Source organism: Rhodamnia argentea, chromosome 6, assembly GCF_020921035.1.
Source record: "Rhodamnia argentea isolate NSW1041297 chromosome 6, ASM2092103v1, whole genome shotgun sequence".
NCBI lineage: Eukaryota > Viridiplantae > Streptophyta > Magnoliopsida > Myrtales > Myrtaceae > Rhodamnia > Rhodamnia argentea.
The window spans coordinates 1,598,297-1,670,385 of record NC_063155.1 but is presented as its reverse complement, the minus strand read 5'-3'; the positions used below and the strand labels follow the sequence as shown (position 1 = coordinate 1,670,385).

Genomic DNA, 72,089 nt, shown 5'->3' with positions numbered 1-72,089 from the left:
GAGTTGATTAAGAGAATTTGAAAGAATTGTTGAGAGGATTTGTGAGAAAAATAAAAGGGGGAGGATAGGTATTTATAGAGAAGGGGAGGGTTATTTAACTTTAAAATTTTTTTTTGAGGGGGGTTAAATTTGGCCATTGTAATTGCAACGGCTTGAAGAGCCGTTGGGGGCTCTTTTCCCCCCGCGCCCGCCCCCCCGGCTTTATTTTATTTTTTTACGGTTCGGAACTAGCCCGGAACAGGCGGTTCCGGGCCGATTCCGACAATTGTGAATCCTAAACCGGCCCTTGAGGGTCGGTTCCGGTTTCGGGTGAGAACCGTGGGCCCGGTCAACGGGCCGGTTCCGAACCCCCGGTTCCGAATGGCCACGTCCAACACCAGTGATGGATGAGCTAAGAGGCACGGCAATGATGTGCTTATGATTTGTGGAGATGATGCCTCGTTAGTTGAGATGGCTCTTGGCCAAAAACGAGCAAAGAATAGATACACACCTATGTGCACGGTGATTTATCATGTGGTATTTGCGCATCAATATTGGTACGGTCGCTTTGTGTACTTGAGTGTTAAATTAAATGTTAGCTCATATTTTAGAAGTCGCATACATGATAACAATCATTCTCATATGACGTATGATTTACATCTCAATTGAACTCAAATAATATGTTCAGAAAGTGTATGTGAATAGTCATTGTTTGGAGTAAGTTGATCTTATTACTAATGAAGTGAGAAAGTGATGAGGAATTTTGTCGTGGTTTAGTATTTCAAACGACTTTTGTGATATGTGGTATAATATGTGAATTCTTGACACGCTTGTATACGCGTTCACAAAAGATGAAATGGTATAATGTTTGATTGGGTTCAAGTACTTGAATCATGTGGGATAAGATGTTATATTCCTCAAATGATCAAGTTATTCTATTATGACTCTGTAAAAGAACAACAAATGGGGTTAATATGTATTATGCTCTTGTCATATGAGTGGTTGGCATTTTCTGAATTATAGTGATTCCTCGAAATATGTGTGATATTACTTGTCGAATTGTTACTATGTCGTTGTGCTCTCGGGTTGATTGATAAGATGTTCTCCTACCTTAGACTTATAGATTTTATTTGCTAAGCTAAAAGTTCACCCCAAAATATTTTATAGATGGATCTAGTTTGGAATTTAGAAAAATTTAGATTAACATTTCCAAATATGTCTATAAGGATTGGATCAGAGTGTACATCAAGAGTAGGGAGTATCGACCGTACCTCAAGACTTGATTATGTACATCATTTGGGGAGAAATTATTTATTAGTATGAGGTTCTAATTCCATGAAATATTCAGATCGCGATATAATGTAGTCTCGGGAGCCCCGGTCCGACACTATAAGACCATATTCGACATATGTGGACGAGATAGTTTGCGTGCAATCATCAATGAGACAGTGTGCGTGCAGTATCTAATTTGGTCAAGTAAAGCAAAACGTAGAATTCTAATAGATTAAATTTATGAACTCTAGGGATAATGAGGAGATATAGTACAGCTCTAGAGGCTATTAACTGAATAGTATTCAGGTTGCGGAGAAGATGGTTCTTTTGGTAGATAAATGAAGGCCGCAAGATGCGATTATAGGTGAATCTCTATACGCACTACGGTTAAAGGAGAGATCACTTTTTGGTGTCTGCTAGACTCCAACTACGTTTTAATTGGATAAAAAGTCGAAGTGAAAGTCTCTCCTATCTTAGACTTATAGATTTTATTTGCTAGGCTAAAAGTTCACCCCAAAATATTTTATAGATGGATCTAGTTTGGGATTTAGAAAAATTTAGATTAACATTTCCAAATATGTCTATAAGGATTGGATCAGAGTGTGCATCAAGAGTAGGGAGTATCGACCGTACCTCAAGACTTGATTATGTACATCATTTGGGGAGAAATTATTTATTAGTATGAGGTTCTAATTCCATGAAATATTCAGATCGCGATATAATGTAGTCTCGGGAGCCCCGGTCCGACACTCTAAGACCATATTCGACATATGTGGACAAGATAGTTTGCGTGCAGTCATCAATGAGACGGTGTGCGTGCAGTATCTAATTTGGTCAAGTAAAGCAAAACGTAGAACTCTAATAGATTAAATTTATGAACTCTAGGGATAATGAGGAGATATAGTACGGCTCTAGAGGCTATTAACTGAATAGTATTCAGGTTGCGGAGAAGATGGTTCTTTTGGTAGATAAATGAAGGCCGCAAGATGCGATTATAGGTGAATCTCTATACGCACTACGGTTAAAGGATAGATCACTTTTTGGTGTCTGCTAGACTCCAACTACGTTTTAATTGGATAAAAAGTCGAAGGGAAAGTCTCCCCTACGCGCGTTTTCCACCACCCCCCACCCACCCCCAAACACCCACCAACCCCCTTCCTCTCTATCCTTCCTTAGAATTATGATATTTTCCTGCATAATCTATCATTTTTCATACTATATTTCAAAAGGAGCAAATTTTTTTTCTCGATTTTAAAGCTAGATGTTTTCATGGAATGCGATTAAGCCGCCGATGTTACTATGAAAGTCCTAAAATGCTGAAAGTGAAATATAAGATGCAATTAACGGTAAAGTTGGTTTAGTATCAGTCCATAATGTCAAGTGACAAATACCCTAGGAAGTACTGATACTCTCCGAGGGTCTTCGTGTCACGTCGGATGCATGTCGGACACCGACGTGTGTCCGATACTTGACCGACACGCGGTCAACATATGTCAAACATCCAACATGCGATTAGCGCTCCGGGCACGCGAGTCTAGCATCCCGATATACAAAGGTTCAATTTTAAGCATTTTCAATAAATTAAGAGTTAAAATGTAAACCTAAAAAAAAAAAAAAACATGTACACTTAAGTTATATACCCCGCCAACCAAAATTAATTTACCTAGCCAGCCCCCAAAAAACATAATCATGAATTCTTAACGGAAGAAGAAACTTATGATGATATTCTTACATATACATGATAATTTATTGATGATAAAAATATATATTTAATATGCAACGTATCGAAATTCTCTGTTTTTTGAGAAATAACGTGTCGGGATGTTATGTCGTGTTGCGTGCCGCGTGTCACTGTTGATGCTACTTAGGAAAATAACTACATATTCATTTATGGATAACACGGAAATATTATAAAAAGTTAGACGCTATCCTAAGATATTGTGGAAATGTTGCCACTAAATTTTCTTTACTACGAGTTGACCAAATTATATGAAAGTTTAAATAACAAGGAAACATTCCAAAAGTGTCAAATTACCCTCCCTAATCTTACCAAACCATTATTGTACAAATAAGTATCAGTGAAAAGAGTGAGTATCTTTTAGAATTTCTTTTTTTTTTTTAAGAAAAAAATCTGATATTTAAAGTAATGAAAGACACAATGGCATTACTCGCGGATTACCGAGGGCCAGAGAGAGTCATTGATCAATAGTGATGGCGTTTAGGATTACATTATCAAGTTGTTAGATCCAGTCTCGATTAGGCTAGGTCTAGCCATTCTCGCATACATGTACATAAAAGAACAAAATAAAAGAGTAAAATGAGGGTGGGTGGATGATACCTATGTCCTTATCCTAGAAACTTTCTTTACTTTTATTTATCCGTTCTTCATTGATCTATATGCATTGGCAAAGAAAAGATGAGTTATTACTCAACCGCTTGCTCCTATGTAAGACCTTAAAATGATTCATCCGAACTCTGGGATATAAAACTTTGAGGGTATTCTCCGGGATGAAGGAAAAAAAATATATTTTCTCTCAATTTAAAGGGTGACGGTAGTGAAAATAGACGCCACGTCAACTTGAGTTGATTACTGTCGGCTAGGCGAGTATAGTAGCAGCCTGCGCTTCAATTAAGTCATCGGAGTTTCGACTCCCGTGTAGTTAGTCCGTGCTTCGCATAGTACTTGTTAACCAGGTTGTTGGCTACGTACACGTGACTGTTCGAAGTATATATATATAGCCGTAAAAAAGATGAGTTGATACTCAGCCACCCAAAAAAGGCCAAATAAGAAAAACACCCGAATGTTTGTCGATCGGACAAAAATGCCATGACTATTAGAAAGACCCAAAAAAATCCACGAACTTTTACTCAATAACCAAAAATTCCCACCATTAAATTTTCCATTCAAGCAAAGCTCATGACGTGTCTAACGATAACGTTTTATGGACATAGATTATTAGAGAAAAGAGCTGTGGAAATCTCTTGAAATATACGCGAAGCATATCAGTCCCGATGAAAAGAAATTTGAAATTACAATGTTCTAGAGAAAAGCCGTCGTCTGGCTTTTACTACTGTCTATGACATCCTTTGCTCTTGCCGACAAGTCCTTCTGTACACGTCACTTTTAGCCACATCAAGTGCCACGTGAGCAGTAGGTACTTTTGTTCTCCAGAAAGTTCGTGAGTTTTTATTAGTCGTAGAGACTTCATTAACTTTTTTGAAGTTTGGACAACCAAAACGTTGAGGTAGGGAATCTCTCCGGCCGCGTTTTGGAGGACGTAATCGGTGGCATTGGCATTCATACCCCTACCATCCCGAGGAATAGTTCATTGCACGTGAAAAACTTCGGTTAAAAAAAAAAAAAAACGTTGAGGTGGGGCCGACAATTACATTTTACGACACAAAATATATGCAATTAAACATGTTGAGTTTTCCGACCAAAAAACTAGAACATGCTGAGTTTAACATAGATAGGTTCTTGTCAGTATGAAATGTAAGCACGTTAAATACTCACATTAGCTTTAGAAGTTTTTGAAAGTAACACCAATTTGAAAAAGAAAAATGGTGAAATTAAAACATACTCCCATGCAAAAGTCATTAGACAAACTAATTCTATGGTACTCTTTTGACTAATGTCACGAGTAAACACGAATTATCATGTAGAAACGTGTTTTATCCGCATATGATATCCACGTGTTAACATTTATTTGTGAACAGGTTAATCTATCGTATCCTAGGGACACTCGGTATGGGAACATATTTGAATAATCGTTTAGTAATGTTGTGGCGTGTAACTTGCTTTGTTAGGCATGTCATACTCGTGTTGAGACGATAAATGTGTTGTGCTTGAATTATCCATAATTACATTATATTCCTATTTCAACTCGATATGAATTAGAAACTATCATATCTCATAAAGTACTGTTATATGATGATTGTTTGACGCAAGAAAGGAATTTTCCTTGTATTTGTCACATATTTTAGGTGTAATTCATAAGATCTTTTTTGTCGAGGTGCAGGGGTGGGTTGATAAGCCACAGCAAAAGGCATTCTACCCAATAAGGCGGATATGGTAAGAATCCATTGCCTCGAAAAGCCAAGGGTGAACCTATTCACCACCGTTTGACTAACCGGAGATTCCCTCACAAGTATTTCGCCTCTTCGAAGCAAGATGTTGCCTAGGACATGCATGGCAAAACTTCTGCTGCAAAAATCAACTTCTAGGCAAAAGTTGATTTTTCTATTTCTGCTCTAGAAGTTGATTTCTGATCAAAGAAGCGGTTGCAAATTTCTACATGTAAAACACTATTAACACAAAATGTTCTACGACAAATTATTGTCAGCGGCCGAAAAGTTTCTACTTCATTTTTAATTTTAAATTTCTTCAACAATAATTTTTATTAGTAAAAATAATATTTAGTTTGTAAAAATAAAAATTTATTATTTAATTTTTTACTCCGGCGATCGGAGATAGCGACTTGGCTGCGGTGGTTGGAAGTGGCGTTGGCAATGATTGGCGAGGATAGCGGTGGGTGGTGGGTGAAAGGTGGTAGGCGAGGGTGGCGGCAATAGGGGGGGAGGCCGGCGACGGCCTACGGGAGCGAGGTCAATGGGGGGCGGTGGCGGTCGACGGTCGAAGTGGTGGGGGGGGGGGGCGCGGAGGGGGTTGGTCGGCGGTTGGCGGCAGCGGTTGTTGGTGATGGCGGAGGCGTGATTGGGAGAAAGAGAGTGGCATAGTAAAAAGAGGGTGAGAGTGTAATAAAAAGAAGGTGCTGCGAGAAGTATTTCTTGAGTTGAGAAGCAAATTTTTTTAACCTCTCAAATTAGGGAAAAAAATAATTTCAGAAGTGAAAATTCACTATGGAAGTACAAATTTTTACCAAATGGATTTATGCTCCAAAAGCACTTATGGAGTAGGAATTCACTTCCAGAAGTGTTATCATGCGCACGCATAAGTTGCCCACTTTTGAATCTGAATAAATATCAATGAAGCGGGTTATCCAATTCTGGATTTTCCTTGGGAGATATTGGGAATGATCGACTCCTCTTATTACGGGACGTTTACCTAGCCAATATTTAGATGTAGCGCGGGATAAATATTCGCAACCCCGTGAGGGTGAGCTAACTCCAATCATCTTTTGCACGGAGGTAAATTTTTGCCTGCTTGGCAAGAGGAGATACAAATTGTGAAGTCTGGGATGAGGGAATGTCAGGAGAGTAATGCATGTAAAAGAAAAAACTGCATTAAGGAGTGTATCTTATCCTATACGTCGAGGGCGGCTACTTCAAGCCTTTCATAGCTTGCATTAACAAGTGCATCTTTACCTATATGCATAGGGCAAAAAGCATCTTAGGAAATTACTGGCTTCAAACAAAATTAACAAGAAATAAAAGAAAAAAGAGAGCCAATAAATAATAGTGAAAAAGGGTGAGAGTGTAATAAAAAGAGGGTGATGCGAGAAGTATTTCTTGAGTTGAGAAGCAAATTTTTTTAACCTCTCAAATTAGGGAAAAAAATAATTTCAGAAGTGAAAATTCACTATGGAAGTACAAATTTTTACCAAATGGATTTATGCTCCAAAAGCACTTATGGAGTAGGAATTCACTTTCAGAAGTGTTATCATGTGCACTCATAAGTTGCCCACTTTTGAATTTGAATAAATATCAATAAAGCGGGTTATCCAATTCTGGATTTTCCTTGGAAGATATCGGGAATGATCGACTCCTCTTATTACAGGACATTTACCTAGCCAATATTTAGATGTAGCGCGGGATAAATGATCGCAACCCCGTGAGGGTGAGCTAACTCCAATCATCTTTTGCACGGAGGTCAATTTTTGCCTGCTTGACAAGAGGAGATACAAATTGTGAAGTCTGGGATGAGGGAATGCCAGGAGAGTAATGCATGTAAAAGAAAAAACTGCATTAAGGAGTGTATCTTATCCTATACGTCGAGGGCGGCTGCTTCAAGCCTTTCATAGCTTGCATTAACAAGTGCATCTTTACCTATATGCATAGGGCAAAAAGCATCTTAGGAAATTACTGGCTTCAAACAAATTAACAAGAAATAAAAGAAAAAAGAGAGCCAATAAAGCCTTCCAACTTCTCCAAGCGTATTCCGTCCAATTTGAGCAAGAACGAAAAGACACCAGAAAAGGAAAATGAGTTTGGAGGATGCCCTAGTCTTCACTTCTCCCCATGAAGATGAAGACGTCTTGTCGTCCTTTGAAGTCCCCTCAATGGTTTTTCTTCCCATGGTCTTGAAAGCCGTCTTTGAGCTGGGGATTCTTGAATTGCTGGCCAAGAAAGGCCAGCTCTCTCCCTCCGACATCGCGGCCCGCCTCTCCATCGACAACCCGGCGGCGGCGGACATGATCAATCGGATGCTACGGCTCCTCGCCAGTTACTCCATTGTCTTGTGCACTCTCGTGGAGGACAAAGGCAGCCTCCCTCGGAGGCTCTACAGCCTCGGGCCTCGGAGCAAGTACTTTGTGGACAACAATGGACCTTCTGTTGTCCCAGTTCATATGCTACTCCAAGACAAGACTATCCTGGAAAACTGGTTTGTGTGCACATGACCCACGAATTTCGACTCACCCATAAGTTGTTTTCTTGATCGTAAAATAGAATCTGAAAAGCCAATTTCAATAGCCCAACCGCAAATAGTATTGGGCACAAGTAAAATTTCTGGATACTCGGAAGAGCGACTACAGTGTTATTCAATGGTTGTGATTGCTCGAGAGAGCACATTGATACTAATTATGTTGTGTGCTCTGTAGGCACTGCCTTAAAGATGTAGTTAAGGAAGGAGGAATAGATCTCTTCGCCCACATGCACGGCATGAGCGTGTTCGATTACATGAGCCAAGGCCGAAACCCTAGATTCAACCACATGTTCAACGAGGCAATGAAGGCCCTGTCGGCAATATACGTGCCCAAGATCGCTCAGCATTACAGTGGGTTCTCAAAGGCGCAGACAGTTGTCGACGTGGGGGGTGGCATCGGCGAGACCTTGAAAATTATACTCTCCAAGAACCCCCACATCCGCGCCATCAACTACGACCTGCCTCATGTGATCGCAGCTGCTCCTCCCATTCCTGGTAAAATCCATCCCAACGGTTTTGAAGGTTTTGTGTGCATAAGAACCTTAATGAGAATGCAATGTTGCACACTTGCGGGGTTAAAGGTCTTTTTCCTTAGTACGATAACACAAGTATAAATACTTTTGCAGGTATAGATCATGTTGGAGGAGACATTCTAAAGGCAGTTCCTAAAGCAGATGTCCATTTCATGAAGGTCAATCAATTTTTTTTTCGTTATCATCGAATTTTGTCTTTATTCAAAATCAGCTTGACCACATTTGATGACAATTATAACATAGACAGGAGAGTTTCTAGTAGCGGGAAAACTTAGTACGATGTTTTGATCAGTCTTAACTGCTAACAGTGGGTTCTCCATTGCGGGAACGATGAGTTCTGCGTGAAAGTGCTCAAGAATTGCTGGGAGGCGTTGCCACCGAGGGGGAAAGTGGTGATCATTGAGATGGTGATGCCGGAATATCCCGGTACCGACGAGCTCTCGCAGAGCACATTCTTTATGGACACAAACGTCCTGAGGATGTCCAATGGTGGGAAGGAACGGACGCGGAGGGAGTTCGCTGACCTTGCGCGCGTCTCGGGGTTCCATGCCCCGAAATACGTTCTGCGCGCATACGACCAGTGGTTGATTGAGCTTCACAAGAAGATGTGATGATCGCGATGGTCGATGGCTTCTTCTCAGTTTGATGATTGTTTCACTGTGCTAACAAAAAAATTACGTTAGGGTTGGAGTGTTTGGGCAACTGATGAAGAGGCCATTTTTTATGTTGACAAGCAATAAATTGGTCCTTCTAAATAAAATGAGATTTTCCCTTCTTTCTTTTTTTATTTCCATTTTTTTATTTAGGATGTGCTCTTTTGGCAACAATTCCATTCCCACCAAGTGTTGCGACCTAAAAAAAACGAGTTTTCAAATTTAGGTTAATGGATTACCGGATTAATTAATTAGATTAATTAACCTAGTTCGAGCTCTCCCAAGCTCTACCAAGTCGCAACTTATGGTTCATGTGATTATCTTGCAAAAGATTTTTCATTTTTGGAGCCGCTACTAATCATTTTTGGTAGGTTGATTAGAAACCTAAATAAAATAGCGGGAGAACTATTTTATTCCTGTGAACCAGAGATTAAGAGTCCGATGACTTGGTTACGCTAGATTACTCAACGTCCTTTCGGTACCATTTTCATGAAAAAATGTCTGATTTGGCAATTTTGATGGATTCCGCTTGAAGTTCAATGGTGCAGTTTTTTGGGTTTTTCTTCTTATGACTTTTTTTTTAGTCTTTTGTGTATTTCCAAAATAAAGAAATTACATGAAATTGGAATTAAATAGGTTTAAGACTACTCCCCGGTTTGAACTCTCGCACCAAACTTATGCTCCGGGCATGTCTTGACCATTGGACCGGTTCGATGGCTTGTTAGACCGAGAAGTCTCTTGGTCCTATCTCTCTTTCATGCTTCTTTCTCATCTCGCTATAATTCCGTGAGGCTCTGCAAATTAAGAAAAGACTAAAGTGAGTGCGATTAATTTGAACCAAGCTAGAGAAAGTAAGAGGACTTAGCTTTAGTGGAGGAAATTGCTTTGGCAAATTAATCATCGGGACGGATGCAATCTAGGCGTTGATCTTCTCTCCATTTTTGCTTTCCTTCTATTCTTGTATCATTGATGTCTCATCGTTGATGTGTATCGCGACCTAAAAATTAATTTAGGTTAATGGATCATTAGGTTAATTAGGTGAATTAACTAACCTAATACGGACTCTTCCAAGCCTTACCAATTCGCAACTTAGGTTTGATTTTTTTTTTTAGGAGCCGCCACTAATCTTTTTTGGTAGGTAGATTAGATACCTAAATAAAGTATGGGAGAATACTTTATTTTCTGCTAACCATAGAAATCGAGTTCGGGGACTTGGTTACGTTAATTAAAAATTAACGCTCTTTCGCTACCAATTTCATGAAAATGTCTTTTTGATTGGTTTATATGAATTGGATGCTGCTTTTTTGTTTTCCTTTTTTTTTTTTAATTTTTTTAAATGAATTTGAACAGAATTAAACAAAAATACCCATAATATACCTTTAATTATGAATTTTTTGATAAATCTTCTCATTCCCGAAGATTCGGGCCGGAGCGAGATTTTATCCGCTACATCCTCGAGGATTCGAGCCAGTATGCGATAAATATATAGAAATACAACGTCCTTTTTCGCCAAAGGGCAGAATACGAATTTCTATATTTAAATCACCATCCTATCCCATAAGATCATGGGCGTAGCGTGTGATTTACTTTCCCGACGGGACCAGGCACCGGGGAGCATACATTATAGGCAGTTTTGTTTAAAGATGTGCAAATATTTATTGAATTTTTGAAAATCCTTAAGAGATTCCGGAATTTTCAAGGAGATAGGCTCCTATCCACAAAGGATCGATATCTTTTAAAATAGGAAAGATTATCTTTTGAGATTTGAAACGAATTTTCAGATAATTTCCCAGATTTTTAAATATATGTTTGAAATTTTCAATCGGGATGCAATCCGGATTCAGATTATCTTAAATTCAAATCAAATATTCAGAAATATGCTCACGAATTCAAGAATATGTTTCAGATATGTATGACATCCCCAAGATATGATCAAGACTCAAATTATATTCAAATCAAACTACAAGATGTATCAAAAGATATGCCAATATATCCTAAAGTGAAGTTCAATGATACTCAAGATATCCACAAGATAACTTCCGATTCAAATTTTTTAAACTAGGTAATAATCTCATAATATCTGAATATTGTATTCATCTAAACATTCAAATTATGCAGTCAATTTTCAGAATATTTGGGATAAAGATGTTACCTAATTCGAACTTGAACCGAAAAAATTGCACACCAAACTTGGATGATTGAACCGATCGACTACGGAATGTTATGCGCCCAAGGGATTCGATGAAGCGATTTCGCAGCAGCTAACTTGAGCTTGAATCCACACCAAATAGCCAGAAAAATCACTCCGAAAACACTGAACAAATTAGCCCCAAACAGCGAACAAATCTGCACTGAATAATTAGTAAAAACGTCCAAAACGGGGCTGTTTAGGACCCCGAATAGCGGAGAATTTTTTTGACATTGCAAAATCAATGGGTTCAAAGAGATCTAAGAACAACAATGCAAGTTGCCAAATTAACAAGCACATATTAGCAATCAAAATTTGAGAACTTTTACCTTTTCCAAGCTAAAAACTCTGCACACGCGCACTTGCTGGAATTTTTGTCCAAAACTGTGCCAATCATGCTCGATTTACCACGAGAATATACTTGAATAATCTACCAGAAAGAGTAGCTAGGTCAGATTTTCAAATAACAACGAAACTGTGCTAATCGACCTAAAAAATAATGCTGAACAGTGGCGCAAAGCAAGCTGGACAGCAGGGAAAACTGGGTTGAAAAGAAGAGGAAACCGGCGCCAAAAACAGCTCGAATTCCACCCCAAACAGCAGCTCGAATTGCAGCCGAATGGTGAGGTATTGAGCAGCGAACAGCAGCCCAAATCAGGCCAAAACAGAGGAATATTCATGCCCGAGCAGCTTTAGAACCTGCATCGAATAATAGTGAGAAAACGAAATTTGGTTAGTGTTGAACAGGAAGAAATCTGGAGGTGAATTGTCGCAGTAATTCGGCTTGAGCAGGGACGTCAATGAGCACAAGGGATTGTTGATGATGCTAGAGTTCAAAAGAGGTTTTTCTCTCTGTTCTTATTTTATTTTATTTTTTTTTGAAAAAAAGGTCACCAAAAACCTAAATTATGTCATGTGACATATTTACCTTAAATTTTTTGTAGCATGAATAACCTCAAAACTATGATCATTGTGACGTTTTTACCCTAAATTTTTTCTTGTGACGTCAAAAACTCCAAACTTGTATTTGCGCAATACATTTACCCTCATTATGACTCCGTCAAATGATTTTTTAGCCAAAGCGACGTTGTCATTTTATTTAAGCCAAGTGGGCATCATATCAAGATCAACAATGTTGTTTTTCGTCATCCATATAGGAAGATTTGTAATAGTGTTCATTGATAGAACTTTGACAAATTGAGGGAAAATGTGCCACGCAGATACAATTTTGAAATTACTGATATCACAAAAAGATATAATACAGTATAGTTTGAGATTTCAACAACAAATTCTCTTAAAAACCTATGAACTCCACGTTGTGGTGTGAACTTTTGCGGTTGTATCGACGACTTACATCGTGACACGTATTTATTGAATGCTCACATAGAGAAATCGGATGTGTTGATTTCATTTTTCTGAATCTGATTTCAAATAAATCTATGTATGCATGTGATTTTCTTTATCCCGAAAAATAATACTGCAAAAATCTTGACCAAAAATAAAATATCCTAAAACATAAAATATTTCTAATTTTATAAAGAAAGCTCAGAAAATTATGAGTTTTTACCTGTGTAGTGTCTCTAATGTTTAACTTATTAGATAACATAACACAAATTTGATGTAATAAATAATCTAGTACAATACAGCATGATAAATCTATTACTATTTATGTAGTATGAATTTGGAGCCTCAAGGGACAACTCATGTGGTAGGCTCCGTTTGTTTCGTGAAGAATGAATGATTTGAAAAACATTTCCCTAAAAATGATCTCTTGTATCGCTCACAAAAATGAGCAAACAAAAAACATTTTCGTCCTTGAAAAAAAAACTCCGAAAAAAAAATCGATCAATTCTGCATATAAGTCTACTTGAAATGATATTTTTCTTTTTTCTTTTTTTGGTCGAAACTTGAAATGGTTCAAATGTGCTATAAAGCAATTCACTCTCTCTAGCCATCACTAGTTCAAACTCTACTAAGAATCGAAGAAATGGCAGAAAGCATATGCTAGAATTCAAATTAGTTGATTTTTTTTACAAACCTTTACCCAAAAGAAAAATTAATTTGATGAACAAGGGAGAAGCTAGAGAACGAAGAAAGAAGATAAACAATATCAATGCTTAGGCACTTTTGTCATTTTACTTCAGTAGGGTGTGATTTGAGTCAGTATAGAAGTGGAATTAACACGGCTCTAGTTTTATTGAGAGAGACAGAGGGGGGGCGGGGGCGGGGGTAAATTTTACTTATAAGCATTGAACCAAATCTTTGTATATGAAAGTAATTTGGCTAGTCAACATAAGAATAGAGTGTTTTAGTCAAAATGGGTGTGAAAATAGTGCCACCCTTTTAATTTTGTTTCGATTCACGGTCAACGTAGTCTCCAGAAATATGAAAGGTATTCATTGCTAGAGGAGTTGAAGCCTGATAAAAGGGATTTGAAGATTACTATTTGTTTCGTAGAAAATTTACTATCAAAAAACATTGTCCTCATTTTCCGACATTTTGATTACTTGGAAAAATGAGTTGACAGAAATCATGCACTTAAATTAGGCGATTTAATTTTCTCTTGCGAAAATCAAAAATCATTTTTCAAAGTACGATTAGACTTTGATGCTTGAGTACGAGACCCTGACCCCTATACTAAAGTCATTGGCGGCCAGGACTAAGTCCCTCGAGCACGAGTCCAAGGCCTCGGTGCCTATGCCGGTTACACGGCTCCAGCGCCTGTGCCCGGTTCCTGACGGGAGCCCAAGAAACTTTGGCTCCTATGGGCGAAACCCTAGTACCGGGCTTGGGCACCTCGGCAGTCGGGCCCGAGTACCCTAAAGCCAGTACCTAGTATCCGACACCCAAGCCTGGGTCCTTGGCACCTTGGTTCAAGATCTCGGGGGATCGGGCCCGTGTCGCTGAAGCAAGAGGTGAATTTGGAACACCCTCCATCTTTAAAGTCGAAGATTTCGAGAAACATGAATACTTCGGGGTCGAATGGGATGCGAGAAACAAAAAAACAGCTGCTTATGTGTGCTTCAACATGTTGAAAAATTTTCAGGTCTCACCTCATTTTATTCTAAATGGGTGGACAAGACATGCACAAACTGAATGCAGGTGGAAAAATCAAAAGAAAAATGCGTACGGGAAGGAAATTGGGACACCAAAAAAAGGAAAAAGAAAAAAAATAGAAGCTATTATCATAAGGTGAAAAAAGGAAGTTAGCTTGGTTTGTTCGCCCGGGTGGCGAACCATCGATCAAAACAAGGCAAGTCATTCAGTTCACGATTAGGATTATTGCATAACATATAAAAAAGTATAATAATTTCATTTTTTTTCCTATTGGGATGCTTCTTTCAACCTTAAGGAAAAAGAAATGCTGATAAAAAAATCATAAGCAGGAAAAAGATAAGTTGTTTACAATCTATAAACATATTAGTGTTATCAAAAATTTAATCCAATAAAACTTAAAATTAAAATTTGATGATGCAACATCTGTAGCCTTTTATCGCGCAATAAAGCACGTCCCTTTAGGAAAATAAGGAAGATAAAAGCAGGTTTTCCCTTTCAATCCACAAAAAATAATTTAAGATTTTAGTCAAATATCAGAAAATATTCACTACAAAAAAAAATACGAATTTAGCCACGAAAAATTTGCGACGGAAAAAATTCATCCCTAATTTCTGACGAAAATAGCGACAAAATGAAGATTCGTTGCTATTTGTGACGAAAAAATTAGTTGCTAATTAGCGACGAGTATAGCTATGAAAAAAAATTCGTCGCTAATTTGCCACGAAAAAGAATTTGTAGCTAATTTGCGACAAAAATAGCCACGAAAAATATTTCATCGCTAATTTGCCACGAAAATGGCCACAAAACAAAATCGTCGCCAATGAGCGACGAAAACAGCCATGACAAGATTGTTCATCGCTATCTCCTTTGTCACGAAAATAGGCTTCGTCGCCAATTAGAGACGAACGTCTTTTTTCATAGCAAATTCTTTTCTTAAAAGTTAGCGACGAAAATGAAAGTTTGTCACTAATTAGCGATGAACTCTTATTTTCGTTGCAAAATTAGCACTTTGAATAAAAATAACAAAGAAAATATTAAAATTACTGACGAATCATTATTTTCGTCGCTAATTTAGCGACGAAATGTATTATTCGTCGCTAATATGATAGAAATAAAAATAAAAAAGAAAATGTTCAATTTAGCAACGAATTAGCTTTTTCGTCCCTAATACGATATAAATAAAAATTCAAATTCAAATTAAAAAATAATTAGCGACGAGCAATGTATTTCATCGCTAATTAGCGACGAAAACCAAATTTCGTCGCAAATTTGTTGCTATCATTTAGCGACGGAAACCTATTTCGTCCCTAATTAGCGATGAACTACATTTTTCGTCGCAAATTATCTTCTTAAAACTTAGCAACGAAAATTTCTGTTTCGTCGCTAATTAGCAACGAACGTTGATTTCATCGCAAAATTAGTACTATGAAAAAAATAAGAAAGAAAATATTAAAATTAGCGACGAATCACATTTTTCATAGCTAATTTTATAGAAATATAAATAAAAAATAAAATATTCAATTTACTGATGCATTTGGTTTTCCGTCGCTGATTTAGCTACAAATTACATTTTTTGTCACTAATATGCTATAAATAAAAATAAAAGTAAAAAATAAAATATTAAAATTAGTGACGAATTAGCTTTTTCATCGCTAATTAGTGACAAACAAAATTATTTGTCACTGTGAATAAAAATTAAAAAGAAAATATTTCAATTTAGCGACGAACTAATTTTTTCGTTGCTAATTTAGTGACAAAATGCATTATTCGTCACTAATATGATATAAATAAAAATAAAAAGGAAAATATTAATATTAGAGACGAATTTGTTTTTTTGTCGTTGATTTAGCTACGAATTAGATTTTTCGTCGCTAATTGAGCGACGAAATTCGGTTTTCGTCGCTAATATGCTATAAATAAATATAAAATATTAAAATTAGCACTGTGAATAAAAAAAAAAGAAAATATTTCAATTTAGCGACAAACTAATTTTTTCGTTTCTAATTTAGCGACGAAATGTATTATTCGTCGCTAATATGATATAAATAAAAATAAAAAAGAAAATATTAATATTAGTGACAAATTTGTTTTTCCGTCGCTCATTTAGCTACGAAATGTATTATTCATCGCTAATATGATATAAATAAAAATAAAAAATAAAATATTAATATTAACAACGAATTTGTTTTTCCGTCGCTGATTTAGCTACGAATTAGCTTTTTCGTCGCTAAATTAGCAACGATTTTTTTTTCGGCGCTAATTTTCTACTTAGCGACGAACTTTAGTTTTCATCGCTAATTAGCGACAAACAATTATTTTCATGTTCGTCACAAAATGTAAACTCATCCCACCAAATCTTCCAAAATTTTCATTTTTCGAACTCCCCCCACCCCACCCCCCCAAGATTTCTCTCTCATATCTTATGTAATCTTTCTTTTGACGTTAATTTCTAAAACCCTCATGCCCAAGTTTCAATCCCACGTGCTCTCTCTCTCCTGCCTTGACCAAGCGACCCCTTGTACGACATCTTCATCTTCTTCTTCGCTTCTACGTCTTCTTCATTTCCTCCTTCCTTCTTGTTCTTGCTTTCTTTTTCTGTTTCAGCCGAGCGACCCACCTCCACCCGACCACTACAACCTACACCACCACCCTCCGTCCACTCCCGTCACCAGCCACGCCTCACCGCCACCGGGTCTCGCGCGACGCACAACCCGTTGAGTCGCTTGTAGCAACCACCCGCTAGCCTCGTCGCTGTAAATCCAGGACCTTCGCCCCACGACCCTCCTTCACCCGAGCTCCGTTGCCACTAAGCACCGCTACCCAGCCACCTCCAACCACCCGAGCTGGCCGAGACCTACGGATCCGATGACGAGCTCGCCGCGACGACAATTTGAGCTCCCCGCTCGTGAACCCGATGCCCACCCGAACCACCCTAGCCACCGCTCCCCTTGGCCGCCACCCGAAACTTGCAACCCGAGACCCTCAGCTCGTGGCCCGGCCGCACCTCTCCGGCCGCCATCACCACGACACCACGAACTCGAGCCGTCGCTCGCGAGCCCGGTTGAGCTTGGGAGCTCTGAAATCCGCGAGGCCCAAGTACCGACCCCCGAGCCAGCGGCCCAACAGTGCGGTGCCATCGTCCCCAGCAGCCCCGGCGCCGCTGTCCGGCCACTACCCGAGCCCTAGCCGTTCGTGGCTCCGTCGACCGACCACACCCAAACCCGTTAAGTTGACCCAACCTGAGGAACCCGCCGACTCCTACGGACCCGACCCGGACCCAAAAATCCGATACCCCGACCCGTAGACTCAACCCGACCCGGTGACGCAACCGTGACACCGATTGACTAATATAAAGGTGTTGGGATACACGTAACATGCATAGGCAAATAAAACATATAAAATACGCAGCGGAAATAAATAAAAACCTATACACGTATCTCCGGAGGCGTAATTCGTGCGTTTCAATCGAAAAAACATGTGCAACGAAGGGGGTTTAACGGATTACCTCTTGAAGCGTGCTTGAAACGAAATAGCTTTAGATGTTCTTCGATCCAAGCCCCACAAGTGTCGGGCCTCTAGTTCAGACACACCACCACTCGCAACGATGAACGGAAGAATGAACGCGAGAATCACCACTTGAATTGTGCTAGCAATATTGTGGAATCAATTCTCCGCGCTCTCAATATTTTTGATCACAAAGAAAGAAGATAGAGAGAACAATTTTCTACACACGTCTTTCTATTTCTTCAGGCTTCACAAAACCGAGCAACGGACTTCTTTTGTTTTGTTTGTTTTTGATCGCTCAGTCCACAACACACACGACCGGATCGTGTGTTTGCATTGTGCACGATGTCCCCACGGTCAACAACTAATTGTTGAATCGTGGGTGACGTGCACACGTTCAAAGCAACTTTTGCGATAGTGTGCAACGTGCACTATTAATATTAATATTAATATCATATATCATATATATAGATATATATATCTATTTATATATCAAATATATAAATATCTATATATCGACTGTGAGTCTTTTTGGGCACATTAATATGCGACCACTTCGGACGTGCATGCGCATCATATGCATGCGCGCTTAGGACCAAAAATTAAAAAAATTAAATTAAATCATATTTAATCTAATTTCAGTCCGACTAATTCAATAGTCGTGATTGCAAACATATTTGCAATATCACATTTCCGTTTAACGTCGTTATTTATTGGTTAAGGTGTGTGACATCCCTAGGTTCATCACCGAGCTGGCAAGAAGACATGCACTAACACGTTAGTACTTCCAAGAGAATTAATTGTCCCGATTAACCTCTAGGTCCCACAAGCCATGAGTGACATCTAGCAATATGTCATGGCTACCCAGGCAGTGTGAATTCTTTAAGAACATAATGAACCCGTCAGCTCTGGCTACAGTGTAATTCAATCCCTCTGTCTTACTATATCCCGATCGAACAAAGACCATGGAATATTTGTCAAGCCACCAATTCGATCATTTGCACAAATTTAATCGACATGCATTTATACGAGACATAAACATTTTATTCTCGAATACAACCCCGGCCGAGGATTTCAATGCATTGTCATAATTAAATTGCATAGGATATCATACCTTGCATGTGACAAGGAGACAGATTCCATTTTGTGCACACGTGTGACTTCATATGTGCATGAACTGTGACCATCAAGTACAGAGACGGATCGACGAACCGTCAATATGCGTCCTTGTGAACCATAGCCATCCAACACACAAGTCAACACTGTGCCTCGGGTCTAAGGATTATTTACACAAGACCAAAGCATGAACGATTAGACATTGACCACGCTAAAAGCTTCCATGTCGCTAATCGTTCAATGCGTGTCATGTTCGATGAACTTGTCTTATACAAGCACCTGTGTTCTAACTCGGGCATCGCAATACCCAATGACTTGTGACTCGTCATTCCCTTAAGCATCCAATGCTCAATAGTGAAGTTAAGAACACACCGGTCTCAACAGGATCATTGATATCCATTCAATGATCCATCAACTGGGAACAGTTTAAAGATTCGGTTTAATCGTGGAACTGTCACACATATTCTCAACGTCTCAAGAATAGGTCCAGTCACAACCGATCTTATGGAATTTATTCATATAAGTAAATAATTGGACAAATGAATAAATACGTCTTTGCCATTAATTAAATAAGAAATTGAAAATACAACTGAAATCCCTACCATGTAACTATTACATAGTCACTTTAGGGCATATCTCTAACAATCTCCCACTTGCACTAAAGCCAACTAGTCCGGTACCTCAAACCCATTTTGTCAAGGTGTCTTTCGAAAGAAGACTGAGGTAAGGCCTTAGTAAAGGGATCTGCCACGTTTTCCGCCGAGGCAATTTTCTGCAAGGCGATATCACCTCTCCCAACTATTTCTCCGATGAGATGGAAGCGTCTCTCAATGTGCTTGGACTTTTGGTGAGACCTCGGTTCCTTAGCTTGAGCGATTGCCCCATTGTTGTCACAAAACAATGTAACCGGTCGCTCAATGGAAGGAACTACTCCAAGTTCGAGAAATGAATTTCTTCATCCAAGCGGCTTCCTTTGCTGCTTGAGCGGCTACATACTGCGCCTCGGTGGTGGAATCAGCGGTTGTGCTTTGTTTGGAACTCTTCCAACTAACGCACCACCATTGAGTGTAAAGACAAACCCGGATGTAGACTTATAGTCATTCGGATCCGATTGAAAATCGGAATCGAGTATAAGCTTCAACTTTAAACTCTCCTTCTCCATATATCAAGAATAAGTCCTTAGTCCTTCGCAAGTACTTAAGGATATTCTTGACTGCTATCCGTGTGCTCTTCCCTCGGATCGGGGCGATATCTGCTAGTAATACTTACAGCATGCGCAATATCGGGTCGTGTACATAGCATAGCATACATTATGCTTCCAATTGCGGATGCGTAAGGTATTTTTGCCATCCGCTCTCTTTCTTCGGGAGTGTTGGGACACATCTCCTTGGAAAGACGGATTCCATGCCTAAAAGGCAATAATCCTCTTTTGGAACATTGCATGTTAAACCGTGTTAACACTTTATCTATGTACGTAGATTGTGAGAGGCCAATCAATCTTCTCGATCTATCTCTATAGATCTTGATACCTAAAATATAAGTTGCCTCTCCTAAATCTTTCATGGAGAATTTACGTGACAAGAATAGTTTGATCGATGATATCATTGGAATATCATTCCCGATTAAAAGTATATCATCGACATAAAGAACTAGAAACGCAATTGCGCTCCCACCGACCTTCTTATATACACATGGTTCATCCGGGTTTTTAATAAAGCCAAACGATTTGACTACCTCATCAAAACGGATGTTCCAACTTCTGGAGGCTTGTTTGAGTCCATAAATGGATCTCTTGAGCCTACACACCTTTCGACTTTCACCACTAGATTCAAAACCCCGTGGTTGTTCCATATAAATGTTCTCCTCGAGGAAACCATTTAGAAAAGCTGTTTTGACATCCATCCGGAATATCTCATAATCAAGGTGCGCAGCTATAGCCAACATAATCCGAATGGATTTTAGCATGGCTACAGGTGAGAAAGTTTCGTCGTAATCGATCCCTTCTTTTTGACGATATCCTTTCGCCACCAGCCGTGCTTTGTAAGTTCCAACTTGACCATCAGCGTTCATCTTCCTCTTGAAGATCCATTTACAGCCAATTGGTACAATACCATCGAGCGGATCAACTAGAGTCCAAACATCGTTGGAATACATTGAATCCATTTCGGATTTCATGGCTTCTAGCCATTTACCGGAATCGATGTCCGACATCGCCTCCTCATAGGTGCTAGGATCACTTAGTTGATCACTATCATTCACAATGAATAGTGGCTCAATATCTTCAATCGAGTGTCTATAACGAATAGGCGGACGAGACGTTCTCGCACTCCTCCTAAGAGGTTGTGTATCAGAAGCTCCCACCGAATCAGAGATCGGTGTCTGAACTTGGTTATTTGGTACTTCATTATTTTCTTCTTGTAAGACTATTTTTCGCCCAGCACCACCTTCTTGAATGAACTGATTCTCCAAAAAGGAAGCATGCCCGCCGACCAAAACCTTTTGGTCAGAGTGAAAATAGAAATAATACCCAAGAGTCTCTTTTGGATATCCAATGAAGCGACCTTGTTCGGACCTAGCCTCCAATTTCTCTGTCCTCAACTTCTTGATGAAAGCGGGACAACCCCAAATCTTAGTATGATTAAGACTTGGTTTCCTACTATGCCATATCTCATAAGGCGTAGTTGGAACAGATTTGGATGGCACTCTGTTCGATAAATATGCAGCTGTCTCAAGGGCATATCCCCAAAGGGATACCGGCAAATCGGTGTAACTCATCATAGATCGCACCATATCCAATAAAGTGCGATTTCTCCTTTCAGATACACCATTATGTTCTAGAGTTGCAGGAGGTGTCCACTGTGATAAAATGTTATTATCTTTAAGATAGTCTAAGAATTCAGTACTAAGGTATTCACCTCCTCGATCAGATCGAAGAGCCTTAATACTCTTTCTCGTTTGTTTCTCAACTTCGGACCTAAATTCCTTGAACTTTTCAAAGGATTCAGATTTATACTTCATTAAGTACAAATACCCATACCGTGAATGATCGTCGGTAAAGGTAATGAAGTAAGAATAACCACCCCTAGCAGTTTCATTAATTGGTCCACATACATCCGTATGTATCAATCCTAGTACGTCGGCGGCTCGCGCACTATGTCCTACAAAGGGCGCCTTAGTCATTTTTCCTAGAAGACATGCATGACAAGTCGAGTATGGTTCAAAACCAATTGGATTAATATATCCATCATTACTCAACTTGTTAATCCTGTCTTCTCCAATATGACCTAATCGAAGATGCCAAATATACATTGGATTTGGACTATCTCTAGGGCGTTTATTAGTTATGGCATTTACATCGTGACTATTTTGCTTATTGACATTGGTAATCGCATTACCGGACATTGTAATGGTATAGAGATTATTGGTTAATAATCCGGAACCAACACACGTTCTATTATAATAAATAGAACATACATCATCAGCAAAAGAAAATTCATAATTCTCTTTACCCAAACGAGGTATAGAGATGATGTTCGAACAACATTCTCATAATGCAAACAATTCTTTAAAACCAAAATATGTCCAAGGCAAACATAAACGAAAAGTCCCTATAGCTAATGCAGCAACTCTTGCCCCATTTGCAAATGTTAGGACAATCTCATTTCGCCCCAAAGATCCCGCTTATTTCCGATTCTGCAAAGACATACACATATGTGAGGTTGCGGCGAGAATCCGGAATCCATAAGCTGGATTCAGCACTAACCATAAGATTAGTTTCAATAAGCATGGACACCATACCTTCACAAGGTTGGTTCTTTGGCTTGACCTTCAAGCTCGCGAGGTACTTCTTGCGGTTCCTCCTCCAAGGCCCCATGACACCACAAGTAATGACATTTCCCTTTTTCAATCTTGGGTTTTGGTTGCACAAAGCCTTTCACGAGCCTCTTCCATTTCTTTTTCTTCAAAATAGTCTTACTCTTTGAAGAAGAAGCCTTAGCCATAGCCACTACATTTGGCCTTGTATTGTGCATTTCCTTCTCATAAACTACCAGCATGCTATGTAACTCAGCAAGAGTTTTCTCCATCTTATGCATGTGGAAGTTTTGGACAAAACTAGAGAAGGAATCGGGTAAGGATTGGAGGATCAAATCCACAGCTAAGTCATTGTCCATAACGAGATTCAGCCTAGCCAATTCTTCTATGTGCCAGATCATTTTCAAAACGTGATCATTAACTGATGATCCTTCAGCCATCCTCATGCGGTACAATGCCTTAGATATCTCATATCTAGAGGTTCGACCATTCTCATCAAAGAATTCTTTTAGGTGTAATATGATCGACCTAGCATCTTCCATTGCTTCATACTTCTTCCGAAATTCATTATTCATTGAAGCAAGCATATATGACCTAACTTTTAAGTCATCATCATGCCACTTATCATAAGTGACACGTTCCTCTTGGGTCCCACCCTCGGGAAAAGAGATTGGCATTTTTTCATCAAGCACATACCCGAGTTTTTCTGAATTGAGAACAATTCTCGATTCCTCACCCACAGGTGAAATTGGGTCCAATCAAACAGTTCTTGTCAAGTATCGAAGCAAGCGGGTTTGTGTTCACCATTTTCGGAGTAATAAATATCTGTGCAGAAAATAAATTGTTAGATGTTGTCTTTCAAAGTAACTATTTCATTTTGGCCTTTAAATGAAATAGATCCTCCCACTAAATTTATATTCGGATCCCATACTCCTTAAAAATGGGAAACGGTAATCTTTGTTGGGTAAAGATTACTAGTGGGGATTGGAGTCCCACCAGCTCATAGTCCACCTCACCTAACAGTTATTGGTGCTATATAAACTTGGTGAGTGAATCAACTCATTCAACGCATCATATGCGAGTCCCAATCATAATTTCGGCCTCTAGACCATGAAAGTCTCACCTGACAGTTATTGACCTCATGATCATAGTTAAGTCTAACCCATCGTCTCATGCAAGTATTGAAAACGCAAACGATCTCCTCACCTAACAGTTATTGGAAATCATTTGGCTCCAAGCCCACAACATCATATGCTTAATGGAGTGGTCCATTATTATGAATGGCAATTGACCCCTATGTATCCATAGCCATTCAATCAACCACTATAATATAGGATCAAACCACGACGACGGAAGGCCACGAGTCCGAAACCCGTTACGACTTAATATTATTTTAAGGAGGTTGTGGTCATTATTAAAGGTCTCACTTTGCACATTAACCGGTTTAACATGCTCATAAAACATAATAAATAAATAGATGTCAAACGCATAAAGATCTATCCTACGTGGTGATCATGGAATTATGGTTTAATGGATCTCGAGCCAATGAGATCACATTTAACCATTTTAATATTTTAATATTGGAGATCCGCTTTTCGCTTCGACTTGGTTCCTTGAACTCTTCGCGAACCGGGCCCATAGAGCTCTCCGGCTTAACGGCTCCTCCACGTAATCCTCGTAGCATTTATATCAACAATTGACTATGCTAAACTACGCTAAAAATAAAAATAAAAATTACATGAAAAATAAAAGAAGGACGCAGCCTCCATTTAATAATTACAACCCCAAAAAAATACCTGTAATCACCATACATTCATTCATACATCAATCACATTGATTAGGGTTTTTCCATGATCACCACCCTTCCACGTGAGCAATAAATTCATAATTTAAAACTTCGGAAGGCACAAAAATTCTGCATTTAATCATATTAATGGTTGAGCAACGCAAGCCGCATAAAAAATTAACGTCGGCGAAACAAATTTCACGTGCGTAATTTTAAACGGCAATAGCATTCTCGCCACTAGATTCGTAGTCGCGAATCATTTTGCAGAACTCATACATAATATAAAAATAACTATAGATTTTCGATTCAAAATTGATTTAGTCTCAATTTTTGCTACGTTGATTAATTTATCGTATAAAGCAATCAACTTCTATCGGCCACGTAAAAAGAACAATTCTCTAAAATAAATTGGCCATAGCATCGCAAAAATCATTACGAACTAAAATCAATTAAACGCACGAAAACGCCTAAGGATTGGCTCTGATACCACTGTTGGGATACACGTAACATGCATAGGCAAATAAAACATATAAAATACGCAGCGGAAATAAATAAAAACCTATACACGTATCTCCGGAGGCGTAATTCGTGCGTTTCAATCGAAAAAACATGTGCAACGAAGGGGGTTTAACGGATTACCTCTTGAAGCGTGCTTGAAACGAAATAGCTTTAGATGTTCTTCAATCCAAGCCCCACAAGTGTCGGGCCTCTAGTTCAGACACACCACCACTCGCAACGATGAACGGAAGAATGAACGCGAGAATCACCACTTGAATTGTGCTAGCAATATTGTGGAATCAATTCTCCGCGCTCTCAATATTTTTGATCACAAAGAAATAAGATAGAGAGAACAATTTTCTACACACGTCTTTCTATTTCTTCAGGCTTCACAAAACCGAGCAACGGACTTCTTTTGTTTTGTTTGTTTTTGATCGCTCAGTCCACAACACACACGACCAGATCGTGTGTTTGCATTGTGCACGATGTCCCCACGGTCAACAACTAATTGTTGAATCGTGGGTGACGTGCACACGTTCAGCAACTTTTGCTGATAGTGTGCAACGTGCACTATTAATATTAATATTAATATCATATATCATATATATAGATATATATATCTATTTATATATCAAATATATAAATATCTATATATCAGCCTGTGAGTCTTTTTGGGCACATTAATATGTGACCACTTCGGACGTGCATGCGCATCATATGCATGCGCGCTTAGGACCAAAAATTAAAAAAATTAAATTAAATCATATTTAATCTAATTTCAGTCCGACTAATTCAATAGTCGTGATTGCAAACATATTTGCAATATCACATTTCCGTTTAACGTCGTTATTTATTGGTTAAGGTGTGTGACATCCCTAGGTTCATCACCGAGCTGGCAAGAAGACATGCACTAACACGTTAGTACTTCCAAGAGAATTAATTGTCCCGATTAACCTCTAGGTCCCACAAGCCATGAGTGACATCTAGCAATATGTCATGGCTACCCAGGCAATGTGAATTCTTTAAGAACATAATGAACCCATCAGCTACGCTCAGATGTAATTCAATCCCTCTGTCTTACTATATCCCGATCGAACAAAGACCATGGAATATTTGTCAAGCCACCAATTCGATCATTTGCACAAATTTAATCGACATGCATTTATACGAGACATAAACATTTTATTCTCGAATACAACCCCGGCCGAGGATTTCAATGCATTGTCATAATTAAATTGCATAGGATATCATACCTTGCATGTGACAAGGAGACAGATTCCATTTTGTGCACACGTGTGACTTCATATGTGCATGAACTGTGACCATCAAGTACAGAGACGGATCGACGAACCGTCAATATGCGTCCTTGTGAACCATAGCCATCCAACACACAAGTCAACACTGTGCCTCGGGTCTAAGGATTATTTACACAAGACCAAAGCATGAACGATTAGACATTGACCACGCTAAAAGCTTCCATGTCGCTAATCGTTCAATGCGTGTCATGTTCGATGAACTTGTCTTATACAAGCACCTGTGTTCTAACTCGGGCATCGCAATACCCAATGACTTGTGACTCGTCATTCCCTTAAGCATCCAATGCTCAATAGTGAAGTTAAGAACACACCGGTCTCAACAGGATCATTGATATCCATTCAATGATCCATCAACTGGGAACAGTTTAAAGATTCAGTTTAACCGTGAACCTGTCACACATATTCTCAACGTCTCAAGAATAGGTCCAGTCACAACCGATCTTATGGAATTTATTCATATAAGTAAATAATTGGACAAATGAATAAATACGTCTTTGCCATTAATTAAATAAGAAATTGAAAATACAACTGAAATCCCTACCATGTAACTATTACATAGTCACTTTAGGGCATATCTCTAACAAAAGGTACGGGGTAACTAGATGTTCTACTTATGTTTAGCTCACTGTTATTGTTATTCTTTTTGGACTATCAATTAGGTGACCTCTTTCTTGTTTGGTTGAACTCCTGCAGCCTCAAGCAGCAATTAGGATCAATCAATCGGATCAGGCATCAGGGGCTGCTCAAGCTCCGCAAAGATCTTCTTGCTGTGGTTCTTAAGCAAGTTCTGCTCTAGTCACTGCAGTAGTGGGGGAAAATTGATTTTGTTATACATCCAGTTGCTTCTATTGTTCTCGCCATACTACGTAACTAAATGCTACTTTTTGTGTGGATGGCAGATCCGTCGCCATCCAATAGAAGAATGAATTCTTGGGCTACTGTAATATGAGGAATTAATTATGTGCAGATTCTCTAAAGAAAAATATTTATGTCATTCTTATGAAAAATGTAGATGAATGTATCTCATTTTCATATTATTATAACATTTTGATATTATTAAGTGCTTAATCGATGTTAAATATAAATTGTAGAAATTAATTTTTCTTTTAATTAAATTTAAGATCGAAAAGTAAAAGAAATGACTTTATCATATGAAAAAAATAAAATTTCGTCGCTAATTTTGTCCCTAAACAATATTCATCGGAGAGTTCATCGCTAATTTTGTCACTAAATTATTTTAAATTTCAACACTAAATACTTTTCGTGGCTATTTTAATTGCAACTGTCGATGCTAAACTTTCAAATTTGTAATCGGCGATGACTTTTGCCACGAATTCAAGCAAATTAGCGACGAAAAAAACTCGTCGGAAAGTTCATCCAAAAGTAAATAAATTTAGCGATCAAATCAAAATTTCGTCGCTAACTTTGCCACAAAATATTCGGCAAAATTAGTCGCTAATTGGGTTTTGCAACGAATTTTGCCACAAAAAAAAAATTCGTGGCTAATCCGGCGTCGCTAAATTTAGCGACGAACCATTGTGTTTTCGTCACTAAATTTAGCGACGAACATAAAATTCGTCACTAAATGCGTCGCTAAATTTAGCGACAAAATTTATTTTCGTGGCTAATTAGCGACGAATAAGTCTCATCGCTAATTTGCCAAGGAGGGTGATTCGTCGCAAAATTCGTGGCCAATTAGCAACGAAACTTATTCATCGCTAATTAGCCACAAATAGGCATTCGTCGCAAAATTCGTCACTAATTAGCAACGAACTTTGTTTTTCGTCGCTAAATTTTGCGACGCCGAATTGGCGACGAATATTTTTCCGTTGCTAATTTTCATCGCAAATCAGTTTAGCGACGAATTTTGGTCAATTTTTCGTAGCAAAATCCGTGGCTAAATCATTGTTTTTTTGTAGTGATTGCCATTTCGTCAAAAAATAAATTTTTGTAAAACATTTTTTAGAAATTGCAAATTTGACTCGAAATAAGCGAAATATGAAATTATAATTTCTCGATCTTGAAACATGTTTTACTTTAAAAAAAAAAATAATGACATTATAAGCATAGATACGGTACTCATTGATATCGAGGTATTTTTTACTCTTCCTCTTTCATTTCATTTCCTACTTTTTATTTTTTATGGACTTCTTTTTTAGCTTCTTCACCTTAAGCACATCCTTGCCATGTCTCTTCTAAGTCGTCTACTACTACTTATAAATTAGAAATATTATTCTCGTGCCAGGTAATTCGCCGGCAACGATAAATATAAAGTATAAACCAATAACATGCCACGCGAGCACTTAGGTCCAAGATTCCAAAATGTAGAATGTGTCCAAAGTCTAAGCGCCAAAAGCCCTAATCATGATGTTTCAATGAAAGCACAAACTACTCCCTGTCATGATTGTGAAACATTCTTCTGATTTTAACAACTTGCCACAAAAAAAAAAAAAAAATTAGACTTGAATCCATTTGCCAAAAGAGAAATCTGCGGGTGTTACTATAAGTCAAAAAACGTTATTCACAGGGATTACGTTTACAGGTGCACGAATAGCTTCCGACTAGTGATTACAAGATATTTAGATTCCGTTTGTTTCAGGAAAAATGTTACACGAATAGAAAATATTTTTAGGAAGCCGTTTTTCAAAAAAATAATAATATTTTTCGATGTTTAGCTGAAACTTGAAAAAAGAACTAGAAAATATTTTTCGTCTTTTGGAAAGGAAAATCTAATTTGATTTTTCTTAATACGCGTATATTATTCGGGTGCTACTAACTTGCGCATGGAAATCGGGATCCCAGGTCCGGCCTAGATAGACCTTGACCCGTGCTCGAGAAACCAAACACAGGCACTTGAGTCTCGAGCAAGAGCATAGGCACCGATCTCAAGTCCACAAAAGCTAGGCCCGAGCCTAGATCCCTAGCACCCGAGCCCTACCCGGTGCTCGTGCACGGGCCCGGGTCCGTAGTAATTTGGCTAGGGTCCTAGCGCCTATGCCCTATCCATCGAGGTTGGGCCGAGGAGCTTGGTGCCCGAACTCGTGACCCCGGTGCCCATGCTAGAATCCTTGATGCCTAGGCCTCGATGGACTCGAGCATTGGCACGAGGATCTCAAGCCACAACCTCAATAGAACAAGGCTCGAGCGCCGTGGTCCCAAGCCCGAGCGTCGAGGACCTAAGCATGGCATCGGTGTTCCAAGCCTTAGCTTCATGGACCCACTTGGGTGCGGGGATTTAAGCATAGGCATAGGAGCTCTAGGCTCGGCCTCCATGGACCCAAGCTCGATCTCAATGGACTCGAACCTAGGCATCGAGGACTTGGAAATGACATCTAGGTCTCGGGTCTCAACTTCATGGACCCACTTGGGCGCGGGGGATTCAAGCACAAGAACCGAGGTCCCAGGCTTGGCTTCCATGGACTCAATGCGGCCTTTGTGGGCTTGAGCTCGAGTGGTGGGGCATTGGGTATGCAACAGGGCTTTTTTAGAAACTAATTTCTAATTTTTTATAGAAGAAATCATTTTATTTTCTTTAAGCATGGTTTTCTATTTTTTATGAAAATATTTTCCATCAACTCATTTCCCTAAGCAATCCAAATCCCAAAAAATTAGGAAAATATTTTCTGCGAAACAAACGGAGTCTTGGATCCTCAACTAATCCAACATGGCTTTGTCTATTTAAAGGTAGAAACCCAGGAGTTTTAACTTCATAGGTTAGTAACTCCGAGTTAAACTAGTTGTACCTGGAGACTCAAATCCATAAGCCGTGTTCGCTCACAATTTAAGTCTTGAACGTGTCGACCGGTTCAATTGAATTCTCAACTACTATCGAAAAATGCCATTTAAGGATGCCACGTAAGCATTTTTCTGTTGAACTTGATTGTGTTCCTTTTTTTTTTTTTGTAACAAATGTTTTAAGATTTAATTGAACTGGCGGGAAAGATTAATTAATAGATTATATTTCGCACGCAAGATTTAGGACGTATGTGGCGTATACGAGTCCGTCACTGCCCCCCAAAAAATCCGTGGCTGTCACGAGGATATGAGGCCATGAAAACGCGGTTGTCTCTTGTCTCAATCAAGCGGCCTGCTTTTTGCCACTCGGGCTTTCATCGATCGACCGAGCTGGGCCCCACAGCGCTTCTTGAATCAAAAGGCGTTTGTCTGCTTCACTAGTTAGTGTCGGGGTTAGACTGCAGATCCCTTTCAAAGGGGGTCCTTTTTCTCACGTTGGCTGTCTAGTATCTGGCCTTCTCCTCCTCCTCCTCCCCCTCCCCCTCCTCCTCCTCCTTCATGCTGTTCACACCCTTTTTTGTGCTAAATTTTTATTTTTTGTCCCAAGGCATGATTTTGTTCTCGTCGGCGAAAAATCCTAGCCGGCCGCGTTGTTAGGACCGAATCGCATGTGCCGTCCGGCACGTATTTACATAGTTAAGAGATCTCAATGTTGAGTAATTGAATTTTAGTACTTTATATTGTGGCGGTTGTTCATCGTCAACAGTGATGCGTATCTTTTGTTACCGCAGAAAAATAGAAAAATCCTCTATGTAAAAGTATTGCATTCGAAACTTGAAAAGGAAAAGCCTTTATGTCCGCAAAAAAAAAAAAAAAAAGACATTTCTTAAAGAGATGATTTCAACATCTAGATGTGGCCACGGGCCGTGAACCGGCGGTTCCGATTCCGAGCCGGTTCAAGGCCCAGTTCAGGTTCCAAATTTTAAATTTAATTTAAAATAATAAATTATGAAATAAAAAAATAAATTATCAGTTATAGATTATATTCAAATTGTACATTGTAATCAAATTTGGGGAAGAAAAAAAGGGAGAGGGAATGAGCTTGAACTTAATGAATTATCATTAAGCGCCTACGGATCTTCTTGGGGATAGAAGAATCAAAGCTCATGTAGTTCTTTTACCTTTGATAACCCCAACTTACCTCATCGTCAATCGTCACTACATGTTGTGGTACCCGTAGCGGTGGTATCTCCACTATCATTATTGAAGAATTCGTCATCTCGATCCAGCTTTTGTTGTCGAAATTTAACCTTTGTTTGTTGACGCCTAAATTTTGATTAATCTATTTTTTGCATAAAAATTATAAAAAAATCATCTCACATATTTATTTTTAGCGTACATTGCATTGGCATATAATCGGGCAAGCAGAACACTTAATTTAGCATGCGTCTAGACTAGGCACGGGATGGAAAAATACACCGAGAAGATTTGAAACTTCAAGGACTGTATTGCAAATACTTAAAATTTCGGGGACCGTATTGCAAATACTTGGAACTTCGGGGACTGTATTGCAAATACCAAAAGAAGATGAAGAAGGGAAGATGATGAAGGGAAGATAATGAAAAGAAGATGAAGAAGGGAAGATGATGAAGGGAAGATAATGAAGGGAAGATGAAAATGGAAGGTGAAGAAATGAAGATGAAGAAGGGAAGATGAAAATGGAAGGTGAAGAAATGAAGATGAAGAAGAGAAGATGAAGATGGAAGGTGAAGAAATGAAGGTGAAGAATGAAGGATGAAGAACTTTGCCTATAAAAGAGAGAGCTCTTGAGAAGAGTTTTAGAAGGGGGAAGTGGAAGAGAATTGAGAGAGAGAGTAGAAGAGAATTGAGAGAGTTTTTTTAGGAAGAGTGGAAGAGAATTGAGAGAGTTTTGAGAGAGTTTTTGAGAGGAATTTTTAGAGAGGAAAAAGAGAGTTCTTGAGAAAAATCAGAAGAGAAAATTCGAGAGTGAAGAAAAGTGTTTTAGTCGAGCATCATCTTCGACGAGTCCCGACACATATTTCGCCCCTCGCAACCCAACAACGCCATTGCTTGCCATTTTCGACGACAGCCGCGTTCTTCCAACTCCGAGATCTTGAAGGGAACTATAACGTGTATGTGAGTAAGATTTTGTGTAATAGAAGGTAATCCTTTCCATCTCGATCTACAAAAATGTAATCGTTTGGTGTGAACATTCGTTTGTTTATTTTAGACATGCCACGTGTTCCAAATTTTAGCATTATTACATGTTAATTTATTTCTGTAAATACTCGTGATTGGCTGCGTTTTCTTTCTTTCTAAATCACCCATGGTGTATATCGTACAAAGTTCAATGTTTTACATCCCCATAAAAAAGAAGAAAAAACCAAAAAAATTGCATCTTTGAATTTCAAGTAAAATCCATCAAAATTGCCAAATCAAATATTTTTCATGAAAATGGTACCGAAAGGGCGTTAGAGAAATCTGACGTAACCAAATCCCCGAATTCAAAATCTCCGGTTCGCGGAAATAAGATAGTTTTCTCCCGCTATTTTATTTAGGTTTCTAATCAACCTACCGAAAATGATTAGTGGCGACTCCAATTCAAAACACGTTGCATGTTAATTATTTGAATCTTAAGTTGCGATTTGGTATGGACTTGGGAGAGTCCGAGTTAGGTTAGTTAATTAATTAACCTGATAATCCATTAGCCCGAAAATTAACTCGTTTATTTTTTTCAAGGTCGCGACAGCTTAGCGACTCACTTGGGGATTCAAAGAGGACTTAGGCCAAATAATTTCATGAAAAAGAAATCACTTGATTTGGTAAACTTTGGTTGAATTCTCATTCTTAGGTGTTAAATGTTTTTGCAGATTGGGAGTTATAAGGGGAGGAGTGATCGGCTAACCCTTTGTTTTTGAGACTTGGTGAATTGGAATTGTGATTTAACTTTTGAATCATTGAAGCGATGTTTGCCTTTAATTGTTGTGCATGATTTATCGTATTTGCACTACATCGCACATAACCCGTGACCGGACCTGGGTCACACTAATAGTTTTAAGATGGTATTTAGATGGTTCTTTAACCTTGGTGGTAAGGTTTCGCTAAAGGTTATCCCATCCGGATCCCGAAAATTTTTCCAAAAAATGGCTCAAGAGTCGTTCTCATACACGTGAGGCTACGATGCATGAGAATTGCCCTTGTCGACCGAACCAAGCCGAAGTGATTGGACCCGACTAGTCATGACTATTGTACGCGAGGTTGCGACTAGTCATGATGACTGTCGTGCGAGGCTGCGACATGTCGTTTCGTTCATCATTTCACTTTGCAAAAGCCTTTTGGATAGATAGAATAAGATTTAAACTCACAATTCATGCGCATGTCTTTGTGATTGGCATTTTCTTCGTATGAGAGGTAATTTCTTGTCTCTTGTACCCTGTTATCTCATTTTTATTTTGAGCTGGTCCATGGTTTAGGAGTATCGTTGTCTTATTTCCAATTTCGCACTTTGCTTCCGTAGCTTTTACAATTTCATCAGTTGTCCTCATTTCTGATTTGGCTTGTTCTTGTTGTGCGATTTTTACTAAATTCTACGATCGAGCTTTGAGTAAGTACCAAACACGAAAGTTGTAGACCTATGTTTCAACTAATATCCTACAAAATTTCAGAATTAAATTCATAATTTAAGATGGCCTTTCGTTTTTTCAACTACCTGCGGTTATAACAGTTTTCTGAATGTGATTTTTTGGAAAAACACATTAAACTGATTTGACCCGTGCATTTCTAGTCCGATTGGCCAACATAAAAGTTGTTCATCATCTTCTCAACTACAAGCTCGTAAAATTTGGACATGTTTTGATCAACGTGCGAATTAATATGAATTTTTTCGTAAAAGCGGATAAACTGAAAATTACATGTTTCAATCCTTTGGTCATAATCACTTTGTTCGTTTGAGTCTAGAGGGATGCCATGGGCCGGCTCGCTATTCTTGCTCCCCGTACTCATTTTGGGTTTGTTACTGTGTACAGGTAATTTATCACGGATCCTCCATATATTACTCGATCGGTCGCAAAGAGGATGGCCGACATTAACGCCGCCGTTAGTGCTGCCCTAGACGAGAAACTTGGCTCCTTGACTGAGCGCTTTGAAGGGATGATGTCCCGAAAGATGGAAGAAATGATGGCCGCCTTCACCGCCAAACTTCAATCATCCGCCGCCGGCCCGCCGCTTCCTGCTCTAGTTCCTCCTACGGACAACTTCGGTAAAGTCCCGGAAGCTACTCCCTATCCGACAATGCCACTAGATGATGTGATCATCACGGGCGTGAGCTCGAGCACGCCGCCCGTAGTCCTAATCCCTCAAGCCACCCCTGTGGCCCCGGGATTGAATGGTGATACGGCCAAGCTTTTGGCCCAGATGGTTACAGAACCTGGAGAAATAACATCCCGGACATACAATCGATCCGAGATGAGTTGATCTTTTCAATTCAAAGTTCACAAGAAATTCGTACAAGGGTAAAGCGGTATCGTTTCAACTCGTTTAGAACATGAGAACGTACATTGACGCTTTCCATTTTGATTTTTACGGGGGTCACTGCCTTTTCGGATAGGAAAGTATCCATTCTCCCTGAAAAATTAATGAAATGAGAAATTCCTGGAGCCTTTGACAATCTCATGTCTTGAACCAGATAATGAAGTTTTGCAACTCATTTGCATGAGCGGGGGCAACTCCCGATCCACGCCCTTAAGAAGTTTCTTATGTGCTTGCGAATTCTGTCCACCAAGATAAAAAGTTGCTGCATTTTATATGCTCAAAAACACTCATACATTGCATAGTTTGCGCATGACTGTTCCTCATATTTAATTTACCAACTCTGAATAAGGAACATGAACTACATAAGATACATCAAATGTATGGAATGGGGCGGGACAGGATGATGAAAGGCAATCTTTTTCCAAACACGTCCCATTTTTTTAGGCGAGTTGAACGATGGCTAAGTTCCGCATTTCACAAGGTAAAAGGTTTTCTCGCAAAAGGTACGATAGCCGAAATGACAGAGGCATTCAGTTCTCTATCTCAAACACTACGGGTAATCCATTGATTACCCCTTTTGAGTGGTGGTTTCATTTCTTTACCCCTGTCAAGAACCACCTCACATCGGGGTCCAGACGAGTTAATTCCAGCAGCAACACGAGGCAAATGGTTAGAAATTCTCTTGCTTGGACTAACATCAATCTTCGGGTGATTCTTTGCATTGTGCTTGTGATTTAATTCAAGTGCCTTAGGATGATGAAGAGCATTCATTTCTCTATCCTATACACTTCATTCTTTGCATAGCCCACTTGAGCCTGCAAATTCATTTCTTAAACCCCCGTTGGTGATCATTTGCTCATTCCAAAGACGAAGATAGCATTTTCCCAAGGATTAGAATTGGAGATGGTCGGGTCAACAGAGAATTCCCGAATGGACTCATTTCTTGTATGCTAGATTTTTTATGTTTACATAATTTTTCTTTGTAAATGTTTATGTTTGTTGTAATTCCTGGTTCAAAATCATGGGATTAAAAAAAAAAAAAAAGAGGCAAACTCAGCTTAAAGGAGAAGGGCCCGCTCTCGAAAAAAAAAAAAAAAAAAAAGCAAAATAGAGAGATGTCGAAGAGCTCTCAAAGAAAAAGAAAAATGAGAGTCGGGAGTAAGAAAAGCAAAGGCTGATCTCATATGAAAATTTCGAGCATAGGAAAAGCAAAGTGCCTACCAAAAGTAAGGCCAATGCACATTCATTTGTAAAGTACTTCTGAATTTTGAATGTACATTTTTGCATGTTAAGTTGTAAATTCCATGTACATGTTTGCATTATGTCTCTTGCAAATCCTTGACAGACACTTGTTGTGAAGAAGACTCCCCAAGAAATCGGTTTGTAAAGTGCAATTTTCAGTAGAAAACTACCATCCCTCATTCAATGATGGTATTCTTTACGAAGACATTTCCGGAAGACCAAGATCGGTGACTAGTCGGCGATGATCACCAACGTCAAGCCCCTTCTCATTTAATTTCCGAGCCAAAACGAGCCTTTTCGTTCCTCGGTCCCCAATCCTAGCCTACGTTATAACCCTCCAAAGTCTCTTCGATTAGGGCACTTGAGTTAACGTACGGTTAAATGATTTTAAGCATCACTCGAAGAAGTTCGAGCAAGATTATTTCTCTCTCATTTTTGCAGGATTCTTGACTTGTAAATCCGGAGCAAATGATGAAGAAATTCATTTCAGCAGCCTTGACTCAACTGGAGTCCCCTTTGTAAACCTTTGACCTAGCTCTCATTACGGTCCTAATCAAGACCTCCGGATCGACTCGGTCGTATCAATTGCGAGATTACTTGGATCCTTATCGAATGCGATGATGGAAAGATTGAGTGATTTCTCTTGAATCCTGCAGACGGGATAAATAGCTTTTCTCGAGAGTGAGAGAAAGCCCTTTCGGACCGAAGTCCCCCCATTCAGCTCACATTCGAGGTATTCGTAATGTGAGAACCTCCCTGGACAAAATTGGTAATGCAAACTTGACAGAATGGTTATGCATGAACCATAGTATGAGTGATTGCATTATACTCATTGTTGAATATGTTTGTGTGTGTTACCTCGACATTCTATGATAGGTAATACATTCCCGATGTTCGAGTTCCCTCCCAAGGTCTCGAAATTCTTCCAAGGATTATTGAATGAGCAAGTTTTGCTTTGGCAAATGCCTACCGGTGCGATACGACAATACGCTTCGTTCCTTGATTAATCGTTTGGAGAACCCGGGTAAGTTTTCTGAACCCCTTTTCAAATTAACAACTCTTCTCATGATAGTTGTTATGATTCAATTCGAGCAATATGCCCCTTTTGTACTTATCGATTCCATTCGATGGTGCTCCTATCAAATATTGTTCAATTCGGGCAATATGCCTCTTACGTCAAGTCGTGTAGACATATGCACCGGCGATCTTGACATCTTATCAAATCATAACGACGTAGCTCTTATGGTTTCAATCTCGGGACGTGAAGACATATGCACTGCGATCTTGACATCTTATCAAATCATAACGACGTAGCTCTTATGGTTTCAATCTCGGGACGTGAAGACATATGCACTGGCGATCTTGACATCTCTTCAAATCATAACGACGTAGCTCTTATGATTTCGAGTATCGAATCACGAAGACGTATGCACTGGTGATCTTGACCTTTAGTCGGCTCATAATGACATAGCTCTTATGATTTTCGGCTCCTTTATCAAATCATGAAGACATAAGCACCTATATTTTTTATCCAAACCAAATCATAACGACGTAGCTCTTATGATTTTGGTTCCCCCTTTATCGAATCGTGAAGACATATGCACTTGGCGATTTCGACATTTAATCAACTCACAACGACGTAGCTCTTGTGAACTTGATCCCACTTCTTTCGACTCACAACGACGTAGCTCTTGTGATCTCAAACGACACACATATCTTGCGCTGTCTTGCATTAGGGAGAAGTCTCGATAACGAGATAGGCCAAATACCTTAAAATCCTTGCATCTGCAAAAAGAAACTTGGAAATTAAGAGAACCATTAGCTTACGAGAAATTTGGTAAAACAGGTATTCTTGTATGCGATCCATGTGCATGTTTCTCTAACATGGAAAAGAGGAATTATGACACATGTTATTTACGGTCTTGCATATCATGCATCACTTCATTACATTAAAAAAAATGGGATTAAAACTCCCGCCAAAAAAGTTCATCCATAATTTGCACTATCAAAATTTAGGATTCAATTTTGTCTTTGAGCGGAACCTCTACGAGCCTCCACTCAAAGAGGGGCAGCTGTTGACGCCTAAATTTTGATTAATCTATTTTTTGCATAAAAATTATAAAAAAATCATCTCACATATTTATTTTTAGCGTACATTGCATTGGCATATAATCGGGCAAGCAGAACACTTAATTTAGCATGCGTCTAGACTAGGCACGGGATGGAAAAATACACCGAGAAGATTTGAAACTTCAAGGACTGTATTGCAAATACTTAAAATTTCGGGGACCGTATTGCAAATACTTGGAACTTCGGGACCGTATGTGCAAATACCAAAAGAAGATGAAGAAGGGAAGATGATGAAGGGAAGATAATGAAAAGAAGATGAAGAAGGGAAGATGATGAAGGGAAGATAATGAAGGGAAGATGAAAATGGAAGGTGAAGAAATGAAGATGAAGAAGGGAAGATGAAAATGGAAGGTGAAGAAATGAAGATGAAGAAGAGAAGATGAAGATGGAAGGTGAAGAAATGAAGGTGAAGAATGAAGGATGAAGAACTTTGCCTATAAAAGAGAGAGCTCTTGAGAAGAGTTTTAGAAGGGGGAAGTGGAAGAGAATTGAGAGAGAGAGTAGAAGAGAATTGAGAGAGTTTTTTTAGGAAGAGTGGAAGAGAATTGAGAGAGTTTTGAGAGAGTTTTTGAGAGGAATTTTTAGAGAGGAAAAAGAGAGTTCTTGAGAAAAATCAGAAGAGAAAATTCGAGAGTGAAGAAAAGTGTTTTAGTCGAGCATCATCTTCGACGAGTCCCGACACATATTTCGCCCCTCGCAACCCAACAACGCCATTGCTTGCCATTTTCGACGACAGCCGCGTTCTTCCAGCTCCGAGATCTTGAAGGGAACTATAACGTGTATGTGAGTAAGATTTTGTGTAATAGAAGGTAATCCTTTCCATCTCGATCTACAAAAATGTAATCGTTTGGTGTGAACATTCGTTTGTTTATTTTAGACATGCCACGTGTTCCAAATTTTAGCATTATTACATGTTAATTTATTTCTGTAAATACTCGTGATTGGCTGCGTTTTCTTTCTTTCTAAATCACCCATGGTGTATATCGTACAAAGTTCAATGTTTTACATCCCCATAAAAAAGAAGAAAAAACCAAAAAAATTGCATCTTTGAATTTCAAGTAAAATCCATCAAAATTGCCAAATCAAATATTTTTCATGAAAATGGTACCGAAAGGGCGTTAGAGAAATCTGACGTAACCAAATCCCCGAATTCAAAATCTCCGGTTCGCGGAAATAAGATAGTTTTCTCCCGCTATTTTATTTAGGTTTCTAATCAACCTACCGAAAATGATTAGTGGCGACTCCAATTCAAAACACGTTGCATGTTAATTATTTGAATCTTAAGTTGCGATTTGGTATGGACTTGGGAGAGTCCGAGTTAGGTTAGTTAATTAATTAACCTGATAATCCATTAGCCCGAAAATTAATCCGTCTATTTTTTTTAGGTCGCGACATTGTTCAATCATGGATACAAGCTTGAGCCTTCACAGCATCCGGATTTAATCTTGAACGGCGGTCGTCCAAAATTAATCCTCCAGCGCTAAATACTTGTTCAACTGCAATTATTGAAGAAGGGGTTGGTAACATCCGTCTTGTGATGAGAGCGAGGACTGGAAATTAGGTTGAATGAGTTTTCCACCACTCCAGAATTTTGAAATCTGTGCTGTGTTCGGAATCACGAAACTCAAAAGCAATGGTTAAATAATTTTCTAATTCAGGAATATTACATGTTGCTCCCTTTTGTCTTTTCTGTCTATTCATTAGCAGATTGTATCCTCCACTAAGTTTACCACTCTCCTCCCTTTGTGAGGCACTAGATTGAGAAGATCCATTATCACCTAAATCATATCTACTACAAAATTCATTATATAATGATACTATAACGTTTTTAACCTCTACTTGTATAGTTTTAATATTGGGTTAATACCATGGAAAACCCCAAACTGGTACACTTGTGACAAATTTACCCCAAATTATTTTTTTGACCACAAAAAACCCCAAACCGGTACACCCGTGACAAATTTACCCTAAACTGGTACACATGTGACAAATTGACCCTCCGTTAATTTTCATTAAATTTAACTATCAAATTGTTGATTTGGTGACATGTGATAGTTGACAGGCATACCAATATGGGGTTTTAACCCTCTATTTGTTATAGGTTTATCAATTTGAGATAGGCGATCTTCGGATCCGACAGGTACGGTCTCGTGGAAGGCAAAAGCATTAGAGACGAGGTCTTCGAGCCATCGCCTTTCTTTGTAAGATCGAAGACTTGCTTTCCGTATCATTGTTACCAGGTTATCCCCATGGTCTCCATGGTCGGGATCTTCGTCGCTGGCTGCCCCTAAGGCTTACCTATTTATGTCAAATCGTGAACCTCCTTCCTTCGGTAGTCTCTTCTTGTACGATGACACCATCTATAGCGCACGGATGGGTGGAGCACAAAGGGTTGTGTCCTCCCATACCGTAGCGGACAAAAAGCCAAAACAAAGTGACGATTTAACGGGGGGGTGAATTTGTCACATGTGTACCGGTTTAGGGTATTTCGTGGTCAAAATAATTAGTTTAGGGTAAATTTGTCACAAATATACCAGGTTAGGGTTTTTGGTGGTAAAAAAAATAGTTTGGGGTAAATTTGTCACATATGTACCAATTTGAGATTTTTCGTGGTCAAAAAAATAGTTTGCGGTAAATTTGTCACGGGTGTACCGGTTTAGGGTTTTTCATGGTATTAACCCTTTAATATTTACTGTTTCATTCAAATATAAACAATTATAGTAATAATCATTCTGATAATCATACAAACAATCAAATTTAGTACGTGAATCGAAAACAATAGCAACTAAATAAATAAGAGGAATGCATGCATAATAATGCAGTCATTTTCCTTTCATTGCTATAATAGTCGGAGCTAATTGAAAATCTTGCTCATATTCATAAAAAATACTAGCAATGTTAATACACTCTATTAAAACTAAATGAGAAGTAGGATAATAAACACCAAATAAAGTACAAATTGCATCATTAAAAACTTTAAAAAAAAATCTATTTTTTTTTTTTACAAACAACCTAATCTTGAGGGAGTAAGGTAATTTCAGAAACATTATTTAAAATAAATGTACATAATAAGTCTTTATAAGCAAAAGATTGATGAAGCAACTCGTAAGTAGAATTCCAACGAGTCGGAACATCTTTTGGAAATCTTTTTTATTTTTGTCCATGTGATTTACAAAATATGCCCTATTCTTTCATAACTTGGGGACAACTCTAAGAAAAATTTAATTGCTCTCTTTATTGGGTTGAAAAAAGTAACAAGAGTTCGTAAACCATCTTGTACATATAAATTTAAAACATGGTAAGCATATCTAATGTGAAAAAATTATCTGCCAAAAGAGGGTTTACAAATATTTTCTAAATCGGGAATGAAAGCGATATTTGACGCGGTATTATCAAAACCAACTGAAAAAATTTTATTAATTAAATTATATTCTTCTAAAACTTACTTAATCATTCTATAAAATATTATTGTCGATATGTCTTTCATCAAACACTCAAAATGCAAGTACTCTTTTTTTAATGTTTCAATCGTCACATATCCAATGACATGTGATACCCATATAAGAATGAATTTGTCAAGAATCACTCCAAATATCGCTACCTATATGCACACATCCATTAAAATCGGCAAAAAAAGTTTATAAAGTTTTTTTTATTTTTTTATACACCCTAAAAAGTTCGCATTTAAGAGTAGTTCTAGGAACAAGTTTTGCTTGCAAAGTAATGCAGTGTTGATAAAACAATTCAAACCAAAATTTTCACCAATAGTAAAAGGTAAATGTTCAATGGCAACATATTGAGCTAATGTTTATTTATAAAGTTCATTACTATAACGAAATAAAGGAGGATTGGCGTATCCGGAAATTTGTTGTTGCCTGGTGTCAATCCTCACTTGCATTACATGTTTTTTGTGCAAATGTCGACGGTATGTTCCATATCCGTCTTCTTTATTAAAATTGAACATACCGTCTCCTTTATTAAAATTGTATGATTTCGTACAATATTTACAATTTATCTTGTATTTGTCTTCGCTTACATGGACCTTGTTGAAGTGTTGTCATAAGTTGGATGTACTCTTCCAGGCCTACTGTTTCGGTTCCTTTGCTGTCGACGTTTTTTTAACGCCGGTAGGAGGATGAAGACTTTCTTGCGTTGGGACGTGCTCGACGTTGGGAACATAGTTGACATCATTATCATCGTCTACCCAACATGTAAACTTATGAGGATTATATTGAGCATGATGTTGAGGATAATCGGATTCCCCCATCCCCATCGGCATCGGGCTTTTTCCCTTATCACCAACTCCCCTTCCACTTGCCATTTTTTTCAAAAAATTGAGCGGAAAGTCAATTTAGAAAATTGGCACAATTGAGCTAGGATTGAGCAGATTGAGAGAATTTGTGAGAAAAAATAAAAAGAGAGGGTATGATATTTATAGGAAATTTACAAAGAAAAAAAATGAAAAAATGGGGGGGGGCGGGATTGCAACGGCCATAAGAAGAAAAGGGAGATGGTGGACCCGGGTGGGGGAAAGAGCCGTCGACTCTTTCCCCAATTGGGCCAGTTTTTTTGGCCGGTTCCTAATTTTTTAAAATCAGAATCGGCCCTTGAGGGGCCGGACCTGTTCCGGTTTGGAACCGCCGATCCTGGTCAACAGGCAGATTTCGATTATTCCACGGGTCGATTCCAAGTCCAAACCGGCTCATGGCCATGTCTACCGGCATCTTTATAAATAGTTAAAAGCATGTCTTTATTTGTAAATGGCTAGAGACAAAAGCGCTTTGCATAACTGTTATAGCCAAAAAGCAGTCATCATCAGCCCGCCCCTCAACCAATCTTAATTATAATTGATGTGCTTTCAATTGATTCATAATAACTTTTAGAAATTTATCTCACCCACCGTTAAGGTATTAACAGTTTTTGAACATACAATATCGAATGGATAAATCAAAAGGCTTTATACATGGCAGAGATATACCGGAGCTCGATACATCCACAACCGTATCGGATCCGTAAGTGCGTTACGCATTGCATATCTTATTATTATTAATATTATAATTGACTGGATAACATAAATGTTCTTTTTACAAAAGAAGAAGAAGAAGAAGAAAAATCATGAATGTTCACTAAACAATCGTCAAACAAATTAATAAGTGAAATTTTTGTAGCTTTTAATGCATTAATATTTTTGGTATTGTGTTTAAACTGTCCTATGTTAAAATATGTTTAAAGGGCTCAAGGAAGAGAATCTCTGTTTTTTTTTTTTTTTCTGAAATATTGCGTAATTCTAACGCCAATCCTTTTCAAATGAGATGGGAGAGGGAAAAAAAAAAAAAAGAGAGAAAGATGAGAAAAGGATCACATAAAGTCAAACCGTGGTATACCTGTAAATAAGCCCTCAACCCAGGGGCACATGTACACCAGCTGTGGCCTTTCTTTAAATTCAACAGCCTCGCCATCATCTCTTTCATTTTCCCCCCTCCCTCTCACTCTCCTCCTCACTTCTTCGTCCCACAAAAACACCTGCAAAATTCAGAAAAAAAAAAAAGAGAGAGAAAAATGACCGGCTCGGGCCAGCTCTTCCGAGATCTCCTCATCCTCGCCGTCTGCCTGGCTCTGTTCGCCCACGTGTCGGCCTTCTCGCCCCTCGATTTCGCCGCCGTCATGCCGTACTCCGCCGGCGAGTGCCGGGGCTCGATCGCCGAGTGCTTGGCCGGCGGCGCAGGGGACGGTGAGTGGGGGGAGGAGCTGGCGATGGACTCGGAGACGAACCGGCGCATCCTGGCGGCTACGCGCTACATCGGCTACGGGGCGCTGGGGCGGGACACGGTCCCCTGCTCCAAGAGAGGCGTGTCGTACTCCAACTGCCGTGCCGGCGCTGCGGCCAACCCCTACACTCGCGCGTGCGTCAAGATCGCGCATTGCAGGGGCTGAAGCGGAACGGAGAAGGCTAAAAAGAGTTTGCTTTTATTTTCGCTGGAAAATTCTGTATTTATCATTTCCTTCTTCATATAAGTATTAAGTAGGAATTCAGTGTGGGTTCTTCGAATTATTGGAATAAGGGAGCGTATTATTCGTGGGAGGGTATAATTGGGTTTTCCTATTTGGTGCAACTTTCCTATATGTACAATATTTATTCTTATTCTAGTGTCAAATGAAGCGAATGCACATTAATAAATTTATATATATTGACGAGGACGCAATGATTGGTTTGGTCGAAATGAGAGAAAATTTTCATATTATAATCACGATAAAATATAAAATTATAATAGAATTGATCTGTTTTGGGGGAGGTTGACTAATAAGAATTTACCTCTTGATATATTCATGGTTTAAAGGAAAATGATTAGCTTTCGTTCCTTTGATAATTTAGGGAAATTGATTTACTTCTTATAAGAGGAGAAGTCATTTTTGCTTAATCTAAATTTGTTGGCTCCGGTCCATCGAAAACTAGGGATCAACATAGTTTCACAGTAGAATTGAGAATCCGGGAACCGAATCAATAAAAATAGGGTAGGTTTCAGATTTCATGATATGCATGGTAGGTTTCACATTCTAAAAGTTGAGGAACCGATTTCGATGAGTATGAGGTGGTTTGGAACATGGAATGAGTCATTGTGTTTTTCTTTTTTTATGTCTTCAAACGATCTTGTGGTATTTAATAGCGTCCGATGATGAGCATGTAACATGAAATCCGAGCTTCCAATTTCAGTGATATCCATGATTTAGTTTTTTATTTTGTTAATGTTTCATATTTTTTCCTTATCTAAATATGAGTTATGCTGAGTGTATTGTAGTAATAAATGACGGTCATTAGTGGTGATTATTCAATGCAATCGTTTGATTAAGAATATAAGTTGAACCTAGGTCGATTCGGGAACCAACCATAGAACTTGCGACATGATAAGTTTCGGTGTATACGGGGTAGGTTTGAGGTTTCAAAAAATGAGGAACCAATTCCGGCAGGTAAATTTCAAGTTCCGGATAGAACCTAAACCGCTCACCCTTATCGAAAATGTTTTTCGTGAATCGATTAGTCTTTTGTTATTCAAATAACTGGAAATCCAGAAAATATTTTCTCGAAACGCTTTTTCTTTGAACAAACGGACGTATCCTAAATGGAAAACGAGTTCGCAGAAATTATAAAATGGGTTTTGTTAAGCACACTTAATTCGAACTAGCTTGAAAACACGTTGATAACCATGGGTGAACAAGTCGGTTATTGACATTGTGCGAAGCACACATCTACCTAGCACGAAGCCGAAATTTTTCCTTTTTGACTTCAGGCGTTGGAGATTACTATACCTATCTACCCAGCAATCGCTAGCTTAAGCTAATATGGGGTCTACCTACCCCAGTCAAAGGCCCATAAATTCCCTTCAAATTTTTTTCTTCCTTGAAGAGTGAAAATACAGAAAGAACTTATGGAGAATTTTCTCCATTGCATCGAGAAGTTCTTTCCTATGTTTTTGCTTAAGCCTTTTAAGGATTTGCTCTGATCCAAGTTTGGCAATTTTTTTTTTTTGTCGGAAGGTTTAGGCGTAATCTGCACGGCCGGTTTCTCTCGTCTTTTTCCTAGACACATGCTCCAAGATGATTAACCGAGCCTTACGGAGGAAGCTAAGGGCGCGCATGGCAACACTTCTGCTTCTAAAACACCATCAGAAGCAGAAGTTGATTTTTCAACTTCTCCATCAAAAATAGAAGTTGATTTTTCTATTTCCGTTTCGGAAGTTAATTTCTGATAAAAAAAGACGTTTGATAAAATTTCTACTTCTGAAATTTCTACTTTTAATCAAATACCGGCGGTGGCGACGACGACGAGCAGCGGCGGTTGGCAACGGCGGCGGGCGAGTGGCGGCGACGACGGGCGGCCGGTGGCTGGCGAGCGCGGCGGCGGGCGGGCGGGCATTGGTCGGTGACCGGCGGGCAGGAGTTGATCGACGGAGTCGAAGAAGTGATTTTTGAAGCTGAGAAGTAAAAATTGTTTACTTCTCAAAGTTGGCCAAAAATCCAACTAAAAGTAGAAATCTCTTTCAAAAGTAGAAATTCCTACCATAAGTCAATATTTTTACCAAACGGATTTCAATTTCAGAAGCACTTTTGAAATGTCTTTACCAAACGGATTTCAGCTTGAGAAGCACTTCTAAAGCAAAAATTTTGCTTCTGAAGTGTTATCATGCGCGCCCTAACCTCTTTTTTGATGATTTCCAGAACAATTAAATTTCTCGAAAGACCAATCGAATTCCCCCAAATTGACGCAACAAATTGCGCCCTCAATTCGCCCCCCGTCACTATGATGTCGGCGCTCGATCTTGACTCAATGGAAATAATTACATTTGACCCTGTCTCCTCTCTCATCATACGTGTTGCCACGTGGCATTCAGCTACTCGTTCTTGTTATACGTGGCTAAGGGTGAGAAGAGCCTCCTCTCTATTCGAGCATTTATGCTTTCTATGTCAATTTCATCGTCGCTGTGGAAGAACTCTCAAGAAAGACATTATTTCCATCTCCGATCTCGGTGAAACCCCGGCAAAATTGTCGGATTAATTTTAAAGTCTTTTATACGGATGTCAATCCTATCTCGAACTTTTAAAGTTTATCAATTTAGTGCAGAATATTTGGGTGAAATTTCAACGTCGTATTTCCAATCAATTTTCGCTGAAAAGCGTTAACTTGACGATGCATCTTGTGGGATGGCCGATAATAACTAGACCGTCACATCGGCGATAATGAAAATTAACCAAAAGGATTACATTAAATTCACATAAAGATTTAGGCTTAAGTACACCCCAAGTGCCATAAGTTGTGTACGGCGCTCACTTTAGTGCCAAAACTTTCAAATCGATCACTTTAGTGCTAAGTTTTTGTAACTTCGATCACTTCAGTATCAAAACTTTCAAAACGATCACTTTAGTGCTAAGTTTTGGTAACTTCAATCACTTAAGTGCCAACTTCTTTTAAAAACGATCACTTTAGTGTCAAATTCACCGAGCCACGTCATCTCAAATATTAATAAAAAATAACACGTGTCGAATTTTTGGCAAGCCACGTCAGCTTTGGCACTAAAGTGATCGTTTTTAAAAGAAGTTGGCACTTAAGTGATCAAAGTTACAAAAACTTAGCACTAAAGTGATCGATTTGAAAGTTTTGGCACTAAAGTGAGCGCCGTACATAACTTATGGCACTTTTTTAAGCCTAAAGATTTATGATCAAACCAGTACAATAAAAAAAATTTATAACTGAATTGGCGTTCGACCAATACGTTAAAAATTGATTTAGGTAATTTCCCACACAAATCACGCGTACTCTGGATCCTCTCTCTACATTCTCATCAATCATCTGATTTAAAAAATTCTCGAGTGGCCGTCGAATTGCTCGAATTCTTCAACAAGCGTCCCCAGATTTAGATGCATTGCGCTGTCACTGTTTTTTTTTTTTTTTTTTAGGGTCGAAAGCCGTCACTGTTGACATCACATGGAAAAAGATGCATCGTTTCTCCATCCAATTGCCTCTACGTACACGCAGGAGTCGCCACGGCAAAGGCCCTTTTGCAATGGAGGGACAGTTTGCATAATGGCACAGCTCAATTTCCCATCGTAAACGCACTTCTATTCAAATCCAGCTTCGAAAAAGTCCGATTTGTCCGAATCAACCTATTCTAACGACACTAATCTTCCGTAGGCCATCATACTTTATTGACGGCTTAAGTACACCACAAGTGCCATAAGTTGTGTACGGCGCTCACTTTAGTGTCAAAACTTCCAAATCGATCACTTTAGTGCTAAATTTTTGTAACTTCGATCACTTAAGTGCCAACTTCTTTTAAAAACGATCACTTTAGTGCCGTAGCTAACGTGGCTTGCCGAAAATTCGACACGTGCTATTTTTTATTAATATTTGAGATGACGTGACTCGATGAATTTGACACTAAAGTGATCGTTTTTTAAAAATATTGACACTTAAATGATCGTTTTTAAAAAAAGTTGGCACTTAAGTGATCGTTTTGAAAGTTTTGGCACTGAAATGATCGAAGTTATAAAAACTTAGTACTAAAGTGATCGATTTGAAAGTTTTGGTACTAAAGTGAGCGTCGTACACAACTTATGGCACTTGGGGTGTACTTAAGCCCTTTATCGACATTAGAAATTTCAATGCAAAAGGCAAAAGGCAAAAGGCAAAAGGGAAAGCGACCCAAGAACCAAACAATGTTTTGGTTTTTTTGCCTTTGGGCTGGGGGTGGCCATACCCATAATGGGGCTCAACAAAGAGGCTCCAGCTACATGGAAAACAACATCTGGAGGAATCTTCCGCCTTTCATTGAATGGAAGCGCTCGTGTGCAGTCAGTCACGTAGGCGCCTGTAAAAAACAACTCCAAGATGAGCCCATATCCACCTTATTCCTGTGAAGGCTCGTGGCAGTTCAGTTCAGACGTCCCCGTCAATTTCGAGCACCATGCAGCCACACGGTTGCAAGTGCACGAGGACCCACCATTTGATGGAGCGGGCATCGCATTGGACCCACCTAATCTAAGTCATGTGATCTGAGCTGACGCACATCGGGTATAGGCATTCTCCCTCCCCCTCTCTAATCAAAAGCGGGCCTCTCATGGGACTCACGAAAATTTTGATGCATGAGAGTCCGATTCATCCTAAGTCATTAGATGAAGCAAAGCTTCACATGGGACCAACCTAATTTAAGGTTCGTGTGAGCTGAGCCGACACACATCGGGTATAGGCATTAATCTCCCCCCCAAAACAAATCGAAAGCGGGTCTCACATGGGTCTCACGAAAATTATGATGCATGAGAGTCCGATTCATCCTGGATCATCAGATGAAGCAAAGCTTCACATGCGACCAACCTAATCTAAGGTTCGTGTGAGCTGAGCCAACAGACATTGCATACAGACAATAACAACAATCTGAATCGATCCCCACTCCATAGCCTAGGATTAACATGCTTTTTATGCAGATTTATCCCATCTCAAGGACGACGCCAAACGTGGGACAGGATAGGTCTTCGTATCTCCGCTCTCGAACTCTCGATCTCCGGGCATTAGGTTACAAACAAGGGGCTTAAGTACACCACAAGTGCCATAAGTTGTGTACGGCGCTCACTTTAATGCCAAAACTTTCAAATCGATCACTTTAGTGCTAAGTTTTTGTAACTTCGATCACTTAAGTGCCAACTTCTTTTAAAAACGATCATTTTAGTGCCAAAGCCGATATGGCTTGCCAAAAATTCGACACGTGTTATTTTTTTATTAATATTTGAGATAACGTGGCTCGGTGAATTTGACACTAAAGTGATCGTTTTTAAAAGAAGTTGACACTTAAGTGATCGAAGTTACAAAAACTTAGCACTAAAGTGATCGTTTTGAAAGTTTTGGTACTGAAGTGACCGAAGTTACAAAAACTTAGCACTAAAGTGATCGATTTGAAAATTTTGGCACTAAAATGAGCGCCGTACACAACTTATGACACTTGGGGTGTACTTAAGCCCAAACAAGGAGCACGAGTCCCGCTTGGTGTGTTTTCCTTCTCATTTCTAACTCCACCGATCAGCAGAAAAGCATCAAGGCATCCAAGTTAAAAAGGATACCCCAAAAAGGTTGAGCGTTTGAAAAAGCACAAGGCCAGCACAAAGAATATATCTAGAAAATTCGAGCATATTATTAGTCTCCGTTTGTTTCGCCAAAAATATGATATTTTCGAAAAATATTTCCAGAAACAAGTCATTTCCTTGAAAAGTAACGATATTTTCCGATGTTTGGCTAAGAATTAAAAACAAATTGGGAAAAAATTTTCATCATTTGTTAAGGGATTGATTTTCCTAAAAAGAATTAACAAATAAGTTATTTTTTATTTTTTTTGAATAAATATTATATTATATTTTAATTATTTTATTTTTTAATTACTTTTTCATTTTTTTATATGTTTTCTTCCTTCTTCCTTCTTTAATATCTTCTCGCCGATCCACCGACCACCGGCCGGGCTCGGCCTCGAGCGAGGCTGAAGCTCGCGTTGCCAAGCCTCAAGCTTGCCGGCCCACGTGTCATGGTTGATCGCCGGGCACTCCTGCCGCTAACGTCCACGATCGGCGGAGGAAGGAGGAAGAAGAAGGAAAAAAAATGAAAATAAAAAGATTAAAAATAAAAAGGAAGATTTTCGAATTTTTAAAAATAATTAAATAATGAAAAAATATAAAAATATAAAAAGAAAGGAAGTGTGCAACAAATTAGGAAGTAAAGACAAGGAAAATGTTTTCCTCTTTCAAAATGAGGAAACTATTTTTTGCAAACAATGTTTTCCTCTTTTCAAAATGACGAAAATATTTTTCCCGCTTCTGAAGGGGTTTTTTTCATGGGAGGAAATTATTTTCCTAAACTAGCTTATTTTTTGCGAACCAAACGTCGAAAAATCCGAAAATTATTTTCGCGAAACACACAGAGCCTTAATTCGGTTTACGTCGCGACCTAAAAATCAGATTTCTAGGTTAATGGATTATCAAGCTAATTATCTAATTAACTTAACTCGGACTCTCTCAATCCCATACCAAATCACAACTTACAGTTTGCTATTTAACATGCAAATGATTTAACTTGGAGTCGCCACTAATCAATTCACGGTAGGCTGATTAGACACATAAATAAAGTATTGGGAGAAATACTTTAGTTTTACGAACCAGAGATTTATTGAGTTTGAGAACTTGGTTACGCTAATATTTCTATTAATTCCCTTTTGGTACCTTTCATTTCAATGAAAATTATCCGAGTCGACAAATTTCGAGGATTGTAATTTAAAGTTCCAAAGGTGTAATTATTTTTTTTATTTAAATGAATGATGCAATGCATGAATGTAATTGTATTTTAAGAACACAATTCTAATGACATGATAAATGATGACTATCCTAGTATGACATGAATGCGTAACGAATTTTTTTAGTTTTTGAATAAAAAAAAATGCAAAAACAACATAAATTCTAACCTACATGTTATGCAAAAATGACATGAATTTAATCTAAATGACATGTTATATTAGACTAGACTAATCTACTAATTTAAAATGAACGAGCCTTATCCTAAATGACATATGAATGCGACATGGCATCAATGAATTATCGAATTTATGACAAGACGAATAATACAACGTGGAAAGGGTCTTCGCCGCCCTTTGGGTGGTGGTGAGTTGACCCGATTACGACTGGCGGATCATGGATTATCAAAAAATAATAATAATAATAATAATAATAATAATACGACGTGTAATAAATAATATGACAAAATGACATGCCAAACTATATGATATGACAGACTTTAATGACATAGCGTAACCGTATGACAGGGCTAATCAATGCAACATGAAAATGACATAATGGCTATGTGACTACACCTATATGAAATGCATATGTAAAATAACATATTCAAGCCTTTCGTCATTTTCATATGCAATATGCAATTTTTTACATATTTTAAAAATTGATTTTTCCTCTTCACAGAAGCTCTCTTTCGCCCCTCGTCCACGTAAGCTCAAGTCTTTCGCCCCTCCTCTACTGAAGCTCAAGCCTTTCGCCCTTCCTTCACAGAAACTCTTCTTTTGTTCGTATTGCGCTTCCATCCTCTGCCGAAGCTCTTCTTCCGATTTTAAGTGATCTGGATATTAAGTGAACAGAGTATGGAGTCCGCCGGGAACCCTCTCCTCACTTTGATTAACTTCGGCAAGATTTGTTCTTAATATCCCGACCAAGTTTTAATTAGACTCTCATCTTGTACTCTCCCTCACATAGCTCACGAAGATTTTTTCATATCCTCCTCTCCTCGGGTGCCTTTATTGATGTTAGTGTTTTTATTTTATTGCAAATATTTTCGTCATGTTTAAATTAAATTGTGACTTTTTTATTTTTGTAGAAGTTTAGACAAAAGTAAAGCCGACCTTCTTACTCGGTGCTTCCTCTTGATAGTTTGAGCTCTACATTCGGTTCGTGATTACCCTCAATAGTTTGAGACAAACCTCGTTATAGCTATTTTTTTGCAGTTTCGTAAGTATTATTTTATTTATTTGATTATTATTTGTACACTGAATTGTTATAATGTTTACGAGTTGCGGTAAAAAAAAATTATCATAATGATACTTACAACATAGATATGGTTACGATAGTCAAACCATTGACAGAGTTTTAGATGTTAAAACAAAAAGAAAATGTGATGTTACATTTAAAACCATTCTCTGTCATGTTTTTAATAATTCCAAAATTCGAGTAATAGAAAATTAGAAAATACAAAATTGATTAAAAAAATGAAAGAGACTTTCAAAAAAATGAAGGAAAAATATTAAGAAATTTGGAAAAATAGGAAAATAGCCACAATGAACTGGCCATAGACTATTTGGCGTGTGACTTACAAAAATGACGATTTAGCCCTTTTGGCAAATTATATCCAAAAAAATTGTAAGAAATCCTCAAAATTAGGAAATGGCCACAATTAACTAATCATGAACGATTCATGGTATTTTGGGTGACGAATTATAAAAAAAATTACGATTTTGCCCTTCTGGCAAATTGTCTCCCAAAAAAAGTAAAAAAAATCTCAAAAATTAGGAAATGGCCACAATCAACTGGTCATAGACGATTCGGGGTATTTTGGCGGACGAATTTTGAAAAATGACGATTTTGCTATTCTGGCAAATTGCCTCCTAAAATTTTTTTAAAAAATCTCAAAAATTAGAAAATTGCCACAATCAATCGGCCATGGGCGATTGAAGATATTTTGGTCGACGAATTTTAAAAAATGACGATTTTGCCCTTTTGGCAAATTGTCCCCCAAATTTTTTTAAAAAAATCCAAAAAATTAGAAATTGGCCACAATCAACTGGTCATGGCCGATTCAAGATATTTTGGTTGACGAATTTTAAAAAATGACGATTTTGCCCTTCTGGCAAATTGTCTCCCAAAATTTTTTTAAAAAATCACAAAAATTAGAAAATGGCCACAATCAACTGGCCATGGGCGATTCAAGATATTTTGGCCGACGAATTATAAAAAATGTCGATTTTGCCCTTCCGGCAAATTGTCTCCCAAAAAATTCTTAAAAAATCCCACAAATTAGGAAATGGCCACAATCAATCGGCCATGGCCGATTTAGGGTATTTTAGCCGACAAATTTTAAAAAATGACAATTTTGCCCCTCTGGCAAATTGTCTCCCAAAATTTTTTTTAAAAATTCCAAAAATTAGAAAATGGCCACAATCAATCGGCCATGGGCAATTCAAGGTATTTGGCCAACGAATTTTAAAAAATGACGATTTTGCCCTTCTGGCAAATTGTCACCCAAAATTTTTTTACAAAATCCCAAAAATTAGGAAATGGCCACAATCAATCGGCCATGGCCGATTCAAGGTATTATCACCGACGACTTTAAAAAAATGATGATTTTGCCCTTCTAGCAAATTGTCTTCCAAAAAAATTGTAAAAAATCCCAAAATGTCGTCTAAGCCCTTAGGGCTATACTAGGACATTTATTTCATTTGATATATTGATAGTGGTTATGTTAATTTGATAACATATACGGGACAATATTTAGGAAATTGTAGTTTAGAAATAATTTCTAATTTATTTAAATCTCAGAATGTCGTCTACTTCTTTTGCGATTGTGCACTGGAGAGGTACAATAGTACGAAATGTATATGGAATTGATTACGAAGGCGGACAATGTACCATGTTCGGGATTGCAAATATATCGACATTTGATGAGTTATGTGTGTCGATTGAGTGCGCATTGAATATAACAGGAAACCAGTATATTCAAATAGTGCTGTATAGATATCCGTATGTAACGCACAATTGTGTTACATATGACATTACGGAGGTGCGTGATGATGCTACGATTACGATGATTTAGCAATTTGCACTTCAGTCTGGTGGTACGGGGTTCTTGCGGTTTTATGTAACCGTAGCAGAACACCAAATGAGAGATGATTTCGCGGAGGAAGCTTCGAATGTTGGTGAAGATGATGATGGTCTGCATAATCGATGCGTGCATGCCGATGATAATGATGATAATGCTGATGATGATGATGATGATAATGCTGATAATGCTGCTGCTGCTGATGATAATGATGATGATGATGGTGATGAAGAAGATGATCCTTGGATGGACTCCGATGACAATGACGAAGAAGATGTCGGATGTGACAATATGGGGGCTTACTATAATACGGAGTGCAACAATCCCATTTTACCGTTGGTACATCCACCACCTTATTTAGAGATTGACTTTGACATGATGCAAGACGACACAAGAGCCAAGCCGGGCCGTATTTTATTTGATCCATCAAAAGAATTTGATGTTGGCATGTTGTTTCCATCACGGGACGCGGTACAGTTGGCTGCAAAAGAGTATTCCCTTAGGAGAAATCAAAATTTTCGCAGTTATTTGACAAAGAAAGATGAATATGTGATAAGGTGTGGCAATCCAAATGGACCATGTGGTTGGAGACTCCGCGCGATTGCTAAATCGGGTGGCATGTTTTGAAAAATAAGTAAATATAATGGGCCACATACATGCAGTTCTCCGTAAATGTCACGGGATCATCAGCACCTTGACCAAAAGTACCTCTGCAGCCAAATAGAAGCAATGGTCGCCGCCCGACCAGATATCAAAATCAAGCCACCGATGGCGGAGATTCAAGATAAGCTGCGGTTCAAACCTACTTACCGTAAAACCCGAAAGGCCAAACAAATGACGATCGCTAGACAATTTGGAGATTGGGATTAATCATACGGTAGGTTGAGGACGTGGATGATCAAAATGAAGAGCCGGAATCCGGGTTCACATTTTGTGATCGATGATCATATCAACCTAGATCGTGGCTGCACGGTTTTCAATCGGATATTTTGGCCTTTCAACAGACGATTGAAGGCTTCGCAAGTTGTCATCCTGTGATATTTGTCGATGGCACATTTTTGTACGGAAAATACCAATGAACCCTACTTTGTGCGGCCTCCCTTGATAGAAATAATCATATTTTCCCGCTGGCATTTGCTGTAGTCCATCGGGAAAATGTTGATAATTGGACTTGGTTTATGAATGCATTGCGGAGATATGTCACTAGGAGAGATGATATTTGTGTAATATCAGACAGACATATCGGTATTCAACGAGCAATGGAGACAGCACGGTGGCATCCTCCACATGGCCACCATAGATATTGCATTCGGCACGTTGCCAGCAACTACAATAAACATTTCAAAAATGCCAAAGGGAAAAAACTTATTCATATGGTAGGTAAATTCTCAAATTTGTAAATTTTAGGAAAATACGTATGGAAAAATTTGAGTACGAAGTACTAATTAATGTTGTAATGTACAGCTTACGCGAACCAACGGCGAAAGTTCGACCAATTCATGAGCCAAATTAGGGAGTTCGATCCAGCCACAGCTGCATGGTGCGATCAGATTCCAAGAGAAAAATGGACAAAAGTTTATGATGAAGGGAGGAGATATGGATCGATGACGATAAATTTAGTCGAATCGGTCAACGGGATGCTGAAGGGTTTACGTGGTCTACCAATAGCAGCCATGGTCGACAAGATATTCTATCGGTTGGTGCACTATTTTGATACGAGAAGAACAATGTACGGGATGCGTAAAGATAAACAGTGGAAATATACCGAATTTGCCGGTGGCACACTCCAGTAGAATAGTCAAAAAGCAAATAGGCATGCCGTCACATGTTTCGACTTTGATAGAGGCGTTTTCAAAGTGACAACTGGACATGACAGTTCCGGAGGTTCGGGGGGCCACAAACACATAGTGCGCCTACACTTGCGAACGTGCACATGTGGGAAATTTCAAGGGCTGAAAATCCCATGTTTATACGTAATTGCAGCATGTCAAGCGTATGACATTGATTACGAACCGTACGTAGATGAATGGTATACTTTAGATAAAACCCTTCGATGCTATCGGTATATGTTTAATCCGTTGGGACATCTTGAGTACGAGCTTGAACCCGACAAGCTGCCATTAGTGCCGGACCCGAGTCGTATTCGGAAGAAAGGAAGGCCCCGTGCATCACCAATCCGGAATGAGATGGACTGGAGAAGCCCGAGCAGTAGCACTTCATGAAATCATTGTACACATTGTGGAAAATCAGAGCACAACAGGAAAACTTGTACACACAGATCGGCCGGAGAGTATATCATACTTGCGTTAATTATGTAAATTTGTGTTGTGACATTTTGAATTCCGACCCCATTTCGAAGTTTTTGTGGGAGGTCCCTTTTACCTCAAGCTGACCGTCTCTCCCTCGATCCTTATATATTTCGTTCCTATGCGTTGTAAGGATGATCTTATTTCTATGTTATAAAATCTCTGTCTTCTGAAGTCATCAAACGAATTTCTTTATATGGGAAAAAAATTGTATTGCTTCCGCTTGCGCATATCGCATCACGTTAAGTCTATCGCCGTATCGATCTTGGAAAATAAATGAATGACGGATATTGGCGCGTAAAAAGGACACGAGGCGTGATAAGTATCATGAATTTTTTGTAATGTTATAATATTATTATTGGATTGATATTTATGAAGTTAATTTTTCCCGGATTTTTACATTATATATTTGGATTTTTTTTGTAATGTTATAATATCACAATTGTACGATATTTATTCAGTTTATGTGTTCTATGTTATCCATACATATGAGAATTTGTTGTAATGTTATAGTATCACAATTGTGTAGATATGGCACAGAATACTTACATTCGGTCGGGCCCAGAGGATGATTTACTACTTACTAGGCAAGCCCGACATAGATCTTAGGCAATATGAGACGCTAAGGTAATTGAAGAATCTTCAATTGATCTGTCATTTGTAACAATATCATCAAAATTGCCACTAACTGTTCATGTTACATGTCACAGATACTTACGACAGAAGCCCTTAGATGTCGGCGAGCGATGCTACACGTAGGTGATCTTGATCCGCGGAGAGTCCTGTATCCGCAAGCTTCGGGATTTTTTGGCATTTATTTGATGGGATTCGTGCAGCTAGATTGACATTTAATTACTGCATTGATCGAGCGGTGGAAGCCCGAGACCCACACCTTCCATATACCGGAAGGTAAATGCACTATCACGCTGCAAGATATTGTAGTGCTTGCGGGCCTTCCTATAGATGGACGTGCGATTCTCGGCCCCAATATTATGAATTGGGCCACCGTATGTGACGATCTACTCGGTGCTCACCCAGCCCGGTTGCGGGGCACACAGATCAGTTTGAGCTGGTTGAGACAGCGCTTTGAAGAGCTTCCGCCAAACGCCAATGACGTCACCATAGTGCAGCATTCATAGGCTTTCATTCTCCATCTGCTAGGACGATCTATTTTCCCGAACAAATCAGGTGCCCGAGTTAGTTTACTGTTTCTTCTATTATTAGTGAACCTTAATGTCCATACGCAGTATAGTTGGGGTTCAACAGCACTTGCAAGGTTGTATCGAGAGTTATGTCGTGCAACCGACCCGCAGGCGAAGCAAATGGGCGGTGCCTTACATATACTGTAGATTTGGGCGTGAGAACGCTTTAGATGTGTCTCCCCATCCCCGACGGTTGAGGTTCATTTAGGACTTGCACCTTTCGGTAGTCGGTATGTGATCTATTGCATTTTCGGTTTGTGCGTCATTAATTCCTTCCAATGCCTATAATATATGAAAATTGAATGTTTTTTGTTTAAGCGGTTGGAGTCAAGGTCGAAGCACGACGGAGATCCCCACATATACGTTGGTACATTTGCGCTACCAACTTGATAGATTGGCATCCGAAGATGTAAGTAATGATAGCAACGAATGAGTTTAATATAATGTTAGCTTTTAAATTAATTCTTCATTTAATTTCATATGTTGTATTATGATAACAGATTATTTGGGAGCCTTATGGTGGCGACATTCTAGAGAATGTACCGGCTTACTGCTTGCAGGGGCGGGATATTTGGAGGGCTCGTGTGCCACTCATCCGTTTTTGGATAGTTGAGTGGCATTATCCGGATCGAGTACTTCGTCAGTTTGGTATGCAGCAGCCGATACCTACTCCTCCCGGCAATCAGAAAGCCTTGCAAGATATTGACAATAGTCCACTCGGGAAGGATTGGGCAGCTAAGCACGGACGATGGATCGCTATGTGGGACAGACGTACCGAATAAATAGTCCATACTGATCCTACCACGGAGGAACTCCACTTTGATTCGGGATATATGGAGTGGTTCCGTAGACATACATGGAAGTAGATTTCTATTACGGGAGCTGCAATGGGTTCAATGGTTCGTCCAAATACTTTCAATTTAATTCATTAACTATATTTTTAGTAACATAAGTGATTGTCATTTTATAACGGTTGTTACTTGTGATATCATTACCGGGGTGATGGCGTGGAACAAATCTTACGTATATTAAATTCACGTCCATCTCATCGGACTTGGAGAGATGTGGGGAGGATAGCTACGGTAATGCTATACGCCCAGCATGAGGAGAGACGGCTAACGATGATGCCATTACCCCAACCAGCAACTACGGCGGCACCCGTTGGCCCTCACGATGACGATCCACCCGAGTATGTTCGGTCGACCCGAAGGACTCGTTGAGCTCATGTAGTTGGCGATGCCGTCCCTTACACCTTCGAGTATCATACGATGGATTTCGCTCCGGGTTTCACTTCAGGATTAGACCAGACGGGTTTCAATGCTAGATTCACTCATTTTGCCGCCCCATTTCCCCAGGGATCTACTTTTGCATTTCCTAATCTGCAGACTCCGGCTCCTTTTCCTACTTCGTATGGATCCGATTTTCCTCCTTTTTATTCAGGCTTCTCTGCAGAAGGATATGTACCGTCTGGGCATAGCATATTTTCACAAAATATGCCTTCATCATTTACACTTCTTCCTCGGTCGGATCCTCCTCCTCGGCCTCCTCCTCGTTCGTACAATACTAGACCCGCCGAGCACCGAAGAGAGCCACGTTGTGGAATAGGAGGTCACGTAGGAAGACGACATCATTAGTACATGTAATTGCGACAATCCGATTATTATCTATTATGAAAATAACATGTTTTTCATATATCTCAGCACTTTCATTTTATCAATATTCTTAATTAATTACACTAATAAAATAAGCTTAAAAAAACAATTTATAAATAAAATAATAATTATTATTAAAAACTTAACAAAAATAATGATTTCCTTTTTTAAAAAATGCCGAGCGTAACAAAACGCCCCGAATCGTCCATGGTCAGTTGATTGTGGCCATTTACTAATTTTTTAGATTTTTTACAATTTTTTTTTAGACAATTTGCTAGAAGGGCAAAACCGTCATTTTCTAAAAGTCGTCGGCCAAAATACCCCGAATCGTCTATGGCCGGTTGATTATGGTCATTTACTAATTTTTGATATTTTTTTAATTTTTTTGAAAGACAATTTGCCGGAAGGGCAAAATCATCATTTTTAAAAATCGTCAGCCAAAATACCATAAATCATCTATGCCCAGTTGATTGTGGTCATTTACTAATTTTTTAGATTTTTTACAATTTTTTTGGGAGACAATTTGCTAGAAGGGCAAAACCGTCATTTTCTAAAAGTCGTCGGCCAAAATACCCTGAATCGTTTATGGCCGGTTGATTATGGTCATTTACTATTTTTTGATATTTTTTTTAATTTTTTTGAAAGACAATTTGCCGGAAGGGAAAAATCGTCATTTTTAAAAGTCGTCGGCCAAAATACCACAAATCGTTCATGCCCAGTTAATTGTGGCCATTTACTAATTTTTGAGATTTTTTACAATTTTTTTGGGACACAATTTCCCACAAGGGCAAAACCATCATTTTCTAAAAGTCATAGGCCAAAATACTCCGAATCGTTTATGGCCAGTTGATTGTGGTCATTTATTAATTTTTGGAATTTTTTACAATTTTTTGGCAGACAATTTTCCAGAATGGTAAAACCGTTATTTTCTAAAAGTCGTCGGTCAAAATACCCTCAATCGTGGATGGCATGTTGATTATGGCCATTTTTTTAGATTTTTTACAATTTTTTTCGAAGACCATTTGCCGGAAGGGTAAAATCTTCATTTTCAAAAGTTGTCGGCGAAAATACTCAGAATCGTCTATGACCAGTTGATTGTTACCATTTACTAATTTTTTAGAGTTTTTCTAATTTTTTTAGAAGATAATTTGCTAGATTGACGAAATCGGCAGGCCGGGGTTAGGGCCGGCGGCGGGGAGGGCAGCTCGGCAAGTGTTATTGCCGAGCGGACCCCAAAATGGTAAATACCTTTTTTCTCCCCTAAAATGGTAAATACGTATTTTTTTATGCAATTTGAAAAAAAAAAAAAAAAAGCCCGGACACGGCAATCTGATGACACCCAGATACACTTCGATTTATGCCAGGGCGCAGGATTTTTCTTGGATGCCGTACCATGAAAATTGAATTGCCCAGACCGCATCTTTGTCTCTTTATGGTGCTGCACTTGAGGAATATTGCAAAGGAACTAAATGAAAAGAAGGCGAGTCAACTATATCAGACCCTTCAAACTTACGTGGAACCTCCCCCTGTAGGATTGTCTCAAATCTTGGCTTTTTCCAATTCCACGATCAGATTAGGCTTCGGTCTTCACAAGGAGTGAGTGATAAATCACCGAAGGAATCATCAATCTCTGGCGTGGTTCTCAGTGAGAGCGAAGACTCGTTGAATGACCGATAAGCGCCGGAACTTCGGTGGACCGAAGAGCATCAACTTCAACCCACCACAGATGCCGTCGAGCAGCACGAAGGATACCAACGTCAGATTTTTTAGCTGAGGATGGGTGCCCAGCCAAGTGTAATTCTCTCCCTCACGTGTATCTCTCAATTTTTCTCTGAATTCAAGTCCCCCTCGCTCTAGACCTCACTCTTCTTGGACGAAGCCCCTGACTCTTCTGCCCAATATTACTGTGGAGCTCCCTCAACTTCTCACTTTTTCTGCTCCCTTTGGTACCATCACGCATCCTTTTTTTTCTCTTCACACTGGACGAAGCCCCCGCTTGTTCAAGTGAGAATTGCCTTCTTTTACAGACGACGCGCATGTGCCCCTTCTAAGCAGTGGGAGAACTGCTTTTCAAAAAGATCCCATTGAAATCTCCACGTTTGTTATACATGTGCCCAAGAGATTATCTGTAATTCCTTCTGAGGCGAACCTCCTCCTCTTTTCATGTGATTGTACAAATAAAATAGTCCCTCGAATCTCTCAGTTTTTTTTTTTTCGTTTGTTTTTTCTCCCCCAAGTAAACTGTCATACACGAACATCATGGGGCTATGCTGATTCTCTCAAATCTTGGTCAACAGACTAAATGCTTCAAAATTCAACTTCTACATTTGATTTAGGCCACCTAAATCAATTATGGGCTTATTCCAATTAATCAAATTCTAAACCATTCAATTAAACCCATCAATCGTCAATCCGATGAATATGTGAAATGTATGGGGCCATGTTCGCACGACTAGCTCATGTCCGTTTCTATTTTCGATTCAATTAAATGCAAAATGCAATGCTTGAATGACAAAATTAAATATGAATAATGACTTAATTATTTTTTGTGGGAACTAAAAGTAATTCCTGATTTTTTTTATGCAAATTAATGACGGAAAAATTTAGCCAAAATTTAGGTGTCAACAATTTTCATCAGTTTTTTTTAGTAGGGGAAACACACTTTATCAATATCATCGAAAGCTTCGGACTCTTTAGAGAGAAAATTTTGGGTGAAAAGTTGAATATTGGGTTCTATCGTAGAACAGAACAGGCTCTCGAACCAGTTTTGCTTTTTCATTAGGAGAAAAGTTTGACTCACCAAGGGGAATTAGGCTAACATTGGGCGCAGATTTTGCAAATGAACTTTGAGCCACTAAAAGCCATTGCGTCAAAATTTTAGTGTTGTCCAAGAAAAATTCACAGGCATTTAAGCCGAAGCTAATATTTTCAAAATTCCCTTCGCCCGATGTAAGTTCTACGTAGTTTAAGCTTTGAACATTTTCAGAATGCAAGCGAATTTTTCCTTCTAATTTCGCCCTCGCTAGAATTTCGAAATTTTGGTTGTATCCTTATCGAGATCGGCGACTCAGGACGTTGGTGGCAGGAGTTGGAGGAAACATGGTCTTCCAGCTTCTTTTCAAAAGACGGAAGGCAAATTGAAGTGGAATAATTCTAACCTTTAGGAGATAACCCTAGAACTGACGTGATCACCCCGGGCCGACAGGGCTTATAGGCCTAACTTCTTTTGTTAACCAAAAAAAAGTCCGTGCACGAATTTGTCGAGCCGGGCTTTTTAATTAAATAGCTCGAAATGTTCTTTAGGCCGGTTGGGCCAGGGTGGGCTTGGTTGGGCCCATGGGCTGCTGCTGGCCCACGAATGGTAGAGCAGTAAACTAAAGAACATATTGAGCTCCTAATATTTTCAACTTACCTTTTGTTTTTTGGGGTCAAAATTTTCAACTTACATTGCACCTTGAAAAAGCCGCATGAAATTAAGTCATCTAACCTCAAAACTTACTATCTTGCTTGTGTCGAATGTAAGAAACATGTCGAACTATAGCAACAAAACCATCATATAGAGAATGGTTGGCCGTGGAGCCACTATTGTCTACACACGTGCATCTTAACCATCAGACCATGTGGATAAAGCCGACATGATCCAAACTATTTTTTGAAACAAAAGAAAAAATGTACCAAAAGGGCATTAGAGATATCTAATATATTCAAGTTCCCGTATCCATGATCTCCGATTTATAGAAGTAAAGAAGATAAATTATGCTTGCATGTGCTTATTTAATTGCACAATAAATAAAAGGGAAATGCTTCTCCAACAGTATGTCGGGGATTCTACAATTTCAACCGTAGACTCACAAACCCTCATCACGTGTTTTGCATAAAGTATTTATTGATTGGGAGATCGTATGGTAAGATATAACCGACAATACTGTCACACAGTTAGGCCGGCTATTTTTTTTTTAATAAATATGGTTTTTTATTTTATTTATTTTATTTTTTAATTATTTTTTTTATTTTGTTATCTTTTTTTTTTTCCTTCTTCCTGCTTTAATTTCTTCTCACTTAGTCATCAACCACAAGCCAGGTTTGAACAAGAATCGGTTAAGCCGTCTCAACAAGAATCGGTTCAGAGAGATATTTTTGACTCCTCTCATTATCTATAACTAATTCAATTTCGTTCAAACTTTAACTGAATTTGTTATACAAATTCTTTGCAAGTGCATATAAACATATAATCTCTTTGTCGATGATCAACGGGAGAAATCAATACAAGCATCAATTCAAAATCTCTTTTTCTGTTCTCTGCGTTATTTTTTCTTATTCATAGAGTCAAGTTTCTCCTTTTTATTCTTTGTTCTTATGTTCTCTAGGTCCAGTTTTTAACTTGGTATCGAGCCTTTTGGCGCAAGCCCCTTTAGGAAACCGAAGGCGTCTTCTCCACCATGAATCCAAGGCCCCCTACTTCTGTTCCCCCAACTTCCTCTATTTCTGCTACGCCAATTTCAGTTCAAGCAAATATTCCTTCTATACCCGTGGTTGCAACTCCCACCCTCACCTCCAATGTTGTCTCCACTCCCTCACTCGGTGAAAGGTTTAATGATACAAATTTTTTCATTTGGAAAACTCGTCTCACTCCATTTCTTTTAGCTTTGCAATTACTGTCCATAGTAGACGGATCAGAACCAGCTCCACCGTAGTATCTCCACCAATGGCGGAATGATTCCGGAGCAAACCCCACCCTCAACCCAGCCTACACTTTGTGGTTAATACGTGATCAGACGACACTTGGTTGGATTTTAGCCACTGCGACTACACCGATTGTTACTCAACTCACCAAACACAAGACTTCAGCTTCCATTTAGAATTATCTCTCTAATGCATATGCAGCCCAATCCTCTGCCGGGGCTGCATCTCTTCGGATGCAACTACAAACCATGAAGCAAGGAACTCGCTTGGTAACAGAATATATTCGGGAGGCTACAGAAATTTCAGATCAACTATCGGCAATTGGTGAAACTATTTTTGAGAATGAATATCACACCCACTTGTTCCGTGGGCTTGGTACTGAATTTAATCAACTGGCGATGGCAATATCGGTGCAACCCCGAGCATCTCCATTAAGTAGAGAAAACCTTCATGGACTACTTTTGCCCCATGAAGGTCGTCTTGAAATTTCAGCATTTGATACTGCCATACTACCGCCCACAGCATTTGCTGCATACACCGTAGTCCACTCACTAGTGCCGACACAAAGTTCAAGTTTTTCGGGCAATCAAATTCGCCAAAACCAATTTTTACAATCTTCTAGAAACTCCTTCTCGGGGTTCAATCCTAGACAAAACAATGAAATTCTTCCAATTCCTACCTCACCGGCGCCACATCAATCTCCAAATAGCCGCTTTCGTCGTCGAAATGTGTTGTATTGCCAATTGTGCTGTCGTCCGGGTCACAAAGTTGCCACATGCCGAGAAAGATTGGATCCTCATTTTATCTCTCCTCAAACACAACAAACCTATTATGCTCATCAAGCTCAAGGCACTTACTACCCAAACCATGTCCAACCCCAACCCCAAGCCTACTTAAGTTCATTTTCCCCAGCCCCAGCCCCATCCCCACCCGTATCCCATTATGCTCCTATTGCTCCTCATCCGTCCGCTTTGGATGCTGCATCATGGTATCCGGATTCAGGTGCGTCTCAACATGTTACTAATAGTCCCGTCATGTTGTCCAATGCTACGCCGTACATCGGCACTCAAAAGCTCACTATGGGTGATGGAGTTTCTCTTCCTATCACTCACACAAGTACACTCAAGCCCGCATCTTCCACTCCTTTTTGATTATCTAATGTTTTAGTTGTACCATCTATCACTAAAAACCTGCCATCTATCTCCCAATTTGCAATTGGGAATAATTGTGTTTTCTTGTTTTATGGAACATATTTTCGTGCGATCTCCCTTTGCAATGGTCAGATTCTACTCCAAGGCGGACTTGAGAATGGTCTCTATCGCATCTTTCCCTTCCTCTCCATGGTGTCTCCGTCAGCTTTTACTGCTTCTTATGCTAGTTCAATAAATTTGTGGCATCACCGTTTGGGCCATGCACACTCCGATGCTTTAGTTCGGCTACTACATTCCACGAAAACTAGTTTTACCAGCTCACCCTCCACTATATGTACGCCTTGTGCTCTTAGTAAGAGCCATCACCATTCCCACCCACTCACCATGTCTAGGGCTTCTTCCCCTTTACAGCTAGTACATTTTGATATATAGGGCTCTTCTCCTGAATGTCTTTAAATGGTTACAAATATTATGTTTGCTTTATTGATGATTTCTCTCGTTTTGCGTGGTACTATCCTCCGATGATTCATGCACAATTTTTACCAACTTTTATTGCTTTTCATAAGTTTGTGGAGACTCAACTTCAATGTAGGCTCTAAGCGATACAATGTGATGGTGCACCTGAATTTCTCTCCTCAACATTTCGAGCTCACATTATTCAACATGGGATTCATCAACATGTCTCTTGCTCGTATTCCCCTTTTCAAAATGGCACTACTGAGTGGACACATCGTCACCTTGTTGAAATAGGACTTGCTCTCTTGACACATGCTGCTATTTCCTCTGAATTTTGGGAGTTTGCTTTCGAGACCGCCACCTTTCTTATTAACGGACTCCCTTCACTTGTGATCGGTAACATCAGTCCTTGGCAGGCTTTATTTAGAACACCTCTTGATATTTCTTATCTACGTGTCTTTGGGTGTGCAGTATTCCCCTATTTGTGACCCTACACTCCTCACAAGCTCGCTCCGCGCTCAAAGGCATGCATTTTTCTTGGCTACCCTCCAGATTATCACGGGTATCGTTGTTACTGTCCACTTACTCGCAAATTCTACATTGCTACTAATGCAATTTTTGATGAAACAAGCTTCCCATTCAACACCTTGTCGTCTACATCACCACCAACTCACATTCCGAAAATTGTGCTTCCATTACGTCCACCTCCAGTCCCAACCTCGAACGCTGCTCCACAACTCGTGCCTCTAGCACCACGACCTTCTCCACCTCCTCCTTCAACACCACCTTCTCCACATCCTCCTGCAATGTCTCTGCTTGACTCCTTGACATCACCATCGGTCTCAACAGTTGCACCATCTCCTTTAGAGACCAATTCTTCCGTAACTATTCATCCGATGGTTACCCGTCTCAAAGATGGTACTATTTTATGTAGAAAATATGCAATGATAGTCGTAGCTCATCCTCACATTGAGCCTATATGCTTCATTCAGGCATCTCGTGATCCTCAATGGCGTGCGGCCATGGCGACCGAATTTACTACGTTGATTCAAAATGGAACTTGGGAGCTTGTTCCTCCTCCGGCTCATGCTCGTCCCATTGGATGTAAATGGATCTTCAAAGTTAAGCTTCGAGTCGATGGTTCACTTGAACGGTATAAAACTCGTCTTGTAGCTAAGGGATATCATCAACAAGCGGGACTAGACTACAATGAAACCCTCACCCCTGTTGTCAAGCCCGTGACAATTCGCACTATCATTGCTCTTGCATATTCTTGGGGTTGGAACATCCGCCAACTACATGTCTCGAATGCTTTCCTCCATGGATATCTCAATGAGGAAGTATACATGATGCAACCCCAAGGATTTGTAGATGCAACAAAGCCACATCATCTTTGTTGTCAGTGGCATTCTCTTTATGGCCTCAAGCAAGCTCCCCGCGCTTGGTACCAATGACTTAGCTCATATTTAATTGCTCTCGGATTTCAAATGTCAAATGCGGACTCTTCATTATTAGTTCAACATACTACAGTATGATGCTCCTCGTATATGTAGACGACATCATCCTCACAAGTTCTCCTCGGGCTCCATTTGCAAACCCTCCTTACCACTTCATAGGCCAAATTTGCTATTAAAGATTTGGGTCCCCTTCATTACTTCCTTGATGTTGAAGTACAATCAACTTCTGACGGCCTCATCCTTCATCAGGCTAAGTTCACATGTGACATTCTAGCTCATTCCAAAATAACCGATTCTCGGGCTGTCTCTACACCACGCACCACCAATGAGCCTCTCTCTCTCCACCATGGAGACCCTCTCCCCGACCCTCTACTTTATCGGAGTATTGTTGGTGCTCTATAGCATTTAACACTTACACGACTAGATATCGTCTACTCCGTCAATATTGCGTGTCAATTCCTCCATGCCCCTACCACAGCCCACTAGCAATTGGTGAAGCGCATCTTGCACTATCTTGCAGACATACCTTGACTCGGTATTATGTTTACTCGCGGTTCATCTACAACTCTCCATGCCTTTTTAGATGCAACCTGGGCTGGTAATCGTGACGATCGACGTTCTACTAGTGGTTACTGCATTTTCCTTGGTCGTAATATAATTTCTTGGAGCTCTTGCAAGCAATGAATCGTGGCACGGTCCAAGATCGAAGCTGAATACAAGTGTTTAGCAGATACGACTGCAGAACTTATGTTTACTCGCGGTTCATCTACAACTCTCCATGCCTTTTTAGATGCAAACTGGGCTGGTAATCGTGACGATCAACGTTCTACTAGTGGTTACTGCATTTTCCTTGGTCGTAATATAATTTCTTGGAGCTCTTGCAAGCAATGAATCGTGGTACGGTCCAAGACTCAAGCTGAATACAAGTGTTTAGCATATACGATTGCAGAACTTATGTGGATTGAATATCTCTTGAAAGATCTAAATGCTCTTCCCCTACATCCACCTAATCTTTGGTGTGACAATTTATCGATCTTGTACCATTGCGCAAACCCCGTATTTCATGCTCGCACAAAGCATGTGGAGATTGACTATCATTTTATTCGTGAACGACTTACTCGTGGACAGCTCCACCTTTACTTCATTTCATTTGTAGATCAGCCTACCGACATTTTCACCAAAGGACTCTCCTCTGCATGTTTTTGACTTCTAGGATCCAAGATGACCATTAGTGCCACCTCACCAACTTGCGGGGGATGTTGAACAAGTCAAAGCTGTCTCAACAAGAATCGATTTAGAGAGATATTTTTTACTCCTCTCATTATCTATAACTAATTCAATTTCATTCAAACTTTAATTGAATTTGTTATACGGATTCTTTGTAAGTGTATATAAACATATAATCTCTTTGTAGATGATCAACGGAAAAAATCAATACAAGCATCAATTCAAAATCTCTCTTTTTGTTCTTTGCGTTATTTTTTCTTATTCGTAGAGTCAAGTTTGTCCTTTTAATTCTTCTGCACTTCGGTTCTTGCGTTCTCTAAAGATCCAGTTTTAACTCCAGGCTCGGCCTCGAGCGAGGCCGAGGCTCGCATCGCCAAGCGTCAAGCTTGCCGGCCCACGTGTCATGGTTGATCGCCGAGCGCTGCCGTTGCCATGGTCCACGGTCGGCGAAGGAAGGAGGAAGGAGGAAGAAGAAGAAAATAAAAAGAAAAAAATTCAAAAAGAAAATAAAAAGATTAAAAATAAAAAGGAAGATTTTCGAATTTTTAAAAATAAATGAATTATTAAAAAAACAAAAAAGAAATTATAAAGAAAGGAAGTGTGAAACAAATTAGGAAGTAAAGATGAGGAAAATGTTTTCCTCTTTCAAAATGAGGAAAATATTTTTCGCATGAAATGTTTTCCTCTTTTCAAAATGAGGAAAATATTTTTCACATGAAATGTTTTCCTCTTTTCAAAATGAGGAAAATATTTTTCCTAAACCAGTTTATTTTTTGCGAACCAAACGTCGAAACATCCGGAAAATTATTTTCGTGAAATAAACGAAGCCTTAATTCGGTTTCCATTAGTTTTTTTTTTTTTTATAGTAGGGGAAACACACTTTACCAATATCATCGAAAGCTTCCGACTCTTTCGAGAGAAAAATGGAGTGAAAAGTTGAATCTCGGGTTCTATCGTAGAACCGAACAGGCTCTTGAACCAGTTTGCTTTTTCATTAGGAGAAAAGTTTGACTCACCAAGGGGAATTAGGCTAACATTGGGCGCAGATTTTGCAAATGAACTTCGAGCCCCTAAAAGCCATTGCGTCAAAATTTTACTGTTGTCCAAGAAAAATTCACAGGCATTTAAAGCCGAAGGTAATAATATTTCCAAAATTCTACGTAGTTTTAAGCTTTGAGCATTTTCAGAATGCTAACGAAATTTTCCTTCTAATTTTGCCCTCGCTAGAATTTCGAAATTTCCGTTGTATCCTTATCGAGATCGGCGACTCAGGATGTTGGTGGCAGGAGTTGGAGGGAACATGATCTTCCAGCTTCTTTTCAAAAGAGGAAGGCAAATTGAAGTGGAATAATTCTAACCTCTAGGAGATTAACCCTAGAACTGACGAGATCACCCCGGGCCGCCAGGGCTTATAGGCCTAACTTGTTAGGTCGATTCTACCCCCATTAATAAAAAAGTCCGTGCACGAATTTGTCGAGCCGGGCTTTTTAATTAAATGGCTCGAAATGTTCTTTAGGCCGGTTGGGCCAGGGTGGGCTTGGTTGGGCCCATGGGCTGCTGCTGGCCCACGAATGATAGAGCAGTAAACTAAAGAACATATTAAGCTCCTAATTTTTTCAACTTACCTTTTGTTTTTTGGGGTGAAAATTTTCAACTGACATTGCACCTTGAAAAAGCCGCATGAAATTAAGTCATCTAACCTCAAAACTTACCATCTTGCTTGTGTCGAATGTAAGAAACATGTCGAACTATAGCAACAAAACCATCAGATAGAGAATGGTTGGCCGTGGAGCCACTATTGCCTACACACGTGCATCTTAATCATCAGACCATGTGGATAAAGTTGACATGATCCAAACTATTTTTTGAAACAAAAGAAAAAATGTACCAAAAGGGCATTAGAGATATCTAATATAATCAATTCCCCTATTCATACTATCCGATTCATAGAAATAAAGCAGATAAATTATGCTTAGATATGCTTGTTTTATTGCACAATAAATAAAAGGGAAAAACTTCCCTAATAGTACTGTCGGGGACTGTATAATCTCAATCGTAGACCCGCGCAGCATCATCACGTGTTTTGCATAAAGTACTCATTGATTGAGAGATCATATAATAAGATATAACCGGCGGTATTGTCCACCGTCACGCTAACTACTTCCTAAATAAAATAAACATGCAAGAAGACCGTCAATGTAGAAATCATAGGATATTTCCACTTCGGTCTATTGTGTCCTCATCTTAAATTACGAATTTCAAGCTCGCATGGATATTACTAGATACAACCGCTTGATTGAAACCGGTTTCACTTCTTCTACGTAGGTTTTACCTTATCCTTTTAAATTGACCAAGAACGACGGGCTCTTATACACGACCCTTGATAAAGCAACTTGTAAAAGGATAAGTGAATATTTTTTAGGAATATGCTTTTCACTCATTTCTCGCGAAACAAACAGAGCCAAAAATTGATAGTGGATCAAATCTTGATAAGGCCACTCGATCTAAGATTTTCTCTATTATTTCGATCCTACATACCCAAGAAAAAAGGGTACTTGATCAAATCTTAATGCGATGAAGTTGGTAAGTTGACATAACATTTGGCCCCACATGAAAGAGGGTAGCATTGAAGTGCTACTATCACATTTACTTACTCCCACTCTCTACTTCAACTGTCAAGGTCTTTTTAGTTTCATATGCATTTTTTTTTTCTCATTTTATGCATTTATGTTACCGATAAGAATATTGCTTACTACAGGTTTGAGTAAAATGGCTGGTGGTAATGATGCGTGGTGAGGTCATTGCTATCGAATGGTGGGTATTGGAGCACTGGAGTGCGGAGATTGGTTCTTCTCATCATTGAAGTAAGAGTGTGGGACTGACCAAATGAGAAAGACAAAAAAAATGCTTGCTATTTATCAAGTCACCTATGGGTTTCCAAACTTATCAAGCAAGAAGACAACCTTTTTTTTATAATAAAAAAAATAATAGGGGTGAGCGATTCCAGATTCCTTATCGATTCCACCTAGAACCCGGAACTTACCCATCGGAATAGGTTAATCATATTTTGAAACCCGAAACCTACCCGTTATACCACGAAACCTAGAACTTACCCTATCACAGGTTCCAGTAGTGGTTCTAAGGTACCAAGGAACCTGTAATTTTTTCTTTTTCATTTTTACTTAAGCAAAAAGAGAGTGAATGTGACAACCATTAAGGGTCCGTAAAGACAATGAAATCATAAGATTTTAACCATAACTGAATAACTTAAAAAATAGGGGCCAAAACATCAAACGTGTGTTAACTTCCATGTAATTACAACATCAATCTCCCATGTATCCATCACAAATTGCCGGAGCTAGAGTCCAGTAATTCCTTCTCCTATTTATCACAAAGTCAAAACTTGCAATTCTTATAAAGTCTCGAGAAGGCCAATAAAACACCGAAACCTTAGCGAAACAATGCTACCATCAATATGAACTCAATCCCAATCGATTCTCCGATTCCTTGTTCTACCCTATAACCATGCTCACCCCTAGATTATACACTCATCATTGAATACCATAGAACACTGTACGATCGCGCGAATACATATACAAAGAAAAATACAGGTTCCGGGTTCTAGATTGTGGAACCTATAACCTACCAGTCGGAACGGGTTCCTCATTTTTTGGAACCCGAAACCTACCATCCATATCTTAGAACCTGGAACTAGATCGGTTCCCACAGATTCCAGTTCCCGGTTCTCGGTTCTATTCTGGAACCATGCTCACTCCTAGAAAATAGTTTATTGCCAGCATCGGTTATGTAAATTATCAATTTTAAACAAGTGACGTCCGTAAAATTTTCATAAATATCTTTTGAATTCTAATATTTTCTTCAAATTAGACGACATGCTTAATGCGTATTGGTCATGTCCCTGGTAAAGACAAAAGGCACGATTTAACGATAGACTGTTGCCTAATACCAAACATTTTAAAAAAAAGAACCCTATAAAAAATACTAACTCTTCACTAATATATAATTTTTCTGCTTTTTAGATGATGCGCCTTTATTAATCTTACAAGTAATTTA

The 72,089-nt window shown here is 39.0% G+C and overlaps 2 protein-coding genes and 1 long non-coding RNA gene across 3 annotated transcripts; 2 read left to right on the top strand and 1 right to left on the bottom strand.

The window, feature by feature from the left end:
* Positions 1-7,384: 7,384 nt before the first annotated feature.
* Positions 7,385-9,162, top strand: LOC115755970 (caffeic acid 3-O-methyltransferase-like). The gene is made up of 4 exons (XM_030695621.2): positions 7,385-7,813; positions 8,031-8,350; positions 8,482-8,546; positions 8,697-9,162. The coding sequence occupies exons 1-4, from the start codon at positions 7,413-7,415 to the stop codon at positions 8,997-8,999; spliced, it is 1,089 nt and encodes a 362-aa protein (XP_030551481.1). The 5' UTR covers positions 7,385-7,412; the 3' UTR covers positions 9,000-9,162.
* A 10,965-nt stretch (positions 9,163-20,127) lies between these two features.
* Positions 20,128-27,290, bottom strand: LOC125315412. Its single transcript, XR_007198669.1, has 3 exons — positions 27,191-27,290; positions 23,915-23,925; positions 20,128-20,140 (listed from the first exon to the last, which is right to left on the bottom strand). It is a non-coding gene; the product is annotated as an uncharacterized LOC125315412 (long non-coding RNA).
* Positions 27,291-43,437: 16,147 nt separating this feature from the next.
* On the top strand, positions 43,438-44,161 carry LOC115726322 (rapid alkalinization factor 23-like). Its single transcript, XM_030656142.2, has one exon. It carries the CDS (start codon positions 43,537-43,539, stop codon positions 43,909-43,911), a length of 375 nt encoding a protein of 124 aa, XP_030512002.1. The 5' UTR covers positions 43,438-43,536; the 3' UTR covers positions 43,912-44,161.
* The last annotated feature ends 27,928 nt before the right edge of the window (positions 44,162-72,089 follow it).

What these genes read in the sequence shown, in the direction of transcription:
- LOC115755970 (XM_030695621.2), top strand. Translation starts at nt 7,413, where the DNA reads ATGAGTTTGGAGGATGCCCTAGTCTTCACTTCTCCCCATGAAGATGAA. An exon ending in AGCTGCTCCTCCCATTCCTG is followed by an intron (nt 8,351 to 8,481) that starts GTAAAATCCATC and finishes ATACTTTTGCAG; the next exon opens with GTATAGATCATGTTGGAGGA. An exon ending in CAGATGTCCATTTCATGAAG is followed by an intron (nt 8,547 to 8,696) that starts GTCAATCAATTT and finishes AACTGCTAACAG; the next exon opens with TGGGTTCTCCATTGCGGGAA.
- LOC115726322 (XM_030656142.2), top strand. Translation starts at nt 43,537, where the DNA reads ATGACCGGCTCGGGCCAGCTCTTCCGAGATCTCCTCATCCTCGCCGTC.